Source organism: Talpa europaea (genome assembly GCF_964194135.1).
Source record: "Talpa europaea genome assembly, chromosome: 9".
Lineage (NCBI taxonomy): Eukaryota > Metazoa > Chordata > Mammalia > Eulipotyphla > Talpidae > Talpa > Talpa europaea.
This window is the reverse complement of record NC_140076.1, coordinates 40626776-40682512: the sequence shown is the minus strand read 5'-3', so window position 1 is coordinate 40682512 and position 55737 is coordinate 40626776. Positions and strand designations below refer to the sequence as shown.

General features: G+C 36.9%; 1 protein-coding gene across 1 annotated transcript; it reads left to right on the top strand.

Moving 5' to 3' along the window:
- Positions 1-15040: 15040 nt before the first annotated feature.
- Positions 15041-46438, top strand: LOC311176258 (calcium-activated chloride channel regulator 4-like; the record flags this gene model as incomplete). Its single annotated transcript, XM_084241590.1, has 14 exons — positions 15041-15205; positions 25700-25840; positions 25984-26131; positions 29725-29833; positions 31162-31339; positions 31645-31863; positions 32430-32657; positions 36925-37099; positions 38331-38437; positions 41278-41493; positions 42078-42345; positions 44169-44339; positions 45281-45523; positions 45990-46438. The coding sequence occupies exons 1-14, from the start codon at positions 15047-15049 to the stop codon at positions 46436-46438; spliced, it is 2811 nt and encodes a 936-aa protein (XP_084097716.1). The 5' UTR covers positions 15041-15046.
- Positions 46439-55737: the final 9299 nt, after the last annotated feature.

Below are 55737 nucleotides of genomic sequence, written 5' to 3'. Positions count from 1 at the left end.
GATTGATGAGTTGAATTAGTTTTTCTGTGGAGATTTTGGGGTTCTCTATGTATATTATCATATCATCTGCAAATAGTGATAGTTTGACTTCTTCTTTTCCTATTTGGATTCCTTGTATGTCTTTCTCTTGTCTTATTGCTCTGGCTAGGACTTCCAGTATTGTATTGGAAAGCAGTGGTGAGTGTGGACATCCTTGTCTGGTTCCAGATCTTAATGGAATTGCTTTCAGCTTTTCACCATTGAGAATGATACTGGCTGTTGGCTTGTCATAGATGGCCTTTATGATGTTGAGGTATGTTCCTTGTATCCCAAGAATTTCAACGGCTTTTATCATGAATGGGTGTTGCACTTTGTCGAAAGCTTTCTCAGCATCTATTGATATTATCATATGGTTTTTATATTTCTTTTTGTTGATGTGTTGGATAACGTTGATTGATTTTCGGATGTTGACCATCCTTGTGTCCCTGGCATGAATCCTACCTGGTCGTGGTGAATTATCTTGTGGATACATTGTTGGATTCTGATAGCTAAAATTTTATTGAGGATTTTTGCATCAGTGTTCATTAGGGAGATTGGCCTGTAGTTTTCCTTTTTTGTGTTGTCCTTATTCAGTTTTGACATTAGTGTAATGTTGGCTTCATAGAACGTGTTTGGTATTGTCCCTTCCTTCTCAATTTTTTGGAAGAGTTTGTGAAGGATAGGCACTAATTCGTCTCTGAATGTTTGGTAGAATTCATTTGTAAATCCATCAGGTCCTGGGCTTTTGTTTTTGGGGAGGTTTTGGATTAGCATTTCAATTTCGCTGCTTGTAATTGGTCTGTTTAGGTGTTCTATTTCTTCTTTATCTAGCTTTGGGTGATTGTAGAGTTGTAGGAATTTGTCCATCTCCTCTAGATTGTTGAATTTGTTTCCATGTAACTGTTCATAGTAGTTACTGATTATTCTTTTGATTTCTGCTGTGTCTGTTGTGATTTCTCCTCTATCATTTATGATCCTGTTTATTTGTGCTTTCTCCCTTTTTTCCTTTGTGAGCCTGGCTAGGGGTTTGTCTAGTTTATTGATTTTTTCAAAGAACCAGCTCTTGGATTCTTTGATCTTTTGGATTGTTTTTTTAGTTTCAATTTCATTTATTTCTGCTTTGGTTTTTATTATTTCTTTTCTTCTACTGGCTTTGGGGTTTTTTTGTTGTTCTTTTCTAGATCTTTGAGCTTTGAGATTAGGTTGTTTCTTTGAGTTCTTTCTTGTTTCTTGATGTGAGCCTCTTGCTATATATTTTCCTCTTATTACTGCTTTTGCTGCATCCCATACATTTAGGAAATTGGTGTCCTCATTGTCATTCAATTCAAATAATTTTTTAATTTCTTCTTTGATCTCATTAGTCCAGTGGTCCTACAGTAGTGTGGGTTTCAATCTCCATGAGGTAGGAGAGTTCTTTGCCTTCTTTTTATGGTTTATTTCTAGTTTGATGCCTTCATGGTCAGAAAAGATAGTTGGTATGATTTCAATCTTGGTGTATCTGTTGATGTTTGTCTTGTGTCCCAGTATGTGATAGATCCTGGAGAATGATCCGTGTGTGCTTGAGAAAAATGTGTACTCCATTTTTTTGTGGTTTAGTGTTCTATAGATGTCTGTTAAGCCCAAGTGCTCTACGTCCTTATTTAGAGCTTTAGTGTCTTTACTTATTTTTTGTCTCATTGATCTATCCATTGTTGATAGTGCTGTGTTGAAGTCTCCCACTACGTATGTGTTTTCTCTGATGTCTGTTTTCAGAGATGACAATAGTTGTCTGATATATTTTGGTGCTCCTTCATTTGGTGAATATATGTTAATGAGTGTTATTTCTTCTTTAAGTATTGTCGCCTTGATCATAATGTAGTGACCATTATGGTCTCTTTTTATCTTTTTGAGTTTGAAATCTGTTTTATCTGATATAAGTATAGCTGTTCCTGCTTTCTTTTTTTGGTCCATTTGCTTGTAGGATTGTTTTCCATCCTTTAACTTTGAGTCTATTTTTATTTTTTGTAGCTAAATGTGTTTCCTGGAGACAGCAAAAGGTTGGGTTTTGTTTCTTAATCCAGGCTGCAACTCTGTGTCTTTTTATTGAAGAGTTTAGTCCATTTACATTTAGAGTTAATATTGATATGTTAGCATCTGTATTTGCCATTGTGTTTGTCTTTCCTTTGATTTTATTTATTTATTCTTTTTTTTTTTAAACAATTCACTTTTTTTTTATTTTTTTTTAATAGAGGCATGTTTTTATTTATTTGTTTGTTTGTTTTGTTTGTTTATACATGCACTGGGTACAGTCAGAAGTGCGGGAGGGTGAGAGAATTCACCAGAGCCAGAGCGGGGAGCAGAGCAGGCAGAAGGACCAAAGTACACTGCTGAGGGGAGCAGCGGGCGGCAGGAGAGGTCTGCGCGCCATGCGGGACCCTCCTCCGGTGGCCGGGGAGCAGCCGGGGATCGAACCGGCGCCACAGAGGCCGCGGGCAGCTTCGCAACCCAGCGCTCAACCGCTGCGCCACCTGGGAGGCCCTATTTATTCTTTTAATAACTTTTTTTTGGCCTTCTTTTGTTGTTATTCATCCCTCTGAGGTTCTGGCTTTAGGACTCTTTATAGTATTTTTTGGAGTGGGGGTTTAGTTGTAATGAAATTCCAGAATTTCTGTTTGTCTGGGAAGGTCCTTATTCTTTCTGCATAGAGGAAGGAGATCTTTGTGGGGTAGAGTATTCTTGGTTGGCATCTGTTTTCTTGGAGTCTGTTGACTATGTCCCTCCACTCTCTCCTTACCTGTAGTGTTTCCTCGGAGAAGTCTGATGTCAGCCTGATTAGTTTTCCTTTGAATATTATCTGTTTCTTCTCTTGTCAGCTTCATTATTTTTTCCTTGTCCTGGATTCTTGGGAGCTTTACTATTATGTGTCTTGCTGTATTTTTCCTTTCGTCGTGCAAGTTTGGTGTTCTTCTTGCTTCTTGTATATCAATTTTCAGCTCCTTCTTCACGTTTGGGAAGTTCTCTTCAATTATCTCCTTGAATATTTTCTTTGTTCCTACATCTCTCTCCTCTCCTTCTGGGATTCCTGTAACTCTTATATTTCCTTTCCTCATGGAGTCAGATAGTTCCTGAAGTCTTTCTTTGGTCTTTTTCCTTCGTACTTCTCTTTCCTTTTCTGTTTTGGTTCTTTTTATTTCTGTGTCTTCAAGAGTTCTTCCATTTCATCTATTCTGCTTTCATTGCTTTTCCCAGAGTTCTTTAGTGCCTCCATTAATTCTTTGATCTCCTGCATTTCTTTTACTTCCCTCTTTAGGGACTCAATTTCATTCTTCTGATTGTTGATTATTTTTCCCTTATCATTGTTTTCCCTTATGACTTCTGTCACAGTTTTTTTATCATGGCAATTTTAAATTCTCTTTCTGGAAGGCTCAGAAGTTCTTCTAAGTTACTGTCGTTGCAATCTGGGGGTTGGTTTTCTTTTTGTGGTGTGTTTTTTCCTGAGGAGTTGCTAGGTTGTGTGTGGTTCTTCTACTCCCTACTGTCTGTTTTCTAATTTGCCGTATGCATTGGGACACTGTGTTGCTGGGACTGGCCGGCATCTTGGGTGAACTTCTCCGCTCCCCTCTGGCTCCTCCAGGAGCCATCTGTCGGTTTCAAGCAGTCTTTACTGAAGAAAGGTCCCTGTTCTAAAATACTGATTCTGCGACACACTCCCCTGCACGCTTGTTCTGCCCCACCCATGGGTGCCTGCTCCCCCTCTGGGCTCGGACTGCTGGTCAGAAGGGGCCTGGTGTGGGCAAACTTCCCCGCTCAACACTGGCTCCTCAGGGAGCCTTCTGCTGGTTTCAAGCAGTCTTTACTGAAGAAATTCCCTGTTCTATGGGGTGTTGGTGTTTTTTTTTTCTGGTCACTAGGTGGCGCCAGAGATCTCTCCACGTGTCCTTGGGGAACTGCTTTTTCCACCCCGTGGGACTGGGAACAGAGTGGGAGTGGTGGGGAAAGCCTCAACGGCTTTGGGGTGCTGTATCTGCCCTGTACCCCACCATCATGGGGAACCCACGCCCCTAATTTTGTGCCCCGGGTCTCAGCTCCAAAGCCCTCAGGTCTAGGTCACGGGCTGTAGCCCAGTCCGCAGAAATGGAGCCTTTTGCACTCCACTCCTGTGTTTGGGCACCTGGTTTCCCAACACTCAGCGAGGGACATTCACCTCAGTGAGGGCCCCCGCATGCCTCCCCGCAAGCCTAGGTCGCAGGCATGGGGACCTGGGCAGCCGCAATCTGCATTTGCTTTTCAAGCGCGCCGCTTTTCAGCACAAGCTTACCAGCTGGCCTGGGGCTGTTTGTAGGTCTCTGGGAGTCTTTATTTTTCTCTAATGGTGCCTGGAGAAGTTCGCTCACCTCCGTGGCGAATCCTGAAGGGTTCTCCACAGCTCCAGTTCACGGGGTGTGGTGGCTGAAATAGTTCCTTTCCACTCACAGTCCTGCCTGATGCGTAGTTTGTTCTTGTTGGTTGTTTTAGGTTGGTTTTTTTTTTCCTCCTTTCTGTTGGCCAGAGAGTGCCGACTTTGTGGGTGGGGGAGGGTAGCAGGTTCTGAGCTTTCCTCCCTTCTAGTCCTTTTTTACGGCAACTTTCTTCTTCAGGTAGTTTGCTGGAGTTGTCCGTTTATCTTCCATGTCCCAGTTCTCACCGGGACCTGCCGCTTTTTCTCCCTATTAACTTTTTTTTAATGGGAGATATCTTACTGGCAACGTTTCCTCTCCACCATGTTGATCCGCCTCCTCTGACTTACTTATTTTAGTCTGACTACTCCCAGATCTCTGCTTCTAGGAACTCTGGCTAATTGTCAAGGTATTCTCTCTTTGTCTCTCTCTCTCACACACACGGTTCTTCATAGGTCTTTTCAGTCTAGATGTGCCTTTGACACCTCAATTTGGCCAAAACTTAGCTTCTGAGTTTCCATCTACCTCCTACTCCCTAACTTATTCTTTTTCTTATTTTCTTGTTTGAGTGAGTGGGAATAGGAATTTCCAACTCCCTACCCAGGTAGCCAAGCCAGAAACTGGGAGTCATCTAACTTTCTCTCTTCCTTCTCAGTCACCAAGTTCTAGAGAATGTATACTATAATTACCTCTCAAATTCACATACCTTTCTTCTATTCCCATCAAAACTACCTTAGTTTGGGCACTATACACGAACCAGGTAGAGCTTCTCTTAGAAGTATTTCCAGGTTTTTTATCAACTCCATGGTTGACCCCAGAAAGCCTAACCCTGTTGCGTGTCATTTCAAGTCTTTCGGTTAAGCTCCTGAGGACTACACTGTGTCATAGTGTTATAGGGCAGCCCCGATATTGTATGGGTTGCCTGGCTGTGGGTCCTCACCTGCGATCTTAAAAGGGACTTATTAATACTCCACTACAGACACACACAAAAGGTTAATAAAAGGTTTATTTACAAGGGAAAAGGAAATAAGGAGAATGTACAACTCAGGGAAAAAATAGGGAAATAAAGTCTTTAATGCGTCCTACCCGATCCGCCGACCTGGAAACCCAAAGGCACTCTCAGAGCTGGCCAGACGCTGCGAGCTGGCAGAGAGCCAAAATGGGGGAACCCCTCTAAAGCTCATGTGTCTGGCTTTATACCAACCTAGCTGCTTAACCCCAACCTCAGGTCCCAGCCACCTTCCCTTTGGTGGTGATGGGATTTGGAGTTCCCAGTGTCTTTGGCTTTGGCCTGGGGTGGGGGTGGAGTCCACAAAGCCTGTATGGAATTAGCTTTAGGACATCCTTTTCCCCCTAACAATTGTTGTTACTGCAAATCCTGACACCTGGAACAGCTTCTGGCATATAGTAATTGCTAACTAATTTTTTAAATAAACCTCTCTTTTTCCAGCCTCCTCTCATGTCATTTCTCACCTTATCCTTCACACTCTGACAGCCTCTAACTAATCATTGTTCCCAGGTGGTCGAGACTATTTCACCTTTATGGCTACAGTCCTGTTTCTTCGTCAGGGGTACCTGCCCTTTGTTGTTACAAGGAAACATCATCATCTGTCAAAATCCTGCTAAGGCATTGCTGTTCCTTAAAGTTCTTCCTAACCACCTACTCCACTGACCTCAACTCTCTTTTCTGTACTTGCTCTAGGCCTCCATTTTTCATCTATAAAATAAAAATATTTCTAAACAGTAACTATCAATAATCTCCTGGAAAGTAGATACTTGGCAGTGGAAAAAAGGAAACAGACAAAATCTCTACCTTATATTTCACTAGTACCACTATCCTATATGATGTTGAAGCTGGCTAGATTTAAATGAATTCACCATGTTCCATACACTTTATAATATAAACTCATTCATCTACATAATAGCCCTATAAAATAGGAACCACTTTTACTCCCATTTTACAGATGAAAAAACAGAAGTACTGATTTAATAACTTGTTTAAAAACACACTACTGGTAAAAGTGATCAATCTAGGATTCAAACTCAGGTACTTTGGTTCTAGAACCTGCACTCTTTTTTTTTTGGTGTGAGTGTGAGTGTCTGAGCGCGTATGTGTGTGTGTAGAAGAACTGCGGTGTGGGCCAGAGGTGCAGTGGATGAGCAGATTCGTCAGAGACAGAGTGGGGAGCAGAATAGGCAGATTTACTGAAATTTACTGCTGAGTGGAGCAGCGGGCAAGACAAGAGAGTTCTGCTGCACCATATGTGGGTTAGCTCCCTGGCCAGACATCAAACTCAGGCCATAACAGTGATATCGCTGAGACTTAATCCCTAGGCCACCAGGGTAGCCCCTTAGAACCTGCACCCTTAACTACAATTCACATGTATTTCTGTTAAATATTTTATTGCACTAAATTGCAACCAATGATCTTCATATCTGTCCACCATAACAATCTATGAGTTTATATAAATCAATGGTTATAATTAATTTATTTTTGTATACTGAAGACTTACCACTGGTTTATAGTCATTAGGAACCCAGAAATGTTTGCTGAACTATTCACAACTCTAGCTTCAGTCAAGCTACCTAAAGAAAGAAAGAATACTGTGGGAAGTGCTGAATTTATTAAACATGTGAGAGAAAAGTTCCTTATTATTTTTACTGAGGTAAAATACACACAAACATAAAATTTATGATTTTAATCACATGCATGTGTACAATTCAGTCACTAAGTACAAAGTACTTCCCACTGCTGTGCGACTATCACCATCATTCATTTTTTTTTATTTTCACAAATTGAAACTCCGTGTTCTTAAAATAATAATGGAAATCCTCCATTTCCCACTCCTCTTGGTCCCTAGGAAATACCATTCCATTTCCTGTCTCTATGAATTTGACTCCTCCAGAATCATACAATATTTATCCTCTGTGACTGGCTTATTTCACTTGGTATCCTCTTTTGCAAGGTTCATCTGTGTTGCAGCATGTGTCAGAAATGCTTTCCGTTTCCACACTGAATAGTACTATTTCATTGTGTTTGTGTGCATATACACTACATTTTGTTTATCTTTCATCCATTGATGTACACTTGGGTCACCTCCACTTTTGGCTACTGTGAATAATGCTTCTATGAACATGGTGTACAAGTATCTGTTCAAGTCTCTTGTTTTCAATTCTTTTGAGTACCTAACCAGAATTTTTTTGAGGAGCCACCACAAGTTTTTCATAGCAGTTTTTCAAGTTTTTCACATCCTCACTACCAGTGATTTTCTGGTTTTTGTTATTTTGATAGCAGCTATACCAACAGGTGAAGTGACACCTTATAGTGAAGTTCTTGGGGGTTTTTTGAGCAGCCTTTATCTTTTTTGGTCACTCTAAATCATCCCTAAATCTTATACTACTCTTGAGTAATAAACTGAAAGAAATTCTCTGCAATCATATGAATGAGGGACACTTCACACAGGACAGTATTTTCTTCATTTGTTCATAGTGATACAGAAGTGTTATAATACCTGAGATTTTATATTTAATACACAAAATTCAATCTTTTCTACCATGTTACCCTAAATTAGTCTGTCCTTTCTTTCTTTGTACAGTTTATTTTGACCCTACTTTGTTTAAACCTTCATTATTTTGTTCCAGCTCTCCAGGCAACCTGAGCTAAGAGTCATCAGCATGTTAAGGAAGAAATATATTACTTACCAACTACATTTTTTTTAAATATAGGGACAAATTTTAAGTCATTTTGTATTTTGCTGTTACCATAATAACTCTATGAAGTTTTCTCTTTTACAGATATGTCCCTATTAAACACTGTCTTAAGGAAATTTACTTTTGAAAAAGAATGAAGCAAATATTTTATTAATTCATATGTGAAAGCATTTTGCTGAAAAATTCAAATTGATCTGTTCTTAGACAGCCTTTCAAATAAAGTATCTCAAAGTATGTAGGAACGGTTAAATTTTTACATTCCAATCTAGAGGGAAAACCCAATGCACAAAACAATATATTTCACTAAGTAAGGCAATCAAAAACAACTTTGAACTTGATTACATGGAAGCACATATATGTAGAAAGATGAAAAGCAATCAACCCACAATAATTGGGCAAGTAATTTAATGAAAGAGGAAACTCCCCACCCAATCTTTCTTAACCCAGAAGGCAAGTATCAGCCTGGAAGAAGAGAAGCATCTGAGCAGGTCTGACAAGAATATTTAGAAAAACATAAAACATTAATGGCACAAGCTAATTCTGTACCAAGAATAAAGGACACACCTACTAAAGAAATGCAAAGGTATAAATGTCTAGCAAAGAAATTAAGTTAAGCACGAAGTATTATGTGGGTACCAAGGCTACCTCCATAAACCTTGTTTATCTTAAATCAGATAGTTCATTAAGAATCATGCGTTTGCATCCAAGTTAGACATGTGAAGTCAAAATATACCACTGTGTTCAATATGGCAAACAGCAATATTTCTCAAAGTTTAATGTGCCTTTGTATCACCTGGGAATATTGTTAAAATGTAGGTTCTGACTTAGTACATTTGGGATGGTGCCTGAGAGAGTCTGCATTTCTAACAAGCTCCCAAGTGACGCAAAGGCAGGTGGTCCATAGTTCACTTTTAATAGCATGAGATACATAACCAGAGGGTCTGGAAAATTAGATGCAAGCTAAAATCTCTTGGGCTCTTGGGAGAACATGAATTTCTAATATCAGATTGTTGAAGACAACACATTCCTGTTTACAGCCACTTGTGATCATTAGATAAAAGTCACCAATGCACAGTTAATGGAGGGGCCACCCTGTTGCCACAAGGGGTTACGACACAGCCCTATGAAGCCATCCACAGCCACTGCATAACCAGTTCAATCCCCGGGCAGGGAGGTGACCCACATAGCACAGCAGACCTCTCCTGACTTGCCTGCTGCTCTCCTCAGCAGTGTATTTCAGTCAATCTGCCTGTTCTGTTCCCTATTCTGTCTCTGGTGAATCCTTTCACACACCGCACCTCTGGCCTGTACCCCAGTTCCTGTATGCATAAATAAATAAATCTTCAAAAAAAAAAAACAAAGTTAATAGAAAAGTAATAAAGACACAACTTAAGTCCTTGATGCCATCCAGCCACAGCACTGGCCCTGAACTGTCTTGTAAGGAAAGATAAATCCATATTTGGTTAGGCCAATATTAATTAGGTTTAATAGTGGAACACACTCTTAATACATATATATATATTATATGAATACATATATATATAATATATATTAAAGATACCAATGTGTAGGGCTTCCCTGGTGGCACAAGGGGTTAAGTACCACACTATGTCGCAATCCGAAGCCTCTGCAGCACGATTTCAATCCCTGGCCCACCAGGGAGCAACCCACATGGCGAAGCAGATCTCTTCTATCTCGCCTGCTGCTCCCCTCAGCAGTGTATTTCAGTTAGTCTGCCTGTTCTGTTCCCCACTCTCTCTCTGGTGAATCCTCTCACCTCCTGCATCTCTGGCTTGTGCCCCAGCTCTTGTATGCATAAATAAATAAATATTTTTTTAAAAAGATACCAATGTGTAAAATAGAGATGAAAAATTTAGCAGGGGTGAGAGGAAGAGGTAAAGACCTAGGTAATACTGATACAGGCATCTTTGAATTGACAAGAATTACTGAAATTAGTGATTCAGAGCTAAAGATAATGATTTGTTATGTCAAGAGACTGCCTCATCTGCTTTCTCAACTCACATACATGATAATAACAGACATTTCTTGAACATTTATCATATCTCAGTATTCTGTTTCCCATGTGTATGTAGACGTATAGATGTGTATATACACCTATACACATATCTACATACATACACATATATATTCAAATTCAAGTCTTGTAACTATTCTTCAAGGCAGCCTTATAATTCATTCTACTGATGAGGAACTTGAGGCAGACAGATTAAGTGGCTTAACCAATTTCACCCTCTGACTTAATGATGAAACTGAGATTTGAACTCAGGCAACACAATTCCAAAATCATATATGTCTGTGGCTTGGAAAATGAATGTGTATATACATATAGATTGAATACACATCTCAATAGATTTGAGTCACCCTGAAGGTCTTAATTCACAAAGTTGAAAATCATTCTCCTTTATTCAGTGCTGTCATTAATAATCATTCCCAAATTATGAAACATGGAAAAGTGTAACTTCAATTTTATAGTCACATGTTTTATATAGCTATGAACATCTGTGAACATAAAAAATCACTACTTGGAAAAATAACATTCTAATTGTAAAATAATTCTGAGTTATTTTAAAGACAACAGTGACACAGCCTACTCTATCAGAGAAAGACACAAGCATTGATCACCAGAGCAAGTACTTTGGAACCTAGGTCCTTGTGTTAGAATTTTAATTAGAATAAGTAGAACTAGAGGTTGTTTTGTATCTCTGTGATTTTGCCATCTATTTCAAATACAAATCTGGTATGTGTTCTTTCTTTGTAAAATGATAAAAGTAAAAGAAAAGTAAATTAAATTAAATAAGATAAAGCCATTAAAGTCCTGTCCATTCTTTAAGGATCAGTTCAAAGTCATTCCCTAACTCTGCCTCGATCCCTGACTCAGAATTCATTACTTAGTCTTTTGTTATTGCGTATTTTTATCATACACAATGTAATATGTTTATCAGAACATATTATACATCATCATAAGTCAGCATGACCCATGATTCACTGAACTGTAGGGCAAGCAATTTTCCTTAAGGGCAAGCAATTTTTATTTTCTTAGCTCATCACAAAGAAAATACTCCATACATATTGAAGGGACTACACTAAATATTATGTGACATGTTATACAGTATGTTTTTCCCAGACAAGATTTCTTGTTCTTCCCAATTACAGAAATCTAGACCTCCTGGATTTGGAAAAGAAAACTGCAAAATATGTAAGAATATATGTATTTTGCATGGGAATTTTCGCCACTTATTTTTAAGATTCTTCCAACATATTAAGGAATTGACCTCCTTACCAGGAGTAATGATGTGTCCTCAAGAAATTTAGAATGGGGAGTATGAATGCTTGCTCATTTTGCAATCTCTATCAGTTTCAATGGCATTTTTTAAAGAGACAGACCAAATATTACTGAAATTTACATGAAAGCAAAAAAGGTGCCAAATAGCAAAGGTAATCCTGAAAAAAAGGACAATGGAGGTATCATCATTCACCCAGACATCAAACTACACTATAAAAATATTATAATCAAATCAACATAGTACTGAAATAAAAACAGACACACAGACCAATGGACTAGAATGAGAGCCGAGAAATAAACCCATATGAATATGGTCAATACCTCATTTTCTTAATTTGGCATGTTCATTCTCCCTTTGTGAAATATAATGAACTTCTCTCACTGATAAACTTAAAATAGGAAATTACAATTTGCCTTCATTTATGGCTCTTGGAAAACAGTGTTACTCATTCAAGTGTAAATAAACTGGTTTATCAAAGTCAATAAATTTCAGTTTAAAACAAACAGACGTAAGAGAATTATTTGCATAGTAAATATAAATGTAAGATTCTAAACTTTTATACTATATAATAATATCTGTTACCCAGTGGAATCAATTTCAAATCAAATTTTATCAACTGTTTCCCTATTTTGATTATGAATTAAAAACTCAATCTAACAAAAACTGTATTTTTAAGTTGAATTCAAGTTTTACACATAATTAGAGTTTATACAGAAACAATGTAATTATATTTGCAGAAAAACATTTATCAATTTTGTAATATTGTATATCAATGTAGAGATCTTATTAAAAAATAAATTTCCATACAACCAAATATGAAATTACTCTATGATATTTAAGAATACTGGTAGGATTCAAAAAAGCAATTTTAGCATTAAATATTCCAAATGACTCCAATCTGGTACATAATGAAAAAGGAAATCAAAATTTAAATTATAGTGACCATACATAGCAACAAACATTAAATACATCAGTGGCAGGAAATAAACTATCTAGATTGAAACATAATTAAAAAAAAACTTTTGGGACATGACCTAAATAATATTCAATGTATTCATTTTAGATTTATTCTTAAGCAATAATAAAATAAATAAAAGTGAATCCACCAATAATCAAAAGAAGCTCAAAAAAGAATTGCATTATAAACCTAAAATTAATGAAAGCAATGACTAATGATAAAATTAATGAAAGAATGCGCACCACCAGTCCTCCCTGGTGGCGCGGGCGTTAAGACGCAACTTATGAAGCTATCCACATCCACTGCAGCACAACTTCGATCCCTGACCAGGGAGCTGCCCACATGGTGCAGCAGACCTCTCCTGTCTCGCCCACTGCTCCCCTCAGCAGTGTATTTCAGTCAATCTGCCTGTTCTGTTCCCCACTCTGTCTCTGGTGAATCCCTCACCCTGCCCCCATATCTTTGGCCTGCATCCCAGCTCTTATATGCATAAATAAATAATTTTTTAAAAAAAGAATGAGTACCACCAACAATAATAACCAAAAGCAGAAACAATTTTTAAATAAATAATTTTACTTCTTCAATAACCTAGATAATCCCTCACACACATGAGGGAATTTAAGACCCCATTCCTCTAGCATTACAAAGGCCTTGACTAGCTTTTGTTCAGGCAGTGTGATATGTCATTATTTGGGATTAAAATGATAATCATTCACTAGTTATCACCTTCTTTTTATTTATTTATTTATATATACTTTACATCATTGTTCATTTTTAAACAATGTTTGCTCCCCCCCACCTCAGGTGTAGTCCCCATAGAATTTCCTCCACCAATTAACACTTTCTATCAGTCAAAAGAACTTTCCCGAGGCTCAACTCTATAGGATAGAAGCATGCTTGGTCTGTCAGAAGCCTCCAAGCTGAAATTCAGGGAGATGCAGGAGGTGCTGGGAAGGATAGTCAGTGAGGAAAGCAAGGTGAGACTGCATAGGATGTGTTTGTTACCCAGTCCCACCACCACCAGCTAATCACAAATTTCCTGGAGTTTCCAGTGTAACTGTTTCATCCTGTTTCTTGCATGATATATTAATTCTAGGAGTGCACAATTATCCCATAATATTCCTGAGGTAATGGAAAGGAAATGTAGGACGCTGCCTGAGAGGGCAGTGTCTGGGTACATATAATAAACTTCTGCGTTGGAGATGTTGTTTATTCAGAATACAACATAGGTATATTCTTACTTAACTCTTGATTTAAAGATAATTTCTATTTTCAGGTCCCTTTTGGGTTTCTGATACATCCTGATTCCTATTGCTTTAGGACTGGATATTTTTTTTTTTTTAAAGATTGATCTATCTATCTATCTATCTATCTATCTATCTATCTATCTATCTATCTATCTATCTATCCATCCAAGCACTGGGCACAGTCAGAGGCATGGGAGGGTGAGAGAATTCACCAGAGCCAGAGCGCAGAGCAGAACAGACAGAGTGACAAAGTACACTGCTGAGGGGAGCAGAGGGCGGGCGGCAGAAGAGGTCTGCGCACCATGTGGGACCCTCGCCCTGCGGCTGGGGATTGAACCGGCGCTGAAGAGGCTGCGGGCAGCTTCGCAACCCAGCGCTCAACAGTTGCGCCACCGGGGAGGCCCTAGGACTGGATAGTCTTGATTCATTATCACAACTCCTAACCTGACCCTGATTATCTTTTGTATTTAAACAACCTTACTATATTATTTGTCTTATAAAACAATATTGCCATGTTATGGAATGGTTATTTCCAAGGCCTCTTAAGTAAGCAACACTAGCTTCAGATACTAACTCTACCATATATTAGCTATGCTATCTTGGCAAGTTACTGAAATTGTGTGCCTCAGTTCCCCCCAACCTAAAATGAAGATAATAGTCATACTTACATTGGAGATGTGTGGTGAGGATTAAGTTAGAGAAGCACTGCCCTAGTAAGCAGTGAATAAATGTTAAATATTAATATTATTCACTTTCCTTCAAATGTATCAGATATTTTTAATATACTTGTATAAAAACAAATTCTATTCATTCTTTAATGGATAGTATTTTAAAAAATTTACTTGAATAACTATCAAATCCTCCTTAATATAACAGTTTAAGATTTTTTTTAATTTAAAGATTTCAACACTATCTTAACTTATTTGGTATTATTTATTTTTAACAATATTATTTTCTTCCATTATTTCTACCCTTGGCAGATAATCTAAATAATAAATAAATTGCTTTGTAAAGTTGAAGACACTGACATTATCATTTCTATTCATTTCATTATAAAATATTAATTTTCACATTCTACTCTACAGAATACACAAAGTTTATTTATATTTGAGACATCAACCAAAGTTAGAAAGTATTAAAAATACTTCCTAGGTAAAAATGTGCAAAGTATTATATAGACACATCTGATTAGCCCATTGTGATCACTTTTACAATAACATACAATAAAAGGATTGTGTAAACTGGTCAAATATTTTCCTACATATGTAATGTTAACATTTTATACGGTCAAAGTCCCAAAACGAGATAACACTGATAATGTTTTGGAGTATATATAGAGAGCCAGAAGGTGAAAGAATGCCTCTTGAGTTGGTGTAAAATTCAAGGGGGACAATGGGGTTATTCAGAGGTTTTGTCTTTTTCTTGGTCCTGTACCTGCTGCAAGGATCCAATGCTTCCTTTGTTCGAGTGAGTGACAATGGCTATGAAAATGTCATCATTGCTATAGATCCAAATGTGACAGAAGATGCAACATTAATTGAAAAAATAAAGGTAAGGAAGTAATGGAATTTCTTTTTTGACTATGGAAAAGGAAAAAAGTTAGTATCAATAATCATTATGGAAATTTCTGAATGTTTGAGGAAGTTTAAAAGCAGCATGGGGAAGTGAAGACAATGCTAGAATGGGCAGTGGGATTGGAAGACGTAGACAGAGTTCTGCTCTGTCTCACCATAAGACCAAATAGAGGGAACAGGACCCTGTGATCCTCAGTTTCTTCATGTAAATGAGCAGTTGGACTAAACAGTTCTTTAAGCAAGTGCTTATTGAATGCTTCTGGTTCATCAGAAGAATTGTGACCTAAGAAACAACAGTGAATGAGCAGGAGGAAAGATGGGGAGAGCTACTTGGTGAGGCAGCAGGACCTAGACAAAGTAGACAGAGTTGGGCTTTTACTCTGAGCACCATGCATGGGAAGATTCCAGGCAGAGGAGGGGAATGTTTTCTTTTGCATGTTCAGGAATCACTCTGACTGCAGTGTTGGGGAAACTCTGTAGGAGGTCCACCTGTTACTCATCCTGTATAAGCTCTGTGCGGCATAGAGGTATAGAAGGACACCAGTTTGGAAGTTGTCATGGGTGAGAAGAGATGGTAACTAGGAACAGGGATACAGTGGTAAAAATCAGTTATGAGGGGGATCATGGACAAATCTGCTGATGGTTTATCTAAGCATGGGTATGAGTAAGTAAGAGGGAAAAATAATAGCTGAAAAGAATTCCAAGATTTTGACCCAGTCATTTGGAAATATGGGATTATTATCAACTGAAATGGGGAAGACTGTAAGTAGAGAATATTTTGTGGTTGAAATATCAGGTATTAGTTTAGACATTTTGAATTTGCTGCTTATTAGACATCCACATAAATGGAGATAAGAATCTGAATTCAGGGGGAAAATCTAGAAGTCATTGTAGATGAGATTTCAATCCATAAAAATAAATTAATTCATTAGGTAGTACAGATGGAGAAAAGTTCCAGGTCTGAACTAGGAGCTCTGATTTCTAAAGTTTCTTTGAACTATAAGATTCATGCAATAAAGAGCTTGTTGCTATAGCTATGTAAGGTAATTGCCGCAGACCAGCACAGCAGTAGACGATGAGGCCACCTCAGGGTTGAGAGAAGCGTGCAGGGTGGTCAGGGAGTCGGCGAAAGAAATGACAAACAGACACACTTCAAGAGTGAAAATCTGAGTGTAATTTTCTTTAAGTTTGTGACTAGTATATATATGTTTTCTAAAAGCACAGGAATGAATATCAAAGAAATTAGCTTGCTTGCTGGCTCAGTCTATCACTATCAGGGAGGTGATCTACATAACAAGCAATGACCATTATAGAAGAAAGGAGGAAGTTTAGAAAGACAGATAAGGGATTAAAGTTTGTAGTTCTAGGAAGAACTACAGGGATAAGATTTTTAGCATTCTTGTAGTGGTTCTTGGTGGTCGTTATCTATTGATAAGCTTCTGCCTTTTCAGGGAACTTCCGCTGCACTTCCTCTGCTTCAGGCTGTTCTCTCCCCGCGCGCTGGTTGCCCAGCTGGATCTAGGGACCGTGGCGAAAGCCATTCCTAAAGATCACTGCGGGGAGAGGTGCAGCAGGTAGGGTTTTGCTGTTCTTCCCCTGCGCGCTGGTTGCCCAGCCAGACCTAGGGACGGTTAGCCCTAAAGGTCACTGCAGGGGGAGGTGCAGCAGGTCCCCCTTTGTTTTTAGAATGGAGCTGGAAGGTGTACATATCTCGTTGAAGATGATGAATGGACCTGTGAAGTAAGCGGGCACATAGGGGAAGGAGTAAACAACAGGACGAGTAGGGAAAGAACAATAAAAGAGAGAATGAGATGATACCAGTGAGTAGGAGTCAAAGATTGGAGAGTGGAAGCTAGAGAATGAGCAAAGGAAGAGAGTGAAGTGTACAGATGAGACTTAGTGACAGCAGAAATTTCAGCTTGGAGAGACGAAAGGTCATGAGAAAGGTCATTGTCTTGCAGATGTCTAATAGGTGATGTTTGGTAAGATTCCAATGTAAGGAAGAGTTATAATGTAAAGGCGTAACACAAATGAAACGAAACTGAACATGGCAACGAGTAGACAGTTGTTGTTTGAGAAGTTGAACCTCATTGCCAATAGCAATAACAATTTTTTCTAGAGCATTTAACTTTCTTTCTAACTTATAATCAATGTCCCGCTGTATTGCGAGCGCCATGGACACGTTTTTGGTAAGGTCATTTACAAAAGAAGCTGTCTTAGCTTCCTGAATTAAAGCAACAGAGGAAGCAGCTAATGAAGTAACCAGGGAAATCAGGGCCGCAATGCCTAAAATAAGGGTAAAACGTTTAGGACGAAGAAGAGCATGTACCTCATCTAAAACTTGCATGGCAATGTTATCATACCAAGGCATGTCATGTAAATCAACAGGTAACATAACATAGGAGGGTCTTTTGAGCAAGACCACCACAGGATAGAGACGAACAAGAGAGGGGATAATACAATTAGTAACAATGCAACTGGAACAATGAATGGAGTAAGAAGTCCCATGCGATTGAATGCGTGTAGCTGAGGCATTCCCCAGAAGTATAGCGAAGGGGTATCCAATGTAGGCACGCACTGGGATCTTAGTGGTGTCCTGTCCAGGTTGTTTGAAGTGTACATCAAAGGCAGCGAAAAGACGAAAGAGTTCAGGCTTTATGACAGAGCTTTCTGTTCAGGGAACCGGGTTATTCAGTCCTGCCAATGGAGGCAAACTTTCTCATCATTTTCAGAGGTGTCTGGAACCCTACGAACAAAGCAGCAGTTTCTCCACATTTTAGTTTAGCTCTATGTCAACTCCCTGGAAGAATTGTACTCAAAGCCACACAAAAGGTTAGCTCTGCTAGAAAAAGAAAAATATACATACATAACATTGGTGTAGAGTGTGGTCAGTCAAAACAAGAAAACTTTGTTGAATTAAGGCAAAATGTAAAAACATTTTCAATGTTATGCCAAACAAAACAGTAAAAATCAGGTTTATATCCAACAGTCTATACAGTCCTTTGTAGAAAGATTTTTACTCTCAAAAGTTTATCATTTTGAATCAATTGAGGCCTTTTCTTCTTATATTGTGTAGAAACAAGTGCTGCAGACATTAAATCATTGAAGTATAATATTGCAAGGCAACAGCAACAATAATCATTGACAATTTACATATATCAGGTATTGAAAGATTTTGTTTTAGAAAACCAATGTTAACATTTTTGTACATATTAGAGTTTCACCATTTTTTGAAGTGACATGGTTTCCTTGTAGTGTAACTTTACCAGGTAAACCAGATAGGATAAATTTATCTAATGTCCTTCCCAGGAGGAAAAGCAGAAAGTTTGTGGAGTATCTCTAAAGCTCTGCTGAGGTTTCACAAAATTTCCTTTAATTGATTAAATGACAGGCTACCAAATTTTACTTTAATTTAGATTTTTGGGAAGCTGTGTCATAAATACTTAGAAAACAGCAAAAACAACCATATTTAATTTTTATAAAAATTCTAGCCCTGAGTATAATATTGACAATCAAATCATAACCTTTAATTGTCATCTCAAAAATCTTAGTTTTTCAGACACTAAAAGACATTATGTACCCGAAATCATTAACCTAGACAAGGGCCAAGATTATACCCAATGTTAGTGTATAAGTACATGTTTTGAAACAACCCATTTGATTAAAACTCAGTTATTATTAACCAAAAATTATTTTCTAGCTAATGTGTTCCCAAAATACTAAAATAATATAAATCATTTGAGTATACAAAATTTGTTTTTGTAAAATTTCTTTTTGAGATTTAACACTTTCCTTAGCCTTGTTTCTTTTTAATTATTTTAGACCTTCAATATTTGCTTTAACACTTATCACTTTACTTTTAGGACCATTAAAATATCTATTTTTAATACATGTTTTTCTTTGTAAACACACATTTTACATTACATCCATTTAGGATTGTCACATCTTTCATTAGCAGTAAGGCATTATAATACTGTTATCTGTTTGTACTAGATGACTTAAATGTGAACACACAAGGTAATATGACATTAGAATTTTTAGGTTTCACAAATAGGTGCAAAAAGTAAACCTGAAAGTTTAGTTGTAGTTTTAGTTTGTTATGACTGGAATTCCATTTTGCATGGCTGTTAATAATATAATGGCACATACCTAGGTTTTTGTAGGCTAGCTAATAAAGAAGCAATTAGGCAAATTAATAAAAACAAACAAAAAAAAATCAGAGCACCATATAGATACTATGTACATTTTTCACATACATGTGACTCAGTAGGAAGGAGAAAAGTACTTTTTATACCAGAAATTTCTTTTTGAAACACATTTAAACAAAGTATTTATAACTTTAAGGCATATATGGTTTGAATTATATTATAAAATTTAAACTAGTTTTTATTAAAAAATTGTTTGATTAAGATCTTAAGATTTGTTTTATGATAATTTAAAGGCGCCATTTATAATTAGTCCTCCGGAGGTAAAAAACAAAACAAACACAAAGACAGACAAACAGATACAGAGATCTCTTGATAACATTTAAAATTTTGGCCATGTGTATATATTTTGAAACAGTTATTTTAGCAATGTGTGAAGATACTGAGGTTTTTAATGAGTTAACAGCTAAAATCTGTACACAGAATAAGTGTCTAATCTTAATTATTACCAAAGACCTTGGGCTCGAGACCACAGTAGTCACGGCAGTTTTTACTATTATTTTTTTTTATAAGAAATTAAAATATATTAGAAATTAAAAAAAAAGAATAAACGGAAAGTGCTATATTTACAAATTTAACAAAATCAAAAGTATAATTGTGAAAAAATATTTATTACAAATTCATTGTTATCTTTAATAAAACATTTATTGAAAAAAAAAAGAAAATATTTTTGGAGTTTACATTTTTAAGAAATGATTATATGGCTTTAGGTTGTTAACATATTATCTCACTGGGAACGGTCATATTTTAAAACATAAAAGTACACTGTTATCTTGAGAACAGGAGAATAGGTAAATTTTTACAGTCTGCCTGTAAAATTTGAGGTTTAGAATTTAGCTCAAAAATGTGTGTATCATCACTTTATGTTTTACCAGGTTAGTTTGTTTTAACAAGAAACTTAATCTTTTACAGGTCCAATAAGTAAAATTAAAAGCTTTTATTCAACCAATAAGCATTTTGTATAGGTTGTTAGCAGGTCAAAAGTAACTCAACAGTTTTTGCCTAAGACAGTTTAGACTTTAAAATCAGAGAAACACAGGGAAATGGAATTTTTTTTTTTTTTTTGTAGAATGAACCAAAATAGTTATTTAAGGTGGATAATAGAAAGGTTCAGTCCTCCACAGCAGTTAGGTAGTAGAGACCTGTCAGTGATCCCAACACTGGAGAAAAAGTCCAGGCAGCTGCTTGTTGAGATCAAGGGCAGCCTCCACAAGCCCACTGCAGTGGGTTCATACTATTTTAATAAAAACCTTTTATTTATATTATAGTCATATAGTCTCATACATTCATATTTAACCATTTTTTATAATAAACTTTAACAATTGTGAATTAACTTTGAATACTATTATTTAAAAATGCTTTATTTATTTATTTATTTTAAAAGAAACAAATGGCAAAAAACTTCACTGGGGGGAACCTAGTCTCTTCCCCAAATAATTAACAGGAAAAGATTGGAGCATTTTTGTTTTGTTTTGTTTTATTTAAGATTATGACACATTATCTTTTATTTGTTTTTGAGTTTTTATTTTTATCTCAACAATTTTAGCCAAGTCCGAGCTGGAAATTTGGGCTGGATTTTGGAATGGTCTCATAATTGGGAACCGATGCCTCTGCAAAGAGGTCAGCATTGGCTCTAGAATCAACTTTTGGCTTTTGAAAAACAATTTTACTATCCCAAGAATCCTGATCACTTTCTGTAATACTGCAGGCTATTTTTTATTTTACCTTTTGTTTTTCATATTTAATTTTGTCTCTAGCCAGGCAAAAACGACCTATCTGTTTAGGCAATTGTTTTATTAATACGGGGCTGTCAGCTGAGTCCTCTTTGATGTTATTTAGGGATACAGACAGCCATAAGTTTTTGAGTTTTTTTATTTATTTTCTCTAATTCAGACCCTTGATCTAGTGTCGCGGGGGAAGCATTTAAGCAAACTTTAATGTAATGTTGAAGCATACCAGTTTTTCTTATAGGTCTAATAAGTTCTTTACAGAGGGAATTAGTATTTTACATGCAAGTTGTTTAAACAATAAATCTCGTGCTCCAGGAGGATGGAAGAAACTTATCCAGAGCAGTTTCTAATCTAGCCACAAAATCCTGGTACATTTCATCCTGGCGTTGGTGTATATCAGTGAGATTAGTGGGTTTGTACTCAGGTGAAGGAAGATTTTTCCATGAGGCAACTGATAGTTTATTAATTTCAACTAGGACGTCTTTTGGAAAGGCAGCTTGTCTGCGTACCTCAGCATTGAAAGGTTCGGCGCGGTAAAGACAAGGAGAGCCAGGCTACATTTCTCAAAGGGAGGGAAAGTTTATTGCGCCCCGGGCGGACTTCACAGACCCAAGGTGGGGGTCAGTGAAGCCGTGCCCATTGTTAGGGGGAAGCAGGGTTTTATAGGGTGAGGAGAGGTCAGGTGGGTAGTTGGGCTAGTATGGCGGGAAAAGTTTGTAGGGCAGGTAGAGGTTCTTTGTCTGAGATGAGACTCGTAGTGGGAGGGGGGAGGCTCATTGTCTGATTCCTCCAGGCAGGTATCCGCATTCCTGCCCCCCAGGTGGGCTTCCTGGTTGGCTCCTGCATTCCGGCCTGCTGCATGGACCTTTCAAGCATATTTGTCTGTTCTCATGAACATAGAAAGGGAAATTTTCTCATCCCTAACCTCATCATGATTCTTAAGGAAGGCATGTACTTGGTCCTCATATTCCATGTGAAATAATACATACATTGCTGAAGGAAGAACAGCCTTGGCAAGATTATGCCAGTCATAAGGGGTCATCCAGGTGGCTGATAACATGTCAATAATTTGATAAATATAAGGGGAGTTATGACATGTTGTCTGAACAGCTAACTGTAATTTTTTAAGAGTTTTTTATGGGGATGGCCTCCCATGCAGGGCCTTAATCAGCGCGAGACAAAGCCAGAGGTCTGGCAACGGGAAAAGTAAATGAAAAATCTCCTTACTGGCCTTTTTTTTTTTTGCTAATCCTAAAATGCCACCTAGGGGCCCTTGATGGGCTTTGATATGATTAGGATTATTATGTAATGCAATTTTAGGTTTGGTAACAACTGGAAAAAGGTTAGCGGGTGGGGAGGGTTTATCATTTTTGAAAGTTAATTTATCTAGCATTTCAGTATATTCATGATCATTAAACTCATCCTCTGACTGGGAAAGGGATTCTTTTAATACGGGAGCAGAGGCTTGAGCGAATAATGACGTGTTTGGATCAGTATTGTTTTTAGGATTATCCTGAACTTCATTCTGTTGGCCTTACCACAATTCTGCCTCAGTGGCATCAACCAACAAATCTCTAATTTGTACCCACAAGGACAGAGCCTGTCTCAGAACCTGAGATGGTCCATGAAGGGCATAAAACTCTTTCACTTCTTTTCCTACTTTCTTCCAAGTTTCCAGTGACAAACTACCTTCTTCTGGAAACCATGGGCATACCCGTAATATAAATTTATAAAGTTGCAGTAGAGCTTTCTTATTTACTTTAATACCTCGTGTTTCAATCATATTTTTTAATATAGATAGAAAAAGATTTTTGTTTTTGGTCTCGTGGTGCTTTTGTTCACTTAAGCAAAGATTTCTTTCAACTGTGCTGTCCGGCCCGTGTCCCTCGCGGGAACTTGCGGAGGCGTCTTAGCTAAGGTCTGTCCGTATAAGTCCCGGACCAGGCTGCTCCGAAGAGCAGACGACCGTTATGCCATATGACGTTCCTCCACGGGAGGATCACTGCGGGGAGAGGTGCAGCAGGTAGGGTTTTGCTGTTCTCCCCCTGCGCGCTGGTTGCCCAGCCGGACCTAGGGACGGTTAGCCCTAAAGGTCACTGCAGGGGGAGGTGCAGCAGTAATTCCCTCATCCCAAACATCAATTTATTCCTTATACTCAATCCTTTCACTAGTAATTCTTTATGCTCACTGTTTTATAACCTTCTGCATGATGTTAGTATCATCTATCAGAAGCTAATGGGCATAACTTGCATTGTGAGCAGATGATTCTCTGCTTGCTTTATATCACACTTTCTGTATAAACTCTTGCCACCTAATAGCTTTCATTTATTGATATCTTTTGAATTTTAGAGGAAGTAAAGATTTTTCTTTACTAAGAACATAGGCTTAAATAACAGCTAATAGAGCTAGTTATGAATGATGACTTTTTAGTCCAGAGAACTGATGCATTTCAAACTTTTCCGAATCTCAAAATTGTAGAATGTATATATAGGGGCAAAAAATTGTTAATATGGTCCTTTATTGAAGGCTAGAAGTTCACTTGCTAGTAGACATCCTTAGATTACACAATCTTTTCTGAACATTCCCCCAGTCATCTATACACTCTTGCTTTTATATTTTCAGGCAACCTTGTGAAACACTATCATATACATTATACAAAAGAGAACTCGTTTCTTTTCCAAGGTCACTTTAAGTAGTACAGTTATAATGGAGATACAGCACACTGGTTATGAAGGTTGGCAAGACCATGATTTAGCCTCTGGCTTATATGAGATGGCAAAAATCACTCTTTTTTTTTACACTTATGCACATAATCTTACTCTTAGGATACTACCTGACCATAATATAATTTGTACTGAATTGGTTTATAACTGATGACCTAAGATGATAATATCAACTTTCCTTATTTCTTTTACTCGTGTATATTTTTCATTTTCATTTTTGTTTTATATGAGAGTACCTGTTTTGGAAATTTTATTTTAATCTTTGTGTGTGTGTTTTTTGAGAGTACCTGTTTTAGAAATATCAATATTTTAATCTGATCCAAATGGGATATTACAGGAATACAGAAAAGGAATTTAGAAATAATATTATTAAAGATAGTCTGCTTGGAAAACATATAAAAATATTACCCGTTAGTAGACAACCTTGTCTTCTCTAGAGAATCAAAGTCATCTCACATAGAGTCTGAGAAACTCCTCATGACTTGAGAAATACCTATCCAAAGCAGTTGCATAGAGATATAGAGACTATAAAGTAAGTGGAATTACTTGGGTTTACAATATACAACCCATATAACTGTATGCAGAACTCCTTCCTTTATAATCTGTCCCACAATGTAAGCTGCCACACACATTTTTATTTCATAATTACAAAGAGGGAGAGAGGGCACTTTAAGTAGATGGTATTCCCCCGTTTCTCCCACCCCCAACCCGCAAAGTGCAGAGACATTGTAGGGAACAAGTAGAGTTCTTCAGTCTGTTTCAGGCCAGTGATGAAGTAATCTTAAATGAAATTTAGGGGTCACTGACTCTTTTGCTAATTTCTAACCAGTCTTTTGGGACTTCTGTTCTCTGTAACCTTGATTCTGAAGGATCCAATGGCTCTGAACCCAATTTGCTCATCTCTTCAGACATGAGTCAGCAAACTGGACTCTCATCAAAAGAAAAGATAAGCACTCCCTGGAATTCTTGAAGAATAATTACACTGTGGGATTATGTTAGATCAGGAAGCATCATGGAGAAGTAGAGACTGCCTTGAGGAAGAAAGCATTGTGGACTAGGCTGCTGTTAGCAAGATAAAGAGGTTGATACAGTGTGATCTAGTATCCAATATCGCTCAATTATTCACTGGGTTTGATCTTGTAGAAAAGATGACCCATCTATTTTCTCCACTAAATAGTGGAGTTCTATGGTAGGGGTCTAGAGTAGGCCTATGTCTCTTATTGGGTTCAGGATACTGAACAATATATTATTGTCAGCCTAGGAGCAAAAAGGGCCGCCCTTCCTATGAAATTTTCCATCAGCCACCCCCTAATCCAGCCTCTTCTGGAGACTGCAAATATAATAAAAAATTTCCATGACACATCCCCACAGAAGTTCTGTTCTCCTTAGCTTGCGTCACTTAGGGCTATTCTCATTAGTAATGACAACAATCGGTTTTATAACTATGCCTGTATAGAGTACTTCATAATTCATTCCATCTTTATACCCACTTTAAAGATAGGTAGTAATAGTTCATTTAAATATATGGAAACTGAGCCTGAGAGTGTTATGTAAATTGGCCCAGATAAATTGGTTATATAAATTACCCAGAAAGTGCTAATGCTAGTATTCAAAGGAGATGAGTCCAAACTCTATACCCTTTATCCTATTATATGATTCCCTGGAATCATATAATCATAGGAATTATGAGCCTGTTCATTAGCCTGTTGCTTTTTCTCTTCACTCCTAATTCGGAATATGCCTGAGATGAACCCCTGCTCATTTAGTCAACTCTCACTTGGTCATCCTCATATGTTTTTCTCCTAAACAATAGGAAATGGTGACTGAAGCTTCTACTTACCTGTTTGAAGCCACAGAAAAAAGACTATTTTTCAAAAACGTATCAATATTAATTCCTGAGAAGTGGAATGCAGACTCTCAGTACAAGAGGCCAAAACATGAAAGCTATGCACATGTGAGTCAAAAACTTTTCTTAAAAAATTTTATTTTGTTGCTCCTCAATTTTACTGCAAATTGATCATTTCAAAATTTTTAGGCTAAATGTTATCATTTCTGTTTCTGATAGAAATGTTTAAAAATCTTTTTAAACATTCTCAGGCTGATGTTAAAGTTGCACCACCAACCCTCCCAGGTAGAGATGAACCATACACCAAGCAGTTCACAAAGTGTGGAGAAAAAGCAGAATTCATTCATTTGACCCCTGACTTTGTCCTTGGAAAAAAACAAAATGAGTATGGACCAGCAGGTAGGTTGGTTATAATCTAATAAGCAGCTTTGTATCCAGGTTAGGTGTAACAATCCTTGGGACCAGAGTTCTAAGGTTCAGGTCCTGACTCTCCCATTTATTAGCTGTGCATTATTAGGTCATTCGAACCAAAGATCTTAAAATTTAGATTGGAAAATCGAGCTAGCCTATCTGTGTTCATTTGCTGTAAAATGAATAGAGGGCTTCCTAGCTTATGGATTTAGGAACATTAAATTAGATAACCCATATAACTACAATCAGTACAGTGTCTATAAAATTTGAAAACAGAGTAGCAAATAACAGGGGAATTTCTTAAGGCATATTTTTAAGTTTTTAAGTTTCCAGTTCTCCACATCTGGACATGAATCAATCATATCTCACCTCCTGGAAGGCAGATGGTTAACAAGATGAAAAGAGGCAAGATATCCATTCCCAGTGAAAACACTTACAGGCTACCAGTTGTTGATATTAGTATCCAACTTGTCTCCAAGAGATTATCTTTACCTATAAAAATGGCAGCTTCATCTACTTCAATCTAAATGTTCAGATCTTTGTTTCAAATGACCTAATGCACACTATTTTTCATATAAAATTGATACTTTTTTAGAGGCAAGCACAACTCACATGTCATTAATCAGGAAAATTAATGACCTTCCTCACTCCACACACCCAGGATCACCTCTTCCACTGCCTCTTCCATGAGCATTCATTAAGTCTCTTGTCTGTGACAATCACTCACCTAGTCCTGTTGCTTATTATTGCCTGGACCAGTTCCCCATTCCAATGGTGAAAGTTCCATCATTCCACCCCAATTTTACCCCTCTCACATACATTAGCTGACTATTCCTCTCTTCCTTTAGGCCCTTCTAGCATGTCCAGCAAAGTCAGACATTTCATCTAAAAGTATAAATAGCTTGACTTGCTCAACATTCTTATATTTAAATTTCATTCAACTTACAAATACTCTGTGTTGAATTTCCAGCCAGATTCCTTTGGCTCATGTTATTAGGTTTCCGCAGATTATAAGGAAAATTATAAATTAGAAAAAAACATTTTCTCATCTCAGGGAAGCCCTCAAAGCTACGCGACAATATTTTTACTTTTCTAATCCCAGGCCCTTTCTCAATCTCTATAACAATTGTTGTAAGACATCTACCACTATTTTCCCATTTTCTAGCCATTCTTTTCAATCCAATCAATCAAAAGATGCCTTGAATTAAGAAATAGATTCCTTAATTCTTCCTCTCTATTACCAAACTCATTCCTACTTTCATCTCTATCTCAACCCTTAGAAAAGGAGGATTTTCTCTGACTTTTTAATTAAAAAAAGCCCTCCTGAGCTCTTGTTCTTTTCCCACACCCCTACCTCAGCCATATCCTACAACAGACAGTTCCCCCCATTAGATGTTTATGCTACTATGTGACTCAACAAGGCTTTGGGGGAACCAAAGATTGAAAAGTGAGTCCTCAAAATCTATGCAATTTACAATAACAATGACAACAACTATAATAATAGGTACCCAGAAGCATCATCTGGGACATACAGGTAGCTGCTCAGTGTGGCTGGAGGATGCCACCATAGCAGATATTAAAAATAAACATACCATAAATTTCTTAAAATCAATTCAAATGTTTTTTAGTTTTTCAATAGTCTGTAATGACTTCATAATGTCTATTTCTTGAAAATTCAGTTAAACTTGTCAGTGGAATTTGTGAGAAAAATTCTAAGAGATGAGAAGAGAGATTCTGGCCATAGATCTAAAATCCAGGGAGTCCACAGAACAAAAAGAAAATATCTAAGTCTCAAAAGGAGCCATAGGAGTAGAGATTCCTTTTAGTGAGCCATGATGAAATGTAATGAAAAGTGATTAATGAGAACCACGACTGCCATTTCACCAGTACGTACTGGTATGTCTAAACCATTTTGACCATTTCCATCAGTGTCCATGCCAAAAGGATCTCACCAATATTTTCATTAACATTAACAAAACTGATATGGTAAAGACTGTAATATAAGGTAGCAATTATATTATTAAATTGTTAGGAACAGTTTAAAGTTTAAATAATTTCAAAGTTACCTTGTAACTTTCACTCAATCTGGGCACAGGCTTATGAGTGAGTCTAGAAATTTTAACCATCTGAATCCATTTACTATCCCCAAAAGACACAGAGAGAGAGAGAGAGAGAGAGAGAGAGAGAGAGAGAAAGAGAGAGAGAAATGATATTAGAAATGAGACCAGGGCTAGAGGAAACTGAGATACTGACAGAAATGGGAGTGGAATTCTAAGTCTTGGTGGGGGGAGGGGTGTGCTGTTTTTCAAAATAAAAATTATAGATATCTAAGATGTACAACACAATGATTTGATGCATATACAGGTAAAATGCTTACTACAGTCAAGCGAATTAACAAATCACCTCCTTACACAGTTATGTATATAAAACTGTTTCCATGTTTGCAAATCCCTATGGCAGTAACTGATATGAAGGTCTTTTCCTCCCATACTGAAGATTATATAATTCCAGTTTACTACTCTGGCTCCATTAGACTAAGAAACCTCAAGTCAATGTTTTCAAATCTTAACATGTAGAGGAATAACTTAGAGATCATGTTAACTTGCTGATTCTAATTCAGTAGGTCTACAGTGGGCCCAACATTCTGCATTTGCTAGATCTGAATTTACCAATGTTCCTTGAGTAGCAAGAACTTAAAGAAGAAACATGACTTTTGCATAACACTAATATCTCCCCCTCTATTTTCCTATCTCACACGCTTTTAAGTGAGAGAAACATGCATTGTAGCAGAAGAGACTATATTTCCAATTTTTCCAATTCTATTTCCTCTGAAGTTTTCCCTAATATTGTTACAACAAAATTTCCATTTGTTTCTGTTTCTTGCATTTCAAGTTGTGGATTTACCTATATTCTTCCATTTGCCTTAAAAATGCCAGGTAGAATTTTATTTTTACTCTGACTTCCTCTCTCTAAGCTTAGTATATTTTACTCATCTTTATGTTTCCTAGTAACTAGTATTGTGTTAAATATATACAATAATAATTGTTTTCATAAAATTAATGATATGTATTAAGTACTAGAAAATATTTACCTCGTTTTGTCACCCAAAAATTAAATATGTCCCACAGCATTGAAATTATTGTCAAACTTTTCTTCATCATCACTCACTTAAGGAGCATTTATAGACATTTTTAACACTTAATTGCCTTGTGAAATTTTATTACCATAAATAGTTACTTATGTTGTTGGGAGAAGTGAGTTTTGTAGAACCAAACCATTGTAATATGTAAATCTTTTTGTTCCTTCATAACCAAAACCCAAAGTCCAGTCTATTCTACCCATATCAAATACATGATATATGTTTGATTGATTTAACATGTTGTGGAATAAAAAGACATACTATATTCTATATCAGTAACAATACTGTTATGCAATATAATGAAATGTTTTTATAAACAAAAGTACAAATGTTTGCAGTTATTTAAAGCCTAAATGTTTTTATTGAAAAAATTCTTAATATATTTTGAGATCCTATTTTGTCACTTGAATGATGACCATGTACTTGAAATATTTCCCCACAGGCAGGCTGCTGGTCCATGAATGGGCTCATCTCCGCTGGGGAGTGTTTGATGAGTACAATGAAGAGGAACCTTTCTATGCTGCTAAGTCAAAAAAAATCGAAGCAACAAGGCAGGACCACTTAACTTTTCTTAAATTATTCTAGGCTGTAACTTCTTATTTCCTTACACTTATTTCCTTCAAATATTAATCATTTTCATTCCAAAGTAGACAATATATGCTTTCTCACAAATCTGTGCTTTTCTGGTTTATTCAAAAATGTAGTTCAAGGTAGCTGGCTGTTCATTTATAATATATATATATTATATATATATATAACTTTAAGAACATTTGGTATTCAGATTAACATGTTTTCATACATTTTCACCATAGCTGACAGAACTCATTTATGCTGGTGCTATACTCTGTATAAGGGATGTACTATATGCTGGAAGATCAAAATTATTTACCTACAGAAGAATGAATAAAAATGGCTAAGAAGGAGTAAAAATATATAAAAGTATAAACAAATTCACATACCCAAAGACACATGATTTCAATTAAGACTCTTTAACAGTATCATAGCATCAGTTTCAGGGCACATATTTTAAAGGATGTTACAATGATTATATTTGTTTAAATCATATTCCCCCTAAATGTCTAGTCTATTTGGCAGAATATCTTGACTGTTAATATAGATAACATCATTATATTCACTGAGTTTCAGGGCAATAAATGTTGGCATATATTTAGAAAACTTCCCAAATAACTGAAAGAAATCAAGTTGCTTGAATTTGAATGGAAACATATTGAAAAGCTGAGTTATATTCGCACCCTAGCATATTCCCTGTAATCACTGTCACCTATGGCCAATTTCAAACAAAAAAAAAGTGTCTAAAGTGCCTCCACCATTCTGTACTGTCTTAGGCACTACTTAGTCTTTCCTTCAAGTGAGATTTTTGTCACTTTGGGTATAAAAATGCTCTTTGAATAATCAAAACATTTGTAGTTATGCGACATCCCACTCTTTCGGTAACATCTTATAAAAGAGATCTACAAAGAACTTTAAACTAAGGTAGCATTAGGCTTACATCATTTCACAAGGTAGTCCAGGTGTCCGCAGTGCATTGATCACCACAAGACTTCCAGAAAAGATTCTGGAAAGAGGAACCTATCCATAGCCATTTGTATGAATAGGTCAGCAGGAGTTTGAATCCAAGCAGCAAACTCAACCATTGTATATATTGATGATCTCACTTGAAATTTCCTTCTGCAATTTCTTGGGAAAGAGATAGCTCTTCTGGTGGGAGCTCTTAAACTTTGCTGTAAAAATAAGATTTGTGATAAACAATAAAAATTAAAATCTTTATGTAAGGATCATTGTGAATAGCAACAATAAAGGCTTTCAAAAAATGTTAATGGTTAAATCGTTTCAGAGATGAACTGTCAAATATTTTCAGGTGTTCCACAGGTATCACTGGTCTCAACAGACAGCTTCAGTGTCAAGGAGGTAGCTGTACAGAGAGTCTATGCAAAATTGACTCAACAACAAAACTGTACGAAAAAGGTTGTCAATTCATCCCTGATAAAGATCAAACTGAAACAGCATCAATAATGTTTATGCAAGCTATTGACTCAGTAAGTATGACAATTGTTACTTCAGAATCGTATGTTTTTAATTCAAGGACATACTTTGAAGGTGACGTGATGTTTTCAATGTATTAATATAGAGTTCTGCAACACTGACTGGCACATTGAGTAAGCATTCAATTAGTATTACCTATTACTACCATTATTGAACATTTACCTCACTATTTTATGATTCCTCAATGAATCATATTTCATTAAATGAATAGAGCAGATTTTTCATTTTTTATTAATTTGTAGTTGAATTTTTTAAAGGCATCATATATACTATTTTTTCCATTTTATCAACCTTTTAGGTCATTGCATTCTGTAATAAAAAAAAACATAACCGAGAAGCTCCTACCCTACAAAACAAAATGTGCAATGCTAAAAGCACATGGGAGGTGATCAGCGCTTCTGAGGATTTTCAAAACACAACGCCTATAGTTGCACCACCCCCTACACCTGTCTTTTCACTGTTGAGGATCAGTGAAAGAGTTGTGTGCTTGGTTCTTGATAAGTCCGGAAGCATGGGGGTAAGTTCATGGGTCCATTTTTCCTGTATGTAAGGACAGGAATCTGGTGTTGAATGCCTAAGAGCATTCTGAATGTTACCTCCACCTGGGTTGTTCAAAATTGCATGGTGGAATAAATACCATCATTCCCTTACAATTGTGATCACAATCTCATAGGGGCAGTGAATATTATAGTAAAAGAGGGTGGCAATATAGTTGAAAAGACCTAAACCTAGCGTCTCTGTTTATCCAGAAAATTGAGGGGACTTTAGACCTGTTAGTAAAACTTTAGTTAAAAGATCAGAACTACATATTGAAATATGGGTTGTTTTCTAATCCCTCCCCTTGAAAATACTTCACAGACATGAGCAGAGAGTCGCTTAGGGGCTTCTGAAGGTACGATACCGAGCAGGAGAATTCTTAATATGGTTTATTTTATTTGCATCATCTACATAAATGACTATGTTCAAAGACAAAGGTTAAAAGCACCACCATAAAGAAGATATGGCCAGTTTCAGCTGTTCCTTTTCTCCTCATTCAATGAATGGTAAGCATTGTGGTTGTTTCTCTCATCCTTTTTTATGTAGAATTATGACCGCCTAAATCGAATGAATCAAGCTGCAAAACATTTCCTGATGGAGATCATTGAAAGTGGGTCCTTCGTGGGAATGGTGCACTTTGATAGTTCTGCTATCGTCAAAAGTGAACTACTCCAAATAACAAGTGACAATGAAAGAAACACACTCATGGGGAAATTACCTACAGCAGCTGGTGGAGGAACTTCCATCTGCTCTGGAACTAAATCAGCATTTCAGGTGAAAATTAAACTAAGAATATACTTTTTAAAAAATTATTAGGACATTTTTATGTTAAGTGCTATTGCATATACTTGCTCCCTAATTTTATTTTATTTTTTTTCTCCCATACCATATCTTTACCCAGACTCCCTAAATTTAACGTCTTCACAAAATCACAGTACAATGATTAAAATCAGATGATTGACAATGATATACTATATTCTCTAATCTGCAGACCTTATTCAGAATTTGCTAGTTGTCCCATTAATGCCATTTTTTCTCATTCAAAGTTCAAATCAGGTCCCATATAGCATGCATGTCTTCTAATTCTCCTTTACTTTGTAATAGTTCACCTTTTTCTTTCATCTATTTCATCTTTTATACACTGATCCTTTGAAGACTGTGAGCCAGTTATTTGTAGAAAATTTTTCAGTTTGCATTTATTTGCGGTTTCTTTTTTTTCAGAAAGTGAATTTTTTATTTTAGAATTTTTTATAAATTATCTTAATTTTTAATGAATTATTTTATTTTATATAATTCTTACATCATTTTTCATTTTTGCATAATGTATGAATTTTCATTTTGGTTATATTCCCCATACAATTCCCACCCCCTTTTTCTGACCCTAATCCCTCTTCTCCCCCCACCCTCCACTGTAGTGTGTCTCTGGTCTATAGTTGCTTGTTGATTTTGATTTTTACTTTATTGCAATTAGTCTTTTTCCGGGTCCTTTATTTAGGTTTTCTAAATTCCTGCTATGTTGCTCCCTAATTTTAATATAAAAAATTCTAAATAGTATAAGATTAATAAGCACATAGAAAAAATTCACTTGATGATTTTTTTAATGGATTAGTAAATCAATAACGGATGAATGAATAAACAGCTTTAAGTTCCACTAAAGAATAAGCCCAATGAGGTCAGGGACTTGTCTAGTGTTACTGTAATAATATTTGCTCAGTGAATGCTATTAAATAAAGACATGTGCTTAGGAATCAAAAGTCATCCACTATTAAGGAAATGAAATAAGTTGTATGTATGACTCCACTTTGGACCAGTCCTTCCTTTTATTTATGTGCCATTCAGTTAGGAAAATTAATGTTTATATATTAAAGCAGATGTAGCAGGGTCTGTTAGTCCTAGAGTAAGGAATACAGGTCACAATATGATTTCTGACATCAGAGTAGTACCTACTCTCTTATTTATTAGCGATGTGATCAAGGCAATTTTCAGTCTCTTTGGACTCTCAATGCCTTGGCTATAAAACAAGAAAATAAGAATGCTTATCTCATAGGGTTACTAGAAGGATTAAGTGAAATGATACATTGATACACTTATTCATTATATAATAAATACATCACATACTGTTATTATGATAAGGATATCTTATTTTTATTTAAATGGTCATCTTGAGCTCAAAATTAATGTCAATTATACTATTTTCCTGCTTAGAAATAATGACTGCCTACTCATAGTGTATAAAATTATCTGAATTCCTCAATATGATGATAGTCAAAAACCTCTCATCCTCCAATAAAAGTATCTTCATCTCTCTTGCCAGCCTTCTCAGTTCAACACTTATGATGTTCTAACTTCAACCAATTTACGGCATACATTGTCTACCATGCCCTGAAGTTACCAACAACCTCCATACATTTGTCTAGGCAACCCATCTGCCTAAAATGTTTCCTTATTTCCATGTTAAAACTCTACCAATTCTTTAAAAGCCCTTTCCTTCTTATAGCTCTTCCTCTCACTCCCAAGCCTATTGAATCTCCCTCTTTTATGAACAGCAAGGCATTTCAGTGTAGGTTTCTAACATGAGTCCTGGGTTCAAACTGCAATTATCACTTACTAGCTTTGTGATCCTAAGCATGATTCTTAACTTCTCTAGTCTTCCATTTTCTTATAGGTAAAACAGGGTAATGTAAGCAAACACAAAGGGTTGTTCATGTTTCAGTATATTCAAAATATACTTATGAGCCTTGCAAAACTTCTCTGCTCTTATAGTACATGTTATTTAATTGAGAAAAAGATAACACATAAATAAATAAATTTAAAAATTACAGATTGTGGAAATAATGTTGTGAAGAAACCATACAGGGAGACATTATAGAACAACTGGCAAAGGAGGAACGCTACCTGTTTTATGTAAAGGAACCACTGAGGCGCTCTCTGAAGGGTGACATTCAAGCTAAGATTTGAATACTCTTTATCTAAAGAGTGAGTGGTTCATTAAGAAAGAAAAGTGCAAAGTCCATTTGGAAAGAGGTGGAAAATAACTAGATTATTCTATGACGTGGTAAAAGCTAGTGGCATGTGAGCTTGACAAACAAGGATCTGAGGAATGTCATATACAATGATTATATCTTTCAAAGTTTGAAAAATAAAGAGATTTGAATTTTATCTTAAGCACAACAGAAAGCTAGTGAAGGGCTTTAAACTGATAGTCAATTTATATTTAGGAAGATGATTCTTGTTGTCCCATACAAAATAAATTGTAAATAAGAATAGCAGTGCAGTAGTAACCTATGGGCAGGTTGGAAATCTAGATTTGGCTCAAACTACACAATACATAAAACACATTTAAACAAATGTTTAATACATGGTAGCAATATTACATTTTGTTGCTTCTATTGAACTGTTGAATACATTAGTTGTGTCTTTGCAACTTACTTCTAGATCTCCTCAGTCTCTAGCCCAAATCTCAATATTTTAAAATTTAATTTAATGGTTTCAATGAATGCAGGAACCATGTAATTCCTGTTAAAACATAGCAACTATGGTTAGATTAACACATCCTAAGTCCTCAGTGAATAAACTAATACATACAAGGGAGAAGAGAAGGAAAGAGAACTCTATTTCATCTTTGAATCTTCAGCTTGCACTCAGCTGTGTAGAAAGGTATGGTGGGAGTACTGTATAAATTCTGTAAATACATAAAAGCATTTTGTATTTTTCAGTTTGATTTTAATGTATGTCAGAATATATTTTGCATATATTACAATAGATCTACAACAGTCATCCTCTACTTGAAAACCTGGGAAATTTGTTTTTTTCAATTTTTTAATTAATATTTTATTCTATATAATTCTTACATCATTTTTCATTTTTGCACAATGTATGCATTATCATTTTGGTTATATTCCCCATAAAATTGCAATCCCCCCTTATTTTGACCCTAGTCGTTCCTCTTCTCTTCCCTCCCCCGCCCCCCATAGTGTGTCTCTGGTTTATAGTTGCTTGTTGATTTTGATTTTTACTTTGGATTGATTAGTCTTTTTCTTGGTCCCTTATTTAGGTTTTCTAAATTCCTGCTATGAGTGAGACCATCCAGTATTTTTCTTTTTCTTTCTGACTTATTTCACTGAGCATGATCCCTTCTAGCTCCATCCATGTTGCTGCAAATTGCATGTGTTTATCTTTTTTGATTGCTGAGTAATATTCCATTGTGTATATGTACCACATCTTCTTTATTTATTTATTTATTTATTTATTTGCACAAGCACTGGATACAGTCAGAAGCACGGGAGGGTGAGAGAATTCACCAGAGCCAGAGTGGGTAGCAGAGCAGGCAGAAGGACTGAGTGTACCACATCTTCTTGATCCAGTCATCTATTTTGGGGCATTTGGGTTGTTTCCAAAGCTTAGCTATTATAAATAGTGCTGCTATAAACATAGGGATGCAGGTGCCCTTTGCAATTAAGGTTTCTGTGTCATTTGGGTAAATACCTAGGAGTGGAATTGCTGGATCATATGGAAGCTCTATCTTTAGTAGGTCAAGAAATCTCCACACAGCTCTCCATAGTGGTTGGACCAGTTTGCACTTCCACCAGCAATGCAGGAGAGTTCCTTTTTCTCCACAACCTCGCTAACTTTTGTTGTTGCTAGGAAAACCTGGAAAATTTGAATTGAAGCTGATTATTTTGTTCCCTGATACCAGCTTTATTAGGGGTTTCTACTCTCCAAACTCTCTTCTACAAACCTACACATACTTCTACTCCAAATCCAGAATAGTCACTGATAATGTGGCATATTTTTCTTCTTGACTTGGACTCAGTTTCTTAAAATGTTGTACTAAGAAAGGAATAACAATTAAAGTGGCTAGAGAAGAGGAAATAAAGTGACTATCCTGGGATAAATTATCTGTACCTTCTTTCACAGGCACTTAGATAGACTTACTTTTCTGGACACTTTTGTTTTATTTTCTCTGTACATTTTTTTAAATCTCCCATCAATCGATCTGATCTGGGAACATTTGTTAATTATACTGTCATTTTGTTTGCAGGTAATTAGCAAAAAGTACCCACTGGATGGATCTGAAATAGTGCTGCTGACTGATGGGGAGGATTCCACTGCAAAGAATTGTGTTGACGAAGTGGTAGAAAGTGGGGCCATTGTTCATTTGATTGCTTTGGGACCTTCTGCTGATTTGGGAGTCATAGAGATGAGCAAACTAACAGGTAAAATATGACCTATATGTTCTAGCCTTTTGATAACAGTGCATGTCTAGAAGCAGACAATAATTCCTCTCAATCTCTTCTGTAGGAGCAGGGGGGCAGAGTCAAACCAGATCCATGCTCTGTTCTGAAGGTGTTCTTAATCCAGTTGGCTGGGGAGGCAAAACTATGAATCAGAGAGCATAACCAGATAACCTTCCTCATCACAGGGGGCATATATAGGAGTCAGACACTGTGTGAGCAGAGGAAGTCTTTATTTTTCCCAGAGTCAAGATAGAAGACGAGAGAGATGAGGTAACTCCTAGGTTGGACCTTGAAGAAGGTGTTGATTTTTTCTGGAGAAAAAAGTGGTGAGAAAAGATGATCAGGTCATGAGCAAAGTAATCATGCTGGAATGACAATGTAAGAGGCACATGGAGGATAGTGAGAAATTCATGAGACCAGGGCATAGGCTACAGGATAGGGGTAGAGGTTCAACAGAAATGTATACTGAATAGATCTAGAAATAACATAGTTTCTAGAATAACTGCTAGGTAGTTGTTATTTTAGATATAGAGACAGGTGATAAAAATGAACTACATTTTTAGTGTGTTTTTAAACATACTGAGAAATACAATATTTGTATTTTTGTAACATTGATTTCTAATGTTACAAAACTTATACTTGCTTTTCAATACTTAGTTGTACAAACTCCCATTATTTCAAGGTGTTTTATGGCTATTGTTATTTATTTTGTCGCAAGTGTACCTTCACAGTAATCATTTTCTGACTTGTCTCTATCACTTTCCGTTTTTCTCTCCTTATTACTAGCAATTGTCAGGATACCTTACCTCATTTACCTTTCTATTTCTCTGATTCTGATATACTCTGACTAGAAAATCTGAAATTCAACATTGTTAGTCATGTATGTTAAAGTGAATAATTCCCTGAAAGGGCTGTGTGAAATCTGTGAACATTAATGCATTGCATTATAACATCTTCTTTTATATTTCATGGTTATTTGATCCATATCAGTCAAGCAAGATTTCTATAAATAAGGTATAAAATTAGTTTACACTTATTGGTTATGACATTTAAGTGAATATTTCAGTTAATTTTTATATCTTCTGATTTTGACCTATTTTAATAATGCATACAGAAACTATGATTTTTTTAACCATTACCTTATTAATCACTGTATGTGAAAACTACTTACTTCACAGAAAGTTACCAAGTTAATATATTTACATTTTAGGTGGAGTACATATATTGGCCTCAGATAAAGTCCTCAACAATGGTCTCATTGATGCTTTCTCAGCCCTTACATCAGCAAACGCAGATGTCTCCCAGCAGCCTCTTCAGGTCAGAATTACCATTCACTCAGTTTGTGTGTGTGCATTTAGCCATACTCACAAAAAATGATAAGGTCACTATAAGTTTTACATTCTATATTTTTCACAAAGTAAATTTATAATTAAAATCAAAATTTCAATCTGAAATAGAAATCATTCTTCAGATATGACCAAAGTGGTGAAATAAGTAATGAAATAGCAGATGTATAGTTTTACTTTTCCCACAGGCTTGGTTAGAGGTAAAGTTAAAATCCAATAATGTTGTTTTCCACCAAAAAAATAAGCTTTGTCTAATAATGTAATGAATGCAAAAATGTGTTTCTATTAATATATAAAAAATATCTTGTGCTTCTAAGAATTTCCCCACCCTTCATTGCTATGAAACAGATTTAAATTAGTTAACTGAATTCAAGAACTTGGTTTGAAAATGAAAATATATATATATATCTTGGAAATAAATTTATCGAGAGAGTGAATATCATTGCATATTTATATTCCTAAGTCTTCTCTTACCTTTTCAACCACTTTTCCCACTGGCATTCATTTTATTCACTTCTCTTCTGAACTCAACACCACCATTTTCTCTTACTTAAAATCAAAAACTTTGAATAAGCTCTGATACTTCTTTGTTTATGTCCCATGTAAAATGTCAGCACAGTCTTTTTCCTTACAAATATTTTTTTAAAAATTCTGTTTCTATCCTTATCTAATTCTACCGAGTTGATGTCATGTCACTTTATACCAACAATTCTTTCTTCCATCTTCCAGTTTAAATCACCGCCTACATTAAAACTTTCCTTGATCACATAAACAGACTGATTTTTTTCTCCTCTCCAACAAAGAGAAGCATAGTAATAGGATACAAGTTCGGGATGATACGTGAAGATTGATTTGGAGATCTGATATAGCCTTGCCCTTAAAACGTATTAAAATTTAGCCACAGTCTAGTTTGGCTGTGTACAGAATACAAATTTAAAGAGAATAAAGCTCATTTTTTTCAGATTTTTTGGTTGAGTGAGAGAATGATACTTTTTTCCAAAAATGATGGGTCAGAAGGGAGAACTACTTTTCAGGGTATTATTTTATGTTATTCTTTAACCTTAGAAATTTTGAGAGTATGGTAAAACATTAAAACGGAACTCTCCAAAGAAATCTAAAAATATGAGAAGAATGTGAGAAATCAGAAAGAAAGATGATAATTGCATAAAGGAGATGCTCAACATTTTGAGAATGGAGTTTTTTAAATGGTGTGAAAGGGGCAGGAAGACAGTTTGAGTAACCCTCACTTGAAAAGTCTATAGATTCTTAGAGAAATAATTTTTTAAAAGGTAAACTTTTGGAAAGTTAATCTGGATTCATGTACATGATAGATTGGTCTTGGGAGAGAATTTCTTGTATGTTACAAGAATCTGAGTTGATGGAACGTGGATTTGGATGATGGCAGCAGGAATACAGAGGAGAGACAGAATCCCCCGCTTACTCAGTGATGTTCCCATAGTATTTCTATGTAGATGAAACCTTCAAACTTTCCTAGATGCTTCTGATGGGGAGTCTAAAAAAAGTCATTTACATTCAGAATTAAGTCAATAATACCTTCTTTAGTCAAAAGCAAATCCACTTAAATAGGATGGGGACTTTTGTCTTTGCAAGGATGTTTCAATGTTTGACTCCCTTCTATCAGCACTGGGTGAAGGCTTCTTGTTTATGACTGGGTTGGAGTCGAAGTGGGATTCCCCCTCATTCCTAAAATGACACGTCTGTACAAAGCAACTTCTTGGTCAGTAGATGATATTGACTCTCCTGACTAAAAGCTATTCATGAAGACTTGAAAAACATTCCATCAAGCTCCTCTTAGAGAAAGAACCTATGTTTTATTTCTTCTCTTTTCAAGATTCCAAAATTCATTGAGTTTTCCTTTTTCCACTCTCGTTGGATTTGTTTACCATCCAGTGCTATTTACTCTATTATGTGTCAAAATATCACACATGAATATTGGACATTTCAAGATTTCACAACAGGAAAATATCCATTAGTACTTTTCTCATTATCTGGTAGTCCTGATTTTCTCTCTAGAGCTGCTTCTCCCATACAGAGTATACTCTAGCCACCATCAAGAAGTTTACTAAATGCCCCAAAACAGATGACTGGATCAAGAAGATGTGGTATATATACACAACGGAATACTATTCAGCAATCAAAAATATAAACTCACTCCATTCGCAGCAAAATGGATGGAGTTAAAAGGGATCATGCCCCATGAAATAAGCCAGAAGGAAAAAGAAAAATATCGAATGGTTTTATTTATAGGAGGAATGTAGGGGAAACAAATATGGGATCAGGAAAAAAAATAAAAATAGTATAATAATAATAATAATAAAAAACTAACAGGCACCCATGGATGAGAGACATGATGTGAGGAAGGGGGAGGGAAAGGAGAGGGAAAGGGAAAGCGATGAGGGCAGGGGAAAGATGAGCACAAGGATCTATGGCGATGGTTCACGGGCAAACTGGTGGTGGGAATTTTATGGGGAATACATAACTATGTAAAAGATAGAAATGAAAAATAAATATATATAAAAAACTGTAGTTTTATTGAAAAAAAGTTTACCAAATTAGATGGATAAACTGAGAATAACACACACACACACACACACACACGTCTTACAGCTGATTTCTTCTCAGAAGTTGTAGTATCCTTTAATACTAAAATCTGAAGAAAAATAATAGCCATATATACCCCACCCTTTCCTCATATTCTGTATTTCCAGATATTAAGGATTATATTTAAAAAGAAAAAGAATAAAATTATTTTCTTCTCTGGTCATTAATTTTTTAAATATATTTGAACAGCTTGAAAGTAAGGGATCAGAACTCAACAATAATGACTGGATGAATGACACTGTAATAATTGACAATACAGTGGGAAAGGACACATCTTTTCTCATCACATGGGCACAAACGTTTCCTGCTATTTTTCTCTGGGATCCCAATGGAACACCATCGAATCAATTCACAACGGACCGAGCTTCCAAAATGGCCTACCTTCGTATTCCAGGAACTACAACAGTAAGCAATCAGCTTTTAGACTTCCTCACAATTTTTTAATAGCTGAAAATACATGTCATAATTGAGTGCCAATATTTGCATGGTTGTCACAATTAAGGTAAAATAAAATGTAATTTCTATGCCTGTATGGTTCTGAAAATTATGGTGGAAAGAAAAGGAAAAAAGAACTTATGCCCTAAAAGTAAGGAAAACAAGGGAAAAAATTAGGTAGGTTAAGAATAACTTTGAGGAAGAAATGTAAGAGTCTGTGCAGTTTAGTGTGTAGATAGCTACAGAATCATTCCTTATTATCACTACCAGAATCATAGACTATAAAATGTGAGGTAAAAGAATAATAACAAGACTCACAAACTTTCCAAAACTTGTTTTTCCTACTTAATATTTCACAGTGTTTGGACACCCTGCATGACAACCGTCAGTATGTCCTGTCTAAAGTGCCTCAACTCTCATCCTTTTACCCTCAAAAACACTCAAAACCCTGTTTATTCTGCAACACAAATAAGACTTATTTTAGAGTAGGACAATGAAAACACAGAAAACAGACTGATCTTATTAACCCATTGTATTTGCATTGAAATTTTTAGACTGGAGTTTGGACTTACAGTCTTCAAGCCAAAGCAGACTCGGAAATATTAACTATTACCGTGAATTCTCGGCCAGCAAATCCTTCTGTGCCTCCAATCACAGTGAATGCTAAAATGAATACAGAAGCAAACAGTTACCCCAACCCAATGATTGTTTATGCAGAAGTTACACAAGGGTATACACCCATTCTTGGAGCCAATGTGACTGCTTTCATTGAATCACAGAATGGACATACAGAAACATTACAGCTTTTGGACAATGGTGCAGGTAATTCACAGGATTCCATGAATACGCCTATATTTTTGTAACAGGATATTTTATGGGTCATCATGAGTGTGTTGAGCAGTAGGACACACAGCAGAAAAATTGCTGCAGATTAATGATGAACAGCAGAAACAGCAGGAAATTCTATCCAAGTGAAACATACAAAGTGATTAGCAAATATCTTGCATATGGCAAGCACTCAAAAATGGTATTTACTGTCATTATTGTCTGTCATCTAGATATCTGATGTCAGTCACCCGTTAGGAAGGTCTTATTCAGAATACTGAGGACATTAAAGATATTGAACAATGTTTCTTAGGGATGTTTGGTCAAGAAATCCTGGCCAGGAACATAAAGCACACCGAATCATATGGATGGGCTTTAGTAGTAAATTTGTGTCCATGGCAGTGTGAGGGAACAGGCAAGAGCAATTCCCAATAGCTAGAATAATGTGCAAATGTGGTTCTGAGAACTGAGGGTCAAGGGCAGGCAGAGCTGCCACGGGTGAGGAGGACATCACTGGGGCATCAGATACCAGGTGTGACCCAAGATAAAGTGTTGGATAGCCTTGTCTGCCTGGTCTGCATGGATGTTAATTAAGACATTTTTCCCAGGTTCTGAATTATTTTAGGAAATGAACCTTCTTTTGAAAGGTCAGTGAGCAAGAAAATTACCATGCTGATAACCATGTGAGTTATCAGAATTTTCTATCAGTATCTTTTATAATGTAGTTAATTCAACCCATTTATAATACTGTCATCAACGAGACAGCCCTGTGAAGAGTTAGAAGGCAAAATTGTTCTGAAGACACACGTATGAGAGCCTTCATCTGATATGACAACACATTCTTCAACTATTTGAGTAGTTCCTTTACCCCAACCCTTCCATATTATACTAAAACTTACCTGCATCCTTTCATTTCTCAAGGTTTAACAGATAATTACTTAGCTAATTTCAAATGCTCTTACATAAGAAGGAATTTGTGATTTACAATGACTCTACAGGAGATCTCAAACTTCAGCATGTGAAAGAATCACCTAGAGGCTTGTTAAGACAGAATGCTGGGCCTTCCCTCAAGAAATCTGCTTTCTTAGTAAGATATATGGGGATGCAGATGCTGCTGGTCAAAGAACCTCATTTAAAAACCTGCGCTAGTTTCCCTTGAGAAATGTGTTTCAATTTAATAAAGCTATTATTGGTAATATCAAAAATTACATGATATACTTGAACTTCCCTAAATATTTATTCTAATAGCAGATGGGATTTTCTATTGTCAGACTAGTGACTTAATGGATGATAGAGCAAGCGGTGAGGATTTAAAAAAAAATGGTGGTTGGATATAAGTAATTTATAGGTGATTGTAGTGAAACTTAAATCCAATGCTAAGATACTCCCTCTTTAGTGGGGATGAATACAGATGAGGACAAAATGTGTTCAGAAAAAGTAAGATGTGCAAGCAAACCATTTGGCTAAGAAATGGTAAGAAGAGTATTATAATAATCCCCAAGTAAGTTGATAAGTTGAAGACATTTATTATACATACATAATTATCAGTGTTGCACATGTGTAATATTATGCACATACATTATAAAATATTGCAATCATATGTAATATTAGTATATATAATTAAATATACTATTATTGGTATATTTATAAATTTCAAGGATATCAATTAAACAAGATAATGATTGGCAGAGGGGTAAATATTCCTCAAGGAGTCAATCCCAATCAAGAGACTATGCTAATAAAAATGATATGTTTGGTTTAGAGAATGCATAATTTTCTCTATTTCTTTATAATAATTTATTTTTCACTTCTATAACAAGGTGCTGATGCTTTCAAGAATGATGGGGTCTACTCCAAATATTTTACATCTTATTCACAAAATGGCAGATATAACTTAAAAGTACGTGCTCACGGAGGTACAAGTGCCACACGAAGAAGCTTCAGACATCCCCCAAACAGAGCTGCATTTATCCCAGGCTGGGTGGTTAATGGTGAGTAATTTATGATATCAAAATCCCATGATGGGTTGAATAATTGTGAGTTGATATGACTATAGCTTCAAACATTTTATAATTCAAAATATAGCTTTTTTCTTTATAAAATTTCTCAGCCATGCTGGGATTTGCCACCAAGTTAACCTAAACTTCAGTGCACTGTGTGGCCTATAGTAAGCGCTCAATTAAGGTGAGCCATTGTTATTTTAGTCTCAAGCACCTTATCTATATCAACAATTGTATTCCTAATTTTTAGCTCAGGATGAAGGAAACAGGCTAATATGTTATGTGCCCAGACACAAGCCAATGTTAGAAGTTATCTTTCAGGTTACACATGCTGTAAAAGATACATACATATACATATATTTTTTTGAAGAAAAATGTGCTGAGAAGGTGATGATAAGATTTAAGATGAATTCTTTGTTGGTTTCCCTTTTTCCTTGTCACTTATCTTGCGACTTTTAGGGGTTTTCTATTAGCAACTGGAATATAACCTAAAGTATTATTCCTCAGCTCTTGTAGTAGGGAGGGAGGAAGATTTGCCACGAGTGATTGGAAGGGAAACAGTAGCTATTTCCTCAGGTTTTTTCCAGCTTGGAGATCATTTGAAAGATAAAGAATTTTGTTTGTTTGTTTTTAAGGCATATATTGAATTATATAGCACTATTCCCCTTCATTACAACTTTAATTACAAAAGTCTTTCATTATCTGATTATATCCTGCAATAGACTAGTCCATATGCTAAAAAAGAATTCTTCCATTAACTAGTGATTTCTGACTTTGTCACCGAACATAGTAAAATGTGACTGTGTATGTATTGGGGGGCAGGGAGGGAGTAGGGGTAAGGGAAGATATATGGGATAGAGAATTCAATTCATTGAGTTTGGAAAATTCAATTACAGTTTTTCTCATTAAATACGATGAATTTTTTAATGCAGGGAAAATTGAAGCGAACCCACCGCAACCTGAAATTGAAAATGATACTCAGACAACCTTGGAGAGTTTCAGCAGAACAACAACTGGAGGTGCATTTGTGGTTAACAATATAACCACACCACCAGGTGCTCCCTTACCTGACCTGTATCCCCCAAATCAAATCACAGACCTTGAGGCTACACGTGATGAGGATGAGATCAGTCTAACATGGACAGCACCTGGAGATGACTTTGATATTGGAAACGGTAAGGATGATGTGTCATGAATGGTTGATTAAGTGAAAGGTACTCATTATGAAAGTAAGCACAATGGTGAGTGAAGTGAAACCATTTTGAATTGATAGTACATTAAAGTATATTAACTTTATAATCTCATGTTTTGAATCAATTATGACACATTTTTTTCTTTTATTGAGGTTGGTAGCATATTAGTTTACATCTAATATGTGGGTTTCAGCTGTTCATTTTCTAACCTCAGTAACTGAGTAACTGTGTATGCTACACCACTCCCACCACTAAATGAAGGGTAACACATTTTAACTGGTCCCAATTTCATTTGGCAGAGACTAAAAAAAAATTCAGCTTGCCTTAGAAAAATTAGTCTGTGAATATGAATATAGCTTTGCACAAATGAGCAATGTTTTTCAGAACGAATAAAGAAGAATTTACTGTGATATAGTTTCTAAATTAAATATAACTTTTTTTTTCTTAGTTAAACAGTACATCATAAGGATTAGTGGAAATATCCTTGATCTACAAGACAATTTTGATGATGCTCTGCAAGTAAACACCAATGATCTGGTACCAAAGGAAGCCAACTCCAAGGAAACCTTTACATTTAAACAAGGAAATACAACAGGAGAAAACACAACCCACGTATTCATTGCCATCCAAAGTGTGGATAAAAGCAACTTGACATCAAAAGTATCCAACATTGCACAAGTAGCTTTGTTCATTCCTACAGCAGACACCAGTCCTGATGAAAGTAATCCTAATCCAGGTCCGAATCCTGATGGAAGTCACCCTAATTCAGGAATTAGCATTTCATCTTTGGTGTTGATAGTGGTTGGATCTGTGGCAGCTGTTTGTATCATTATAAGTAGCACCGTTTGTGTCTTAAAAAAGAAAAGAAATTCAAGTAGACCTAGTACAGGGTTTTAAAAAGCAATGACATGACAACGACAACAGTGAAGGTTATTTCTGAATTTTAAAATTCATCCAGTATGACCATGAACTCATAAAAATAATGTTAAACATTCTAGAAAGCATATAAATTGAATGAATATAGACATCCAGAGGTATTTGAAAAATTGTGAATCAATGTTAAAGTTTTAAATTTTTATTTATTAATTTCCTTTTACATAAAATGTGATAAAGATCCTCTTGCATATTGATAACTAGCTGTATATTATTTGTTATAAAAGTTTTCTAGAATGCTAATTCAAATTTTATCAAGAAGTTAAAATCTGAGTAATCTATTTGGATAGTCAAAACACTGCATAAGAAAATAAACAATATTTGAGAAAAAAATTAATTTGGTCTTGGTATTTTCAAATATAAATTGATGTTATTGTTTTTACCTCAGTTGTCCACTTACATACTATTATATACAACAATAATAAGGTGATGTTTACTGCAATTGATGTGGAAGATGGTAGCAGAAAAACCAAATTTCCTTACTTCAGTTAATATAATCATATACATAGACAGCCTTTTCTCTTAAAAAGTCCTACTTACGGGTCTCCCTGGTGGCGCAGCGGTTGAGCTCTGGGTTGCGAAGCTGCCCGCAGCCTCTGCAGCGCCAGTTCAATCCCGGGCTGCTCCCCGGCCACTGGAGGAGGGTCCCACATGGCGTTCAGACCTCTCCTGCCGCCCGCTGTTCCCCTCAGCAGTGTACTTCGGTCCTTCTGCCTGCTCTGCTCCCCGCTCTGGCTCTGCTGAATTCTCTCACCCTCCTGCGCTTCTGACTGTACCCAGTGCTTGTATAAATAAATAAAAATAAATTTTTAAAAAAAAATTAAAAAAAAGTCCTACTTACATAGTATTTCTTCTTTCATTATAGGCCAGAATTACTGAAGCAACTACCATCATTATTTTCAGATTAAAAAAAATTTTAACATTTTAAAAGACAGTATTTTAATTATTACTCAGCCATAGCCTAAAAAAAGACAACCATAGTAATGAATAAGATCAATTAAAGAGAGAATGGAGTATGTAGGTAAAGAGCAGTTTCAGGGGTAGGATATGGCCAGCATACTACAAGAAAAGTATGGTCGATACACTCAGAAATGATTTCTAAAGATACAAGACTTCTATTATTATATTGTTATTACTATACAATGTGGTTTTACAATCCCACATGGGATCTGGACTAATCTCATGACTTGCTTTAATCAGTAGGGGGTAGCAGAAATGATGACAGCTTCCATTTGGGGTCTTGGGAACTCTGAGCTTCTATCTAAAAAATTGAGCTATAGTGATGCAGAGGCTACCAGAGAGATTCTGAAACTCCAAGGAGAATGAAAGACGTCTGTCTCAGCTTCCCAGACAAAACTAAAGATATTCCATCTGCACTTGGGAGACTCCAACCATGACCAACAAAGGAACTTCCCATTTAATCCAATCAACCAGTTGAACCATGGAGAAAATAAAATGGTTGTAATTTTAAGTGATTATAATTAGTTTGACACTAGATTACTGAAATAATTGACATTAAATAGTCAGAATTCTAACAGGGATTTTTTTTTTTTTAGAGGCATGCTTTTATTTATTTATTTATTCGTTTGTTTGTTTGTTTGTTTATACATGCACTGGGTACAGTCAGAATCAGAAGCGCGGGAGGGTGAGAGAATTCACCAGAGCCGGAGCGGGGAGCAGAACAGGCAGAAGGACCGAAGTACACTGCTCAGGGGAGCAGCGGGCGGCAGGAGAGGTCTGCGCGCCCTGTGGGACCCTCCTCAGGTGGCCGGGGAGCAGCCGGGGATCGAACCGGCGCCGCAGAGGCCGCGGGGCAGCTTCGCAACCCAGCGCTCAACCGCTGCGCCACCGCCACCGGGGAGGCCCTAACAGGGAAATTTTTATAAGAGTTAATCTGAGAAGTAAAAAACTGAAGAAAGGAATTGGGGGATCAGAAAAAGTTACTACCAAGCCTCTTTGAAGCACTGATTTGATGATGGTATTTGGGTGGTAGGTGTTAGACCAGGAACTGGAGTGAGACATGAGTGAAGGGGGCTGGTGTAGAAGTTTGTGGAAAATTTGTTTCTGCATAGCTACCCTCTCTGTGAGCTTGTTGCCAAGCATCTTACGTAGGTCTGGTTCGCTAAAAGTTAGCAAGACCAGCATTCGGGAAGGAGAGGTGGACATGGAGTAGACATGGAGAAGAATAAGAATGCCAGTCTCTTTGTATCTATTTCTTCAGCTTCCTATCACTTCATTTTTAGCAATTATGACTACATTTTTACTTCTGCCTTTCAAATGTCAACAAATATCTTTTTTCATCAATTCTAACCCTAATGCAAAGTTTCTGGGAGAAGTAGTTTTAGTTTATCCAAGTTGCCTCAGTTAAATCAACTCAAACAGGGGAGTTTGCAATGGTTACTTGTGGCATAAAAGGAATCCCCTTAAGAGCCTCCCCGGTGGCTCGGTGGTTAAGCGCTGGGTTGCGAAGCTGCCCGCAGCCTCTGCAGTGCGGGTTCCATCCCCTGCCGCCAGGCAAGGGCCCCACATGGCTCGCAGACCTCTCCTGCCACCCACTGCTCCTCTCAGCAGTGTACTTCGGTCCTTCTGCCTGTTCTGCACCCTGCTCTGGCTCTGATGAATTCTCTCACCCTCACGCACTTCTGACTGTACCCAGTGCTTGTATAAATAAATAAATAAATCTTTAAAAAAAAAAAAAAGGAATCCCCTTATGTGGTAGTAAATGGGCCCTACCGTTAATCTAAAAACAAAAAAGACAGCAAGCTGGAATCTCTGAGCCCCTGTTACCTGGTAGATTACTCCATCCATATTGGATGTAGTGACTACACAAACCCCCGGCCTACCCCATAAGAAACCTGGGACACGTGGCATTATGCCCACTTCCACTTAAATCCATATCTTACAACTTTTTAAAAACTGTTTGTTTGCTGCTTTAATAATGAACCCAAGTAAAAATAACTTAAACTGAATCCAAGATGCCATTCTCTCCAATCTTCCAATGATAAACATATTTTTAAAGTTGAATGGAATTGGAGAAACTGAAAAGGAAAAAAAAGCATTCTTTGAAGTTATCTTTGAAGACAAAAGTGAATAAGAGTGTGAGGTTACGGTAAGAAAACAAAGAATGATTCATGAAAAGGGAGCAATCCTTTTCAATAATGCTTAAATGTGGCCATTGAACTTTAGCAACACAGAGCTGTTAAGACCTTAAAAAAAGCAATTTTAATAAAGAAAACACGGTGTGTGCATAGAAAAAGAAAGTGTATAAACACAATTATTTCAAGAATCCTGATTGTGAAGAAGACAGGAGTAGAAAAAGGAAGTAACATGTGGTTAGATAACATGTGTACAATATTTTAAACTCTCTCTATAGTTTATTTTTTAATATCTATATATGTGGTATAATGCCCAAAGAGATTAACCCTCATTTTTCTCCACTTGAAAGTTGGGATTATAGTAACTGCCTCCAAGTGTTATGTGAATCCCATTATGTAATAACAGGTGCTGGCCCTGTGCCTACATACAGTTAGTGCTCAATTCCTGACAGCTCTCATGTTAAGAAGCTTTCCGCTGCTGTCTCTGAAGCTCAGGGGGCTTAGCCATCAGGCAAGCAGGCTATTAAGCCACTACTATGTAACAACGCTGTACAGGTAGATGCTGTGAACAGAATTTTTAGTAGAAAGAAGGAAAGCAGTCTCATTCTCATAGAGGTTAGAGTCTACTAGAAATATTAAATAAATCACGATATAAATAAATGTTTTAAAAGTGGTCTGAAGTTTCATTCATATTATATCTCCTTTGACATTCATTGAGCCAATATGCAGTAAAATTGTCATCCATTCACAACACTGACTTTCTATCATATTCATATCCCCCAGGAGTACACAGTTTTTGCCCTTGATATGATCCTTATCATGGAACAAGACAGTATGTATGTAATAACTATCAGGATCCCATTTTCCTAAAATTAACTATGCAGGCCCACACTAAACACAAAAGGTACTATGTATCCCAGATTCCAAACTTGGAATGTTTCCAGTCACATTTCTTCAAGATGAGGTGCTAGGTAAGTCAAAGTTATGCTATCACCATGCACCAATCCTACCACCTACACACCTCCCAATATAAGAAGAGGACTCGGCAAAATGCAACCAAGTAAAAAGTAAATCTCAGGGGGGCACAAAATTCAAAAGACAGTAATCTTCTTACACAAATATTGCTGAACAATTGGGAGAGAAGTGTTCTTGATTCTGCTGAGATTAAAGAAATGGTTAGGAGAGAGAAGGTGGGGAAGACAGATTTGCCAGTGGGACTACTTTCAAACTTTAAAGATATCATGCACATTTGATACAGTTGGTGCAGAATTTCTAACTGACTGAACAGAATCGTAGACAGTGGCCAGGTTCTCCCATGCCAAGAAATCATGCAGAGAGAAGAGCCTTGTTGCACCATCTAAAAAACCTAATAGAGAAACAGCTTTCAGGCATCTACTACCCTGAGAGAGGCCTGGAACCACCCTACAACAGGCCAGGGTCATGAGGATCCACTGATCTCCCCTACTCCTCCAGCTCAAGACCAAAGTAGAAAAGCACTCGGAAAAGAGAGACCCAATTATTTAAGGCCATAAATTCCCTGTCTTCCATTTCAAGCCACTGGAGACATAAGTCTTACTAATCAGAGGAAGGGAAAGAGGAGGGTTAGCTCAAATAATAGAAATTTTCAAAAATGATCAGGGCTAGGTTCTTAACTATCAAACCAAGGTAATTTGAATATAGTAATAGTAATGGAGTTGGCAGAGATAGCACTAAGAAAAATTACTGCACAAACATTAGGGGAAACACAACTGAACACAATTTATTGTACTACTATAAACTGTAGTGTTTTTCAACCTTATATCCCAGTAAGTCGAGACTGCTCAATAAACTGGTCTCACAGCAATCACACTGAACAAAACCACTGCCACACATTTGTGATGACAAATCCAGTGTCAGACCCATTCTTGAGACACCAAATTCCTACTCATCTTTCATTTCCTTCCTTCCTATGGAGATATTCCTATGGTGACATTCCCATCATCTATTCTCCCTTGTTCAGGAAATAGTCTGGTTATTTTCCAGTTTGAACTTCTTGCAAAGTGCATTATCTTCAGCAACAGTCTCTTCTACCCATTCACTCTCTACTTCAAGCACCCAGAAAGATTTCTTCCTTTGGATTGGCCTTATTTCCCTCTGTTTCTGTCTTCTGTTTCCATATAATCCTAACTTTATCTAGGAACACCATATGCCCAAACCTAAAGAGGGCCAAACAAATCATACATTAATGGCATTTTTGGAGTTCCACAAAGCATAGACTCTTCATCTTCATGTAGTGGCCCTACCTGCCACATGGAATTGACATAGAAAAAATAAGTATTCTCTGTAGATGGTTTTATATTGTTGTATGAAACAAAAAGCTGTCCTAAAGCCTTAGCACCTATAATAGTCCATTAAACACCTATTGAGACAATACTTATAAATTAACTGACTATGCCTATAGGTTACTGTTAAGCATCTGGCACAAAGGCATCCAAATAAATATTTTCTAAATGAGAGTTCCAGGCCTGACATCATTAAATCCTTGTGTCCACTTCCCTCTCTCTTATTGCTCTCTACCCACCGGTCTCGCAACTTTAATCAGTCATAGGCTTTCATATTCCCCTGAAATCCACACAGTTGCTTATCTCCGGGCCCCTGTCAGGAACACCATAACCCCCTCATCCTTTTCCACTTGAAACACACCCTCTTTGGTCTCCTTTGTCTGCCTCTGACAACATGCCCCTTTTTGAAAATTCCATGCCTGCTGCCTCCCCCATCTGCCTTCCCCAGGCTCAGGCAGAATGCCTGACTCTTCCTCTGTGCCCCACTCTCCATTGTTCATGTGCTATTCCAACTCCCAAATACATTTCCTTATTTAACTGACTTAAGTCCTCCATTAGCTTTCTGGAGAACAGGACAGTATCCTGGGGAGAGAGAATAAAAGAGGAGAGAAGGAAGTATGAAATGCTGAATATTCAAACACACATACAAATATAGAAACGCTCATTCCTTTTTCTCCTGCATATCTCAAAAGTCCTCTCCCCCCCCCCCCACGTCTCTATCCTTAGCTCATGCTCTCGGCACTGCTCCCCTGAATTCTTACATAACTTACTCCGTTTTTACCAAGTAGGGTTGTGTGAGCCACTGGGCAGGCTGCAACTGACCTGAAATACTCAGCCATATTGGGGGTAAGAAGAGCAGAGGCCAAATACAGTCCAAACTTGCTCCCAAGATCCGGGTTGAAGGGACACTATTTGATCATTTGTCTACCTACAGGGGACACATTTTTCCAACCCATAAGTTGTTAAGTTGTTTTTCTAATTCTCATAGGAGATATATATGTACATATACCAGCAACATATATGCCAGCAACATAGCTCTGTTTCCAACCACTCTTCACCCTGTAGCCAGAATCTTTCTAAAGCACAAATCTGATCTTATCATTCTTCTCTTCAAGACTTTCCTATGAATCCCCTTTGCACTCAAGAGTGAGGATCGGGCCCCAGGAAATGATTGATGATGACTTTCCTGTTCTACCTCTGGCTCCGCTCCAGAGTACGACCTGCTCCAGCTACTGCTTCTCACATTATAAACACTGGGCCCCAACTGCCCGCTCTTAATTTTCACAGAATCTCTCATTCCCAGTCTGTCAGGTGCTTTTCACTCTCTGGGAAAGTGCCCTCTACTATACTCTGTGTCCACTTTCTACAGTCACATGATGATTCACTTCCTCCTTCAGCTCTTAGCTGGTGTAGCTCCCTTGGGAAGCATTCTCTAACTCCTCCAATCCCCTTTCTGAGAGGGTAAACTTCCTCTCACATCACCTCACTCTCACACCTGGGTAACACTTAATCCTCTGTGCTTGACAACTTACTTATTTTCATTTTTCCTCCAGATGGTGAGTTTCTAGAAAGTAGGAGACAATCTCTTATCATGACATCCGCAATTTCTGTGTTCCAGGCTATTTATTCATAAACAAATACTTGTAACAGCATGATCTCTGTCTTTTTCCAGGGTATCAATTATAGGAATCACTGCTGGAGATGAGAAAAAGGTCACAAAAAAAGAACTGGAAAAATGGTATGGTATAAACTTAAGTTATAGAAATGAAATATTTTTTAAAGATTTATTTTATTTAGTTATGCACACAAGAACTGAGGTGTAGGCCAGAGGTGTGGGAGGTGAGAGGATTCATCAGAGACAGAGTCGGGAGCAGAACAGGCAGATCTACTGAAATACACTGCTGAGGGGAGCAGAGGGCGAGACAGGAGAGATCTGCTGGGTCAAGTGGGTTAGCTCCCTGGCCGGGGATTGAACTAGTGCTGCAGTGGCTGCCAATAACTTCATAGTACTGAGACTTAACCCCTTGCACCACCAGGGAGGCCCAAGAATGAAATATCTTAACATTAGATAAACATGCTGAGTCACCCCTCTAATGAGGAAAAAACCTTGATCAATATCCTCATAGTTATGGTAATAATTAAAAGACTTAACATGTAATTAATCCCCCAACGATCTTCGACCTCTCTTTAGATTGAGAAAAGTTTTATATGAATTTCCTTCTTCCTAATTTCTTTCTCCAAAATAATTCATATCAAGTAAATTTTTCAAATTTATTTGTCCCAAAGGTAGACAAGGAAATTCTTTACAAAGAGGATTAGAAATTCTACAAAAGAGATAATAAACAGTTAAAGGAATAGATTGGTCTCCAGTTTCTCCAGTTTCAAGGTCCTTATTCATACTCCATGAAGCATCACACTTTCTGTGCCACTATCAACAAGTGGGAGGGGGCAGCTGTTAGAAATATTTGTCTGTTTTCCCCAGACGACATCATCCACTGTCAGAAAGGAAGCTTTTTGTGACTTTGGGGGCAAAAATGAAGGATTTCTTTTTTGCCAGAAAAGTTTCTGGCACATGCCTTGAAGAGAGCATTTCCAATTTTACTGAGGAAGTAATAGCACCTCCTCAAAATAACCTAGATAGCCCCCAAACACTAGAGGATATCTGAGACTCCTGTTTCTCCAGTATCTCAAAAGCCTTAGGCGAGCTTTTGTTTTGGCACTGTGATATGTCATTATTTTGTTTAAAATAATGATCATTCACTAATTCAGACTATCAGTCAAAAGCAATTTCCTGAGCACCAATTCTATGGAATGGGAGCACACTCGGGTTTGTTTGAGACCCAGAGACAGATTTCGGGGAGGCTCAGTGGACAGTAGGAAAGGAAATCAGCAAGGGGAGCAGGGCAAGACACCTAGGAAATGTCTGCTGATACCCAGTTCCCAATGCCCTCCAGGTAATCTCCAGTGTAACAGCTCCATCCAGAATCTTCTACAACATTCATTCTATGAATGTACAATAATACAAGCTTTTTCTGAGGGAATGGAAAGAGGTATGATTGCAGCCTACTCGGCAGAGTCTGGAGCACAAGTGATAAACGCTCCATCTTGGCAATGTTGCCTGTTCATAACTTCACATTGTGTTCTCCTATCTAACTTCTTAGTTTTAAGATATTTTATATTATTCTAGTTTCAGTTCGCCTTTGAGCTTCTGATAAGTCTTGGCTCCTTTTGCCATACCTAGACATTTGTGAGTCACCACAGCAACTCCTAAACTCACCCTGTTTCTCCTTTTATTTATTTTTTTAAATAAAGGTTTTTTTTAAAGATTTATTTATTTATTTATACAAGCACTGGGTACAGTCAGAAGCGAGGTAGGGTGAGAGGATTCACCAGAGCCAGAGCAGGGAACAGAACAGGCAGACTGATGAAATACACTGCTGAGGGGAGCAGTGGGCATGGCAGGAGAGGTCCCACTGTGCGCCATGTGGGACCCTCGCAGGCGGCTGGGGATTGAACTGGCGCTGCAGAGACTGCAGGCAGCTTTGCAACTCAGCCCTCAATTGCTGTGCCACTGGGGAGGCCCTCTCCTTTTATTAAAAGATTATCTTCACTGGATGGTTTCACTTATGTGTGCAATAGAGAGAAACCAAACAAAGGGTCAAATACAAACCTGGAAAGCTGACAACAGATTTAAGGCATCCAGGAGTGGAGGAGGAGGGGGAGGGAGAGACGGGATGGATGAAAATGGGGGAGTGGGAAGAGCACAATGACTATATTGGAGGACTATGGGTGGTTTGGGAAAACTATGGTGACCACACATGAGGGGAGAAATTTTATACTGTCAAAA